Here is a 60,948-nt window from a genome sequence, read left to right on the forward strand (position 1 = left end):
CGGACACTCCCTCACCTCAGACTCTCTCCCTCCCCGAGACCCTCACTAAACACCAGACACTCCCTCACCTCAGACTCTCTCCCTCCCCCGAGACCCTCACTAAATACCGGACACTCCCTCCCCTCAGACGCTCTCCCTCCCCCGAGACCCTCACTACACACCGGACACTCCCTCACCTCAGACTCTCTCCCTCCCCCGAGACCCTCACTGCACACCGGACACTCCCTCACCTCAGAGTCTCTCCCTCCCCCGAGACCGTCACTAAACACCGGACACTCCCTCCCCTCAGACGCTCTCCCTCCCCCGAGACCCTCACTAAACACCGGACACTCCCTCCCCTCAGACTCTCTCCCTCCCCCGGGACCCTCACTAAACACCGGACACACCCTCACCTCAGACTCTCTCCCTCCCCCCGAGACCCTCACTAAACACCGGACACTCCCTCACCTCAGACTCTCTCCCTCCCCGAGACCCTCACTAAACACCAGACTCTCCCTCACCTCAGACTCTCTCCCTCCCCCGAGACCCTCACTAAATACCGGACACTCCCTCCCCTCAGACGCTCTCCCTCCCCTGAGACCCTCACTACACACCGGACACTCCCTCACAGACTCTCTCCCTCCCCCGAGACCCTCACTACACACCGGACACTCCCTCACCTCAGACTCTCTCCCTCCCCCGAGACCCTCACTAAACACCGGACACTCCCTCCCCTCAGACACTCTCCCTCCCCCGAGAGCCTCACTAAACACCGGACACTCCCTGCCCTCAGACTCTCTCCCTCCCCCGGGCCCCTCACTAAACACCGGACACTCCCTCACCTCAGACTCTCTCCCTCCCCCGAGACCCTCACTAAACACCGGACACCCCCTCACCTCAGAATCTCTCCCTCCCCAGAGACCCTCACTACACACCAGACACTCCCTCACCTCAGTCTCTGTCCCTCCCCTGAGACCCTCACTAAACACCAGACACTCCCTCACCTCAGACTCTCTCCCTCCCCCGAGACCCTCACTACACACCGGAGAACGCCCTCACCTCAGACTCTCTCCCTCCCCCGAGACCCTCACTAAACACCAGACACTCCCTCACCTCAGACTCTCTCCCTCCCCCGAGACCCTCACTACACACCAGACACTCCCTCACATCAGACTCTCTCCCTCCCCCGACACCCTCACTAAACACTGGACACTCCATCACCTCAGACTCTCTCCATCCCCCGAGACCCTCACTAAACACCGGACACTCCCTCCCCTCAGACTCTCTCCCTCCCCCCAGACTCTCTCCCTCCCCCGGGACCCTCACTAAACACCGGACACTCCCGCACCTCAGACTCTCTCCCTCCCCCGAGACCCTCAATAAACACCGGACACTCTCTCACCCCGAGACCCTCACAACACACCGGACACTCCCTCACCTCAGAATCTCTCCCTCCCCCGAGACCCTCACTAAACACTGGACACTCCCTCACCTCAGACTCTCTCCCTCCCCCCGAGACCCTCACAACACACCGGACACTCCCTCCCCTCAGACTCTCTCCCTCCCCCGGGACCCTCACTAAACACCGGACACCCCCTCCCCTCAGACTCTCTCCCTCCCCCGAGACCTTCACTAAACACCGGACACTCTCTCCCCTCCGACTCTCTCCCTCACCAGAGACCCTCACTAAACACCGGACACTCCCTCACCTCAGACTCTCTCCCTCCCCCGGGACCCTCACTAAACACCGGACACCCCCTCACCTCAGATTCTCTACATCCCCAGAGACCCTCACTACACACCGGACACCCCCTCACCTCAGACTCTCTCCCTCCCCCGGGCCCCTCACTAAACACCGGACACTCCTCACCTCAGACTCTCTCCCTCCCCCGAGACCCTCACTAAACACCGGACACTCCCTCACTTCAGACTCTCTCCCTCCCCCGAGACCCTCACTAAACACCGGACACTCCCTCACCTCAGACTCTCTCCCTCCCCCGAGACCCTCACGAAACACCGGACACTCCCTCACCTCAGACTCTCTCCCTCCCCCAAGACCCTCACTAAATACCGGACACTCCCTCCCCTCAGACGCTCTCCCTCCCCCGAGACCCTCACTACACACCGGACACTCCCTCACCTCAGACTCTCTCCCTCCCCCGAGACCCTCACTACACACCGGACACTCCCTCCCCTCAGACGCTCTCCCTCCCCCGAGACCCTCACTAAACACCGGACACTCCCTCCCCTCAGACTCTCTCCCTCCCCCGGGACCCTCACTAAACACCGGACAGTCCCTCACCTCAGACTCTCTCCCTCCCCCCGAGACCCTCACTAAACACCGGACACTCCCTCACCTCAGACTCTCTCCCTCCCCGAGACCCTCACTAAACACCAGACTCTCCCTCACCTCAGACTCTCTCCCTCCCCCGAGACCCTCACTAAATACCGGACACTCCCTCCCCTCAGACGCTCTCCCTCCCCTGAGACCCTCACTACACACCGGACACTCCCTCACAGACTCTCTCCCTCCCCCGAGACCCTCACTACACACCGGACACTCCCTCACCTCAGACTCTCTCCCTCCCCCGAGACCCTCACTAAACACCGGACACTCCCTCCCCTCAGACGCTCTCCCTCCCCCGAGACCCTCACTAAACACCGGACACTCCCTCCCCTCAGACTCTCTCCCTCCCCCGGGACCCTCACTAAACACCGGACACTCCCTCACCTCAGACTCTCTCCCTCCCCCGAGACCCTCACTAAACACCGGACACTCCCTCACCACAGACTCTCTCCCTCCCCAGGGACCCTCACTAAACACCGGACACCCCCTCCCCTCAGACTCTCTCCCTCCCCCGAGACCCTCACTAAACACCGGACACTCCCTCACCTCAGACTCTCTCCCTCCCCCGGGCCCCTCACTAAACACCGGACACTCCTTCACCTCAGACTCTCTCCCTCCCCCGAGACCCTCACTACACACCGGACACTCCGTCTCCTCAGACTCTCTCCCTCCCCCGAGACCCTCACTAAACACCAGACACTCCCTCACCTCAGACTCTCTCCCTCCCCCGGGCCCCTCACTAAACACCGGACACTCCCTCACCTCAGACTCTCTCCCTCCCCCGAGACCCTCACTAAACACCGGACACTCCGTCACCTCAAACTCTCTCCCTCCCCCGAGACCCTCACTACACACCTGACACTCCCTCACATCAGACTCTCTCCCTCCCCCCAGACCCTCACTAAATACCGGACACTCCCTCACCTCAGACTCTCTCCCCTCCCCCGAGGACCCTCACTAAACACCGGACACTCCCTCACCTCAGACTCTCTCCCTCCCCAGAGACCCTCACTACACACCGGACACTCCCTCACCTCAGACTCTCTCCCTCCCCCGAGACCCTCACTAAACACCTGACACTCCCTCACCTCAGACTCTCTCCCTCCCCCGGGCCCCTCACTAAACACCGGACACTCCCTCACCTCAGACTCTCTCCCTCCCCCGAGACCCTCACTACACACCGGACACTCAGTCTCCTCAGACTCTCTCCCTCCCCCGAGACCCTCACTAAACACCGGACACTCCCTCACCTCAGACTCTCTCCCTCCCCCGGGCCCCTCACTAAACACCGGACACTCCCTCACCTCAGACTCTCTCCCTCCCCCGAGACCCTCACTAAACACCGGACACTCCCTCACTTCAGACTCTCTCCCTCCCCCGAGACCCTCACTAAACACCGGACACTCCCTCACCTCAGACTCTCTCCCTCCCCCGAGACCCTCACGAAACACTCGGACACTCCCTCACCTCAGACTCTCTCCCTCCCCGAGACCCTCACTAAACACCAGACACTCCCTCACCTCAGACTCTCTCCCTCCCCCGAGACCCCTCACTAAATACCGGACACTCCCTCCCCTCAGACGCTCTCCCTCCCCCGAGACCCTCACTACACACCGGACACTCCCTCACCTCAGACTCTCTCCCTCCCCCGAGACCCTCACTGCACACCGGACACTCCCTCACCTCAGAGTCTCTCCCTCCCCCGAGACCGTCACTAAACACCGGACACTCCCTCCCCTCAGACGCTCTCCCCTCCCCCGAGACCCCTCACTAAACACCGGACACTCCCTCCCCTCAGACTCTCTCCCTCCCCCGGGACCCTCACTAAACACCGGACACACCCTCACCTCAGACTCTCTCCCTCCCCCCGAGACCCTCACTAAACACCGGACACTCCCTCACCTCAGACTCTCTCCTCCCCGAGACCCTCACTAAACACCAGACTCTCCCTCACCTCAGACTCTCTCCCTCCCCCGAGACCCTCACTAAATACCGGACACTCCCTCCCCTCAGACGCTCTCCCTCCCCTGAGACCCTCACTACACACCGGACACTCCCTCACAGACTCTCTCCCTCCCCCGAGACCCTCACTACACACCGGACACTCCCTCACCTCAGACTCTCTCCCTCCCCCGAGACCCTCACTAAACACCGGACACTCCCTCCCCTCAGACACTCTCCCTCCCCCGAGAGCCTCACTAAACACCGGACACTCCCTGCCCTCAGACTCTCTCCCTCCCCCGGGCCCCTCACTAAACACCGGACACTCCCTCACCTCAGACTCTCTCCCTCCCCCGAGACCCTCACTAAACACCGGACACCCCCTCACCTCAGAATCTCTCCCTCCCCAGAGACCCTCACTACACACCAGACACTCCCTCACCTCAGAATCTCTCCCTCCCCCGAGACCCTCACTAAACACCGGACACTCCCTCACCTCAGACTCTCTCCCTCCCCCGAGACCCTCACTACACACCGGACACTCCGTCTCCTCAGACTCTCTCCCTCCCCCCGAGACCCTCACTAAACACCGGACACTCCCTCACCTCAGACTCTCTCCCTCCCCGAGACCCTCACTAAACACCAGACTCTCCCTCACCTCAGACTCTCTCCCTCCCCCGAGACCCTCACTAAATACCGGACACTCCCTCCCCTCAGACGCTCTCCCTCCCCTGAGACCCTCACTACACACCGGACACTCCCTCACAGACTCTCTCCCTCCCCCGAGACCCTCACTACACACCGGACACTCCCTCACCTCAGACTCTCTCCCTCCCCCGAGACCCTCACTAAACACCGGACACTCCCTCCCCTCAGACGCTCTCCCCGCCCCGAGACCCTCACTAAACACCGGACACTCCCTCCCCTCAGACTCTCTCCCTCCCCCGGGACCCTCACTAAACACCGGACACTCCCTCACCTCAGACTCTCTCCCTCCCCCGAGACCCTCACTAAACACCGGACACTCCCTCACCACAGACTCTCTCCCTCCCCAGGGACCCTCACTAAACACCGGACACCCCCTCCCCTCAGACTCTCTCCCTCCCCCGAGACCCTCAGTACACACCGGACATGCCCTCACCTCAGACTCTCTCCCTCCCCCGAGACCCTCACTAAACACCGGACACCCCCTCACCTCAGAATCTCTCCCTCCCCAGAGACCCTCACTACACACCGGACACTCCCTCACCTCAGACTCTCTCCCTCCCCCGAGACCCTCACTAAACACCGGACACTCCCTCACCTCAGACTCTCTCCCTCCCCCGGGCCCCTCACTAAACACCGGACACTCCCTCACCTCAGACTCTCTCCCTCCCCCGAGACCCTCACTACACACCAGACACTCCGTCTCCTCAGACTCTCTCCCTCCCCCGAGACCCTCACTAAACACCGGACACTCCCTCACCTCAGACTCTCTCCCTCCCCCGAGACCCTCACTAAACACCGGACACTCCCTCACTTCAGACTCTCTCCCTCCCCCGAGACCCTCACTAAACACCGGACACTCCCTCACCTCAGACTCTCTCCCTCCCCCGAGACCCTCACGAAACACCGGACACTCCCTCACCTCAGACTCTCTCCCTCCCCGAGACCCTCACTAAACACCAGACACTCCCTCACCTCAGACTCTCTCCCTCCCCCGAGACCCTCACTAAATACCGGACACTCCCTCCCCTCAGACGCTCTCCCTCCCCGAGACCCTCACTACACACCGGACACTCCCTCACCTCAGACTCCCTCCCTCCCCCGAGACCCTCACTGCACACCGGACACTCCCTCACCTCAGAGTCTCTCCCTCCCCCGAGACCGTCACTAAACACCGGACACTCCCTCCCCTCAGACGCTCTCCCTCCCCCGAGACCCTCACTAAACACCGGACACTCCCTCCCCTCAGACTCTCTCCCTCCCCCGGGACCCTCACTAAACACCGGACACACCCTCACCTCAGACTCTCTCCCTCCCCCCGAGACCCTCACTAAACACCGGACACTCCCTCACCTCAGACACTCTCCCTCCCCGAGACCCTCACTAAACACCAGACTCTCCCTCACCTCAGACTCTCTCCCTCCCCCGAGACCCTCACTAAATACCGGACACTCCCTCCCCTCAGACGCTCTCCCTCCCCTGAGACCCTCACTACACACCGGACACTCCCTCACAGACTCTCTCCCTCCCCCGAGACCCTCACTACACACCGGACACTCCCTCACCTCAGACTCTCTCCCTCCCCAGAGACCCTCACTAAACACCGGACACTCCCTCCCCTCAGACGCTCTCCCTCCCCCGAGACCCTCACTAAACACCGGACACTCCCTCCCCTCAGGCTCTCTCCCTCCCCCGGGCCCCTCACTACACACCGGACACTCCCTCACCTCAGACTCTCTCCCTCCCCCGAGACCCTCACTAAACACCGGACACCCCCTCACCTCAGAATCTCTCCCTCCCCAGAGACCCTCACTACACACCGGACACTCCGTCTCCTCAGACTCTCTCCCTCCCCCGAGACCCTCACTAAACACCAGACACTCCCTCACCTCAGGATCTCTCCCTCCCCCGGGCCCCTCACTAAACACCGGACACTCCCTCACCTCAGACTCTCTCCCTCCCCCGAGACCCTCACTACACACCGGACACTCCCTCACCTCAGACTCTCTCCCTCCCCCGAGACCCTCACTAAACACCGGACACTCCGTCACCTCAAACTCTCTCCCTCCCCCGAGACCCTCACTACACACCGGACACTCCCTCACATCAGACTCTCTCCCTCCCCCCAGACCCTCACTAAATACCGGACACTCCCTCACCTCAGACTCTCTCCCCTCCCCCGAGACCCTCACTAAACACCGGACACTCCCTCACCTCAGACTCTCTCCCTCCCCCGAGACGCTCACTACACACCAGACACACCCTCACCTCAGGACTCTCTCCCCTCCCCCGAGACCCTCACTAAACACCGGACACTCCCTCACCTCAGACTCTCTCCCTCCCCCGAGACCCTCACTAAACACCGGACACTCCCTCACCTCAGACTCTCTCCCTCCCCCGAGACCCTCACTAAACACCGGACACTCCCTCACCTCAGACTCTCTCCCCTCCCCCGAGACCCTCACTAAACACCAGACACTCCCTCACCTCAGACTCTCTCCCTCCCCCGAGACCCTCACTACACACCAGACACTCCCTCACCTCAGACTCTCTCCCTCCCCCGAGACCCTCACTACACACCGGACACTCCCTCACATCAGACTCTCTCCCTCCCCCCAGACCCTCACTAAATACCGGACACTCCCTCACCTCAGACTCTCTCCCCTCCCCCGAGACCACCGGACACTCCCTCACCTCAGACTCTCTCCCTCCCCCGAGACGCTCACTACACACCAGACACTCCCTCACCTCAGACTCTCTCCCTCCCCCGAGACCCTCACTAAACACCGGACACTCCCTCACCTCAGACTCTTTCCCTCCCCCGAGACCCTCACTAAACACCGGACACTCCCTCCCCTCAGACTCTCTCCATCCTCCGAGACCCTCACTACACACCGGACACTCCCTCACCTCAGACTCACTGCCCCCCCCCCGAGACCCTCACTAAACACCGGACACTCACTCACCTCAGACTCTCTCCCTCCCCCGAGACCCTCACTAAACACCGGACACTCCCTCACCTCAGACTCTCCCCCTCCCCCGAGACCCTCACTAAACACCGGACACTCCCTCACCTCAGACTCTCTCCCCTCCCCCGAGACCCTCACTAAACACCGGACACTCCCTCACCTCAGACTCTCTCCCTCCCCCGAGACCCTCACTACACACCAGACACTCCCTCACCTCAGACTCTCTCCCTCCCCCGAGACCCTCACTAAACACCGGACACTCCCTCACCTCAGACTCTCTCCCTCCCCCGAGACCCTCACTAAACACTGGACACTCCCTCCCCTCAGACTCTCTCCATCCTCCGAGACCCTCACTACACACCAGACACTCCCTCACCTCAGACTTACTGCGCCCCCCCGAGACCCTCACTAAACACCGGACACTCCCTCACCTCAGACTCTCTCCCTCCCCCGAGACCCTGACTAAACACCGGACACTCCCTCACCTCAGACTCTCTCCCTCCCCCGAGACCCTCACTAAACACCTGACACTCCCTCACCTCAGACTCTCTCCCTCCCCCGAGACCCTCACTAAACACCGGACACTCCCTCACCTCAGACTCTCTCCCTCCCCCCGAGACCCTCACTAAACAGCAGACACTCCCTCACCTCAGTCTCTGTCCCTCCCCTGAGACCCTCACTAAACACCAGACACTCCCTCACCTCAGACTCTCTCCCTCCCCCGAGACCCTCACTACACACCGCAGAACGCCCTCACCTCAGACTCTCTCCCTCCCCCGAGACCCTCACTAAACACCAGACACTCCCTCACCTCAGACTCTCTCCCTCCCCCGAGACCCTCAATAAACACCGGACACTCTCTCACCCCGAGACCCTCACTACACACCGGACACTCCCTCACCTCAGAATCTCTCCCTCCCCCGAGACCCTCACTAAACACCGGACACTCCCTCACCTCAGACTCTCTCCCTCCCCCCGAGACCCTCACTACTCACCAGACACTCCCTCACCTCAGACTCTCTCCATCCCCCGCGACCCTCACTAAACACCGGACACTCCCTCCCCTCAGACTCTCTCCCTCCCCCCAGACTCTCTCCCTCCCCCGGGACCCTCACTAAACACCGGACACTCCCTCACCTCAGACTCTCTCCCTCCCCCGAGACCCTCAATAAACACCGGACACTCTCTCACCCCGAGACCCTCACTACACACCGGACACTCCCTCACCTCAGAATCTCTCCCTCCCCCGAGACCCTCACTAAACACCGGACACTCCCTCACCTCAGACTCTCTCCCTCCCCCCGAGACCCTCACTAAACACCGGACACTCCCTCACCTCAGACTCTCTCCCTCCCCCCGAGACCCTCACAACACACCGGACACTCCCTCCCCTCAGACTCTCTCCCTCCCCCGGGACCCTCACTAAACACCGGACACCCCCTCCCCTCAGACTCTCTCCCTCCCCCGAGACCTTCACTAAACACCGGACACTCCCTCACCTCAGACTCTCTCCCTCCCCCGGGACCCTCACTAAACACCGGACACCCCCTCACCTCAGATTCTCTACATCCCCAGAGACCCTCACTACACACCGGACACCCCCTCACCTCAGACTCTCTCCCTCCCCCGGGCCCCTCACTAAACACCGGACACTCCCTCACCTCAGACTCTCTCCCTCCCCCGAGACCCTCACAAAACACCGGACACTCCCTCACTTCAGACTCTCTCCCTCCCCCGAGACCCTCACTAAACACCGGACACTCCCTCACCTCAGACTCTCTCCCTCCCCCGAGACCCTCACGAAACACCGGACACTCCCTCACCTCAGACTCTCTCCCTCCCCGAGACCCTCACTAAACACCAGACACTCCCTCACCTCAGACTCTCTCCCTCCCCCGAGACCCTCACTAAATACCGGACACTCCCTCCCCTCAGACGCTCTCCCTCCCCCGAGACCCTGACTAAACACCAGACACTCCCTCACCTCAGACTCTCTCCCTCCCCCGAGACCCTCACTAAATACCGGACACTCCCTCCCCTCAGACGCTCTCCCTCCCCTGAGACCCTCACTACACACCGGACACTCCCTCACAGACTCTCTCCCTCCCCCGAGACCCTCACTACACACCGGACACTCCCTCACCTCAGACTCTCTCCCTCCCCCGAGACCCTCACTAAACACCGGACACTCCCTCACCTCAGACTCTCTCCCTCCCCGAGACCCTCACTAAACACCGGACACTCCCTCACCTCAGACTCTCTCCCCTCCCCCGAGACCCTCACTAAACACCAGACACTCCCTCACCTCAGACTCTCTCCCTCCCCCGAGACCCTCACTACACACCAGACACTCCCTCACCTCAGACTCTCTCCCTCCCCCGAGACCCTCACTACACACCGGACACTCCCTCACATCAGACTCTCTCCCTCCCCCCAGACCCTCACTAAATACCGGACACTCCCTCACCTCAGACTCTCTCCCCTCCCCCGAGACCCTCACTAAACACCGGACACTCCCTCACCTCAGACTCTCTCCCTCCCCCGAGACGCTCACTACACACCAGACACTCCCTCACCTCAGACTCTCTCCCTCCCCCGAGACCCTCACTAAACACCGGACACTCCCCCACCTCAGACTCTCTCCCTCCCCCGAGACCCTCACTAAACACCGGACACTCCCTCCCCTCAGACTCTCTCCATCCTCCGAGACCCTCACTACACACCGGACACTCCCTCACCTCAGACTCACTGCCCCCCCCCGAGACCCTCACTAAACACCGGACACTCACTCACCTCAGACTCTCTCCCTCCCCCGAGACCCTCACTAAACACCGGACACTCCCTCACCTCAGACTCTCCCCCTCCCCCGAGACCCTCACTAAACACCGGACACTCCCTCACCTCAGACTCTCTCCCCTCCCCCGAGACCCTCACTAAACACCGGACACTCCCTCACCTCAGACTCTCTCCCTCCCCCGAGACCCTCACTACACACCAGACACTCCCTCACCTCAGACTCTCTCCCTCCCCCGAGACCCTCACTAAACACCGGACACTCCCTCACCTCAGACTCTCTCCCTCCCCCGAGACCCTCACTAAACACTGGACACTCCCTCCCCTCAGACTCTCTCCATCCTCCGAGACCCTCACTACACACCAGACACTCCCTCACCTCAGACTTACTGCCCCCCCCCGAGACCCTCACTAAACACCGGACACTCCCTCACCTCAGACTCTCTCCCTCCCCCGAGACCCTGACTAAACACCGGACACTCCCTCACCTCAGACTCTCTCCCTCCCCCGAGACCCTCATTAAACACCAGACACTCCCTCACCTCAGGCTCTCTCCCTCCCCCCGAGACCCTCACTAAAAACCTGACACTCCCTCACCTCAGACTCTCTCCCTCCCCCGAGACCCTCACTAAACACCGGACACTCCCTCTCCTCAGACTCTCTCCCTCCCCCCGAGACCCTCACTAAACAGCAGACACTCCCTCACCTCAGTCTCTGTCCCTCGCCTGAGACCCTCACTAAACACCAGACACTCCCTCACCTCAGACTCTCTCCCTCCCCCGAGACCCTCACTACACACCGCAGAACGCCCTCACCTCAGACTCTCTCCCTCCCCCGAGACCCTCACTAAACACCAGACACTCCCTCACCTCAGACTCTCTCCCTCCCCCGAGACCCTCAATAAACACCGGACACTCTCTCACCCCGAGACCCTCACTACACACCGGACACTCCCTCACCTCAGAATCTCTCCCTCCCCCGAGACCCTCACTAAACACCGGACACTCCCTCACCTCAGACTCTCTCCCTCCCCCCGAGACCCTCACTACTCACCAGACACTCCCTCACCTCAGACTCTCTCCATCCCCCGCGACCCTCACTAAACACCGGACACTCCCTCCCCTCAGACTCTCTCCCTCCCCCCAGACTCTCTCCCTCCCCCGGGACCCTCACTAAACACCGGACACTCCCTCACCTCAGACTCTCTCCCTCCCCCGAGACCCTCAATAAACACCGGACACTCTCTCACCCCGAGACCCTCACTACACACCGGACACTCCCTCACCTCAGAATCTCTCCCTCCCCCGAGACCCTCACTAAACACCGGACACTCCCTCACCTCAGACTCTCTCCCTCCCCCCGAGACCCTCACTAAACACCGGACACTCCCTCACCTCAGACTCTCTCCCTCCCCCCGAGACCCTCACAACACACCGGACACTCCCTCCCCTCAGACTCTCTCCCTCCCCCGGGACCCTCACTAAACACCGGACACCCCCTCCCCTCAGACTCTCTCCCTCCCCCGAGACCTTCACTAAACACCGGACACTCTCTCCCCTCAGACTCTCTCCCTCCCCAGAGACCCTCACTAAACACCGGACACTCCCTCACCTCAGACTCTCTCCCTCCCCCGGGACCCTCACTATACACTGGACACCCCCTCACCTCAGATTCTCTACATCCCCAGAGACCCTCACTACACACCGGACACCCCCTCACCTCAGACTCTCTCCCTCCCCCGGGCCCCTCACTAAACACCGGACACTCCCTCACCTCAGACTCTCTCCCTCCCCCGAGACCCTCACAAAACACCGGACACTCCCTCACTTCAGACTCTCTCCCTCCCCCGAGACCCTCACTAAACACCGGACACTCCCTCACCTCAGACTCTCTCCCTCCCCCGAGACCCTCACGAAACACCGGACACTCCCTCACCTCAGACTCTCTCCCTCCCGAGACCCTCACTAAACACCAGACACTCCCTCACCTCAGACTCTCTCCCTCCCCCGAGACCCTCACTAAATACCGGACACTCCCTCCCCTCAGACGCTCTCCCTCCCCGAGACCCTCACTAAACACCAGACACTCCCTCACCTCAGACTCTCTCACTCCCCCGAGACCCTCACTAAATACCGGACACTCCCTCCCCTCAGACGCTCTCCCTCCCCTGAGACCCTCACTACACACCGGACACTCCCTCACAGACTCTCTCCCTCCCCCGAGACCCTCACTACACACCGGACACTCCCTCACCTCAGACTCTCTCCCTCCCCCGAGACCCTCACTAAACACCGGACACTCCCTCCCCTCAGACGCTCTCCCTCCCCCGAGAGCCTCACTAAACACCGGACACTCCCTCCCCTCAGACTCTCTCCCTCCCCCGAGACCCTCACTAAACACCAGACACCCCCTCACCTCAGAATCTCTCCCTCCCCAGAGACCCTCACTACACACCAGACACTCCCTCACCTCAGACTCTCTCCCTCCCCCGAGACCCTCACTAAACACCGGACACTCCCTCACCTCAGACTCTCTCCCTCCCCCGAGACCCTCACTACACACCGGACACTCCGTCTCCTCAGACTCTCTCCCTCCCCCGAGACCCTCACTAAACACCAGACACTCCCTCACCTCAGACTCTCTCCCTCCCCCGGGCACCTCACTAAACACCGGACACTCCCTCACCTCAGACTCTCTCCCTCCCCCGAGACCCTCACTACACACCGGACACTCCCTCACCTCAGACTCTCTCCCTCCCCCGAGACCCTCACTAAACACCGGACACTCCGTCACCTCAAACTCTCTCCCTCCCCCGAGACCCTCACTACACACCGGACACTCCCTCACATCAGACTCTCTCCCTCCCCCCAGACCCTCACTAAATACCGGACACTCCCTCACCTCAGACTCTCTCCCCTCCCCCGAGACCCTCACTAAACACCAGACACTCCCTCACCTCAGACTCTCTCCCTCCCCCGAGACGCTCACTACACACCAGACACACCCTCACCTCAGACTCTCTCCCTCCCCCGAGACCCTCACTAAACACCGGACACTCCCTCACCTCAGACTCTCTCCCTCCCCCGAGACCCTCACTAAACACCGGACACTCCCTCCCCTCAGACTCTCTCCATCCTCCAAGACCCTCACTACACACCGGAGACTCCCTCACCTCAGACTCACTGCCCCCCCCCCGAGACCCTCACTAAACACCGGACACTCCCTCCCCTCAGACTCTCTCCCCTCCCCCGAGACACTCACTAAACACCGGACACTCCCTCACCTCAGACTCTCTCCCTCCCCCGAGACCCTCACTACACACCAGACACTCCCTCACCTCAGACTCTCTCCCTCCCCCGAGACCTTCACTAAACACCGGACACTCCCTCACCTCAGACTCTCTCCCTCCCCCGAGACCCTCACTAAACACTGGACACTCCCTCCCCTCAGACTCTCTCCATCCTCCGAGACCCTCACTACACACCAGACACTCCCTCACCTCAGACTTACTGCCCCACCCCCTAGACCCTCACTAAACATCGGACACTCCCTCACCTCAGACTCTCTCCCTCCCCCGAGACCCTGACTAAACACCGGACACTCCCTCACCTCAGACTCTCTCCCTCCCCCGAGACCCTCATTAAACACCAGACACTCCCTCACCTCAGGCTCTCTCCCTCCCCCCGAGACCCTCACTAAACACCTGACACTCCCTCACCTCAGACTCTCTCCCTCCCCCGAGACCCTCACTAAACACCGGACACTGCCTCACCTCAGACTCTCTCCCTCCCCCCGAGACCCTCACTAAACTGCAGACACTCCCTCACCTCAGTCTCTGTCCCTCCCCTGAGACCCTCACTAAACACCAGACACTCCCTCACCTCAGACTCTCTCCCTCCCCCGAGACCCTCACTACACACCGCAGAACGCCCTCACCTCAGACTCTCTCCCTCCCCCGAGACCCTCACTAAACACCAGACACTCCCTCACCTCAGAATCTCTCCCTCCCCCGAGACCCTCACTAAACACCGGACACTCCCTCACCTCAGACTCTCTCCCTCCCCCCGAGACCCTCACTACTCACCAGACACTCCCTCACCTCAGACTCTCTCCATCCCCCGCGACCCTCACTAAACACCGGACACTCCCTCCCCTCAGACTCTCTCCCTCCCCCCAGACTCTCTCCCTCCCCCGGGACCCTCACTAAACACCGGACACTCCCTCACCTCAGACTCTCTCCCTCCCCCGAGACCCTCAATAAACACCGGACACTCTCTCACCCCGAGACCCTCACTACACACCGGACACTCCCTCACCTCAGAATCTCTCCCTCCCCCGAGACCCTCACTATACACCGGACACTCCCTCACCTCAGACTCTCTCCCTCCCCCCGAGACCCTCACTAAACACCGGACACTCCCTCACCTCAGACTCTCTCCCTCCCCCCGAGACCCTCACAACACACCGGACACTCCCTCCCCTCAGACTCTCTCCCTCCCCCGGGACCCTCACTAAACACCGTACACCCCCTCCCCTCAGACTCTCTCCCTCCCCCGAGACCTTCACTAAACACCGGACACTCTCTCCCCTCAGACTCTCTCCCTCCCCAGAGACCCTCACTAAACACCGGACACTCCCTCACCTCAGACCCTCTCCCTCCCCCGGGACCCTCACTAAACACCGGACACCCCCTCACCTCAGATTCTCTACATCCCCAGAGACCCTCACTACACACCGGACACCCCCTCACCTCAGACTCTCTCCCTCCCCCGGGCCCCTCACTAAACACCGGACACTCCCTCACCTCAGACTCTCTCCCTCCCCCGAGACCCTCACAAAACACCGGACACTCCCTCACTTCAGACTCTCTCCCTCCCCCGAGACCCTCACTAAACACCGGACACTCCCTCACCTCAGACTCTCTCCCTCCCCCGAGACCCTCACGAAACACCGGACACTCCCTCACCTCAGACTCTCTCCCTCCCCGAGACCCTCACTAAACACCAGACACTCCCTCACCTCAGACTCTCTCCCTCCCCCGAGACCCTCACTAAATACCGGACACTCCCTCCCCTCAGACGCTCTCCCTCCCCCGAGACCCTCACTAAACACCAGACACTCCCTCACCTCAGACTCTCTCCCTCCCCCGAGACCCTCACTAAATACCGGACACTCCCTCCCCTCAGACGCTCTCCCTCCCCTGAGACCCTCACTATACACCGGACACTCCCTCACAGACTCTCTCCCTCCCCCGAGACCCTCACTACACACCGGACACTCCATCACCTCAGACTCTCTCCCTCCCCCGAGACCCTCACTAAACACCGGACACTCCCTCCCCTCAGACGCTCTCCCTCCCCCGAGAGCCTCACTAAACACCGGACACTCCCTCCCCTCAGACTCTCTCCCTCCCCCGGGCCCCTCACTAAACACCGGACACTCCCTCACCTCAGACTCTCTCCCTCCCCCGAGACCCTCACTAAACACCAGACACCCCCTCACCTCAGAATCTCTCCCTCCCCAGAGACCCTCACTACACACCAGACACTCCCTCACCTCAGACTCTCTCCCTCCCCCGAGACCCTCACTAAACACCGGACACTCCCTCACCTCAGACTCTCTCCCTCCCCCGAGACCCTCACTACACACCGGACACTCCGTCTCCTCAAACTCTCTCCCTCCCCCGAGACCCTCACTAAACACCAGACACTCCCTCACCTCAGACTCTCTCCCTCCCCCGGGCACCTCACTAAACACCGGACACTCCCTCACCTCAGACTCTCTCCCTCCCCCGAGACCCTCACTACACACCGGACACTCCCTCACCTCAGACTCTCTCCCTCCCCCGAGACCCTCACTAAACACCGGACACTCCATCACCTCAAACTCTCTCCCTCCCCCGAGACCCTCACTACACACCGGACACTCCCTCACATCAGACTCTCTCCCTCCCCCCAGACCCTCACTAAATACCGGACACTCCCTCACCTCAGACTCTCTCCCCTCCCCCGAGACCCTCACTAAACACCAGACACTCCCTCACCTCAGACTCTCTCCCTCCCCCGAGACGCTCACTACACACCAGACACACCCTCACCTCAGACTCTCTCCCTCCCCCGAGACCCTCACTAAACACCGGACACTCCCTCACCTCAGACTCTCTCCCTCCCCCGAGACCCTCACTAAACACCGGACACTCCCTCCCCTCAGACTCTCTCCATCCTCCAAGACCCTGACTACACACCGGAGACTCCCTCACCTCAGACTCACTGCCCCCCCCCCGAGACCCTCACTAAACACCGGACACTCCCTCCCCTCAGACTCTCTCCCCTCCCCCGAGACACTCACTAAACACCGGACACTCCCTCACCTCAGACTCTCTCCCTCCCCCGAGACCCTCACTACACACCAGACACTCCCTCACCTCAGACTCTCTCCCTCCCCCGAGACCTTCACTAAACACCGGACACTCCCTCACCTCAGACTCTCTCCCTCCCCCGAGACCCTCACTAAACACTGGACACTCCCTCCCCTCAGACTCTCTCCATCCTCCGAGACCCTCACTACACACCAGACACTCCCTCACCTCAGACTTACTGCCCCACCCCCTAGACCCTCACTAAACATCGGACACTCCCTCACCTCAGACTCTCTCCCTCCCCCGAGACCCTGACTAAACACCGAACACTCCCTCACCTCAGACTCTCTCCCTCCCCCGAGACCCTCATTAAACACCAGACACTCCCTCACCTCAGGCTCTCTCCCTCCCCCCGAGACCCTCACTAAACACCTGACACTCCCTCACCTCAGACTCTCTCCCTCCCCCGAGACCCTCACTAAACACCGGACACTGCCTCACCTCAGACTCTCTCCCTCCCCCCGAGACCCTCACTAAACTGCAGACACTCCCTCACCTCAGTCTCTGTCCCTCCCCTGAGACCCTCACTAAACACCAGACACTCCCTCACCTCAGACTCTCTCCCTCCCCCGAGACCCTCACTACACACCGCAGAACGCCCTCACCTCAGACTCTCTCCCTCCCCCGAGACCCTCACTAAACACCAGACACTCCCTCACCTCAGACTCTCTCCCTCCCCCGAGACCCTCACTACACACCAGACACTCCCTCACATCAGACTCTCTCCCTCCCCCGACACCCTCACTAAACACTGGACACTCCATCACCTCAGACTCTCTCCATCCCCCGCGACCCTCACTAAACACCGGACACTCCCTCCCCTCAGACTCTCTCCCTCCCCCCAGACTCTCTCCCTCCCCCCAGACTCTCTCCCTCCCCCGGGACCCTCACTAAACACCGGACACTCCCTCACCTCAGACTCTCTCCCTCCCCCGAGACCCTCAATAAACACCGGACACTCTCTCACCCCGAGACCCTCACTACACACCGGACACTCCCTCACCTCAGAATCTCTCCCTCCCCCGAGACCCTCACTAAACACCGGACACTCCCTCACCTCAGACTCTCTCCCTCCCCCCGAGACACGCACTAAACACCGGACACTCCCTCACCTCAGACTCTCTCCCTCCCCCCGAGACCCTCACAACACACCGGACACTCCCTCCCCTCAGACTCTCTCCCTCCCCCGGGACCCTCACTAAACACCGGACACCCCCTCACCTCAGATTCTCTACATCCCCAGAGACCCTCACTACACACCAGACACCCCCTCACCTCAGACTCTCTCCCTCCCCCGGGTCCCTCACTAAACACCGGACACTCCCTCACCTCAGACTCTCTCCCTCCCCCGAGACCCTCACAAAACACCGGACACTCCCTCACTTCAGACTCTCTCCCTCCCCCGAGACCCCCACTAAACACCGGACACTCCCTCACCTCAGACTCTCTCCCTCCCCCGAGACCCTCACGAAACACCGGACACTCCCTCACCTCAGACTCTCTCCCTCCCCGAGACCCTCACTAAACACCAGACACTCCCTCACCTCAGACTCTCTCCCTCCCCCGAGACCCTCACTAAATACCGGACACTCCCTCCCCTCAGACGCTCTCCCTCCCCCGAGACCCTCACTACACACCGGACACTCCCTCACCTCAGACTCTCTCCCTCCCCTGAGACCCTCACTACACACCGGACACTCCCTCACCTCAGACTCTCTCCCTCCCCCGAGACCGTCACTAAACACCGGACACTCCCTCCCCTCAGACGCTCTCCCTCCCCCGAGACACTCACTAAACACCGGACACTCCCTCCCCTCAGACTCTCTCCCTCCCCCGGGACCCTCACTAAACACCGGACACTCCCTCACCTCCGACTCTCTCCCTCCGCCCGAGACCCTCACTAAACACCGGACACTCCCTCACCTCAGACTCTCTCCCTCCCCGAGACCTTCACTGAACACCAGACTCTCCCTCACCTCAGACTCTCTCCCTCCCCCGAGACCCTCACTAAATACCGGACACTCCCTCCCCTCAGACGCTCTCCCTCCCCTGAGACCCTCACTACACACCGGACACTCCCTCACAGACTCTCTCCCTCCCCCGAGACCCTCACTACACACCGGACACTCCCTCACCTCAGACTCTCTCCCTCCCCCGAGACCCTCACTAAACACCGGACACTCCCTCCCCTCAGACGCTCTCCCTCCCCCGAGACCCTCACTAAACACCGGACACTCCCTCCCCTCAGACTCTCTCCCTCCCCCGGGACCCTCACTAAACACCGGACACTCCCTCACCTCAGACTCTCTCCCTCCCCCGAGACCCTCACTAAACACCGGACACTCCCTCACCACAGACTCTCTCCCTCCCCAGGGACCCTCACTAAACACCGGACACCCCCTCCCCTCAGACTCTCTCCCTCCCCCGAGACCCTCAGTACACACCGGACATGCCCTCACCTCAGACTCTCTCCCTCCCCCGAGACCCTCACTAAACACCGGACACCCCCTCACCTCAGAATCTCTCCCTCCCCAGAGACCCTCACTACACACCGGACACTCCCTCACCTCAGACTCTCTCCCTCCCCCGAGACCCTCACTAAACACCGGACACTCCCTCACCTCAGACTCTCTCCCTCCCCCGGGCCCCTCACTAAACACCGGACACTCCCTCACCTCAGACTCTCTTCCTCCCCCGAGACCCTCACTACACACCGGACACTCCGTCTCCTCAGACTCTCTCCCTCCCCCGAGACCCTCACTAAACACCGGACACTCCCTCACCTCAGACTCTCTCCCTCCCCCGGGCCCCTCACTAAACACCGGACACTCCCTCACCTCAGACTCTCTCCCTCCCCCGAGACCCTCACTACACACCGGACACTCCCTCACCTCAGACTCTCTCCCTCCCCCGAGACCCTCACTAAACACCGGACACTCCGTCACCTCAAACTCTCTCCCTCCCCCGAGACCCTCACTACACACCTGACACTCCCTCACATCAGACTCTCTCCCTCCCCCCAGACCCTCACTAAATACCGGACACTCCCTCACCTCAGACTCTCTCCCTCCCCCGAGACCCTCACTAAACACTGGACACTCCCTCACCTGAGACTCTCTCCCTCCCCCGAGACCCTCACTAAACACCGGACACTCCCTCCCCTCAGACTCTCTCCATCCTCCGAGACCCTCACTACACACCGGACACTCCCTCACCTCAGACTCACTGCCCCCCCCGAGACCCTCACTAAACACCGGACACTCACTCACCTCAGACTCTCTCCCTCCCCCGAGACCCTCACTAAACACCGGACACTCCCTCACCTCAGACTCTCTCCCTCCCCCCGAGACCCTCACTAAACACCGGACACTCCCTCACCTCAGACTCTCTCCCTCCCCCCGAGACCCTCACAACACACCGGACACTCCCTCCCCTCAGACTCTCTCCCTCCCCCGGGACCCTCACTAAACACCGGACACCCCCTCACCTCAGACTCTCTCCCTCCCCCGAGACCCTCACTAAACACTGGACACTCCCTCACCTGAGACTCTCTCCCTCCCCCGAGACCCTCACTAAACAGCGGACACTCCCTCCCCTCAGACTCTCTCCATCCTCCGAGACCCTCACTACACACCGGACACTCCCTCACCTCAGACTCACTGCCCCCCCCCGAGACCCTCACTAAACACCGGACACTCACTCACCTCAGACTCTCTCCCTCCCCCGAGACCCTCACTAAACACCGGACACTCCCTCACCTCAGACTCTCTCCCTCCCCCGAGACCCTCACTAAACACCGGACACTCCCTCACCTCAGACTCTCTCCCTCCCCCGAGACCCTCACTACACACCAGACACTCCCTCACCTCAGACTCTCTCCCTCCCCCGAGACCCTCACTAAACACCGGACACTCCCTCACCTCAGACTCTCTCCCTCCCCCGAGACCCTCACTAAACACTGGACACTCCCTCCCCTCAGACTCTCTCCATCCTCCGAGACCCTCACTACACACCGGACACTCCCTCACCTCAGACTCACTGCCCCCCCCGAGACCCTCACTAAACACCGGAGACTCCCTCACCTCAGACTCTCTCCCTCCCCCGAGACCCTGACTAAACACCGGACACTCCCTCACCTCAGACTCTCTCCCTCCCCCGAGACCCTCACTAAACACCGGACACTCCCTCACCTCAGACTCTCTCCCTCCCCCCGAGACCCTCACTAAACAGCAGACACTCCCTCACCTCAGTCTCTGTCCCTCCCCTGAGACCCTCACTAAACACCAGACACTCCCTCACCTCAGACTCTCTCCCTCCCCCGAGACCCTCAGTACACACCGGAGAACGCCCTCACCTCAGACTCTCTCCCTCCCCCGAGACCCTCACTAAACACCAGACACTCCCTCACCTCAGACTCTCTCCCTCCCCCGAGACCCTCACTACACACCAGACACTCCCTCACATCAGACTCTCTCCCTCCCCCGACACCCTCACTAAACACTGGACACTCCATCACCTCAGACTCTCTCCATCCCCCGAGACCCTCACTAAACACCGGACACTCCCTCCCCTCAGACTCTCTCCCTCCCCCCAGACTCTCTCCCTCCCCCGGGACCCTCACTAAACACCGGACACTCCCTCACCTCAGACTCTCTCCCTCCCCCGAGACCCTCAATAAACACCGGACACTCTCTCACCCCGAGACCCTCACTACACACCGGACACTCCCTCACCTCAGACTCTCTCCCTCCCCCGAGACCCTCACTAAACACCGGACACTCCCTCAACTCAGACTCTCTCCCTCCCCCCGGGACCCTCACTAAACACCGGACACTCCCTCACCTCCGACTCTCTCCCTCCCCCGAGACCCTCACTAAACACCGGACACTCCCTCACCTCAGACTCTCTCCCACCCCCCGAGACCCTGACTACACACCGGACACTCCCTCACCTCACCCTCTCTCACCCCGAGACCCTCACTAAACACCGGACACTCCCTCACCTCAGACTCTCTCCCTCCCCCGAGACCCTCACTAAACACCGGACACTTCGTCACCTCAAACTCTCTCCCTCCCCCGAGACCCTCACTACACACCGGACACTCCCTCACATCAGACTCTCTCCCTCCCACCAGACCCTCACTAAACACCGGACACTCCCTCACCTCAGTCTCTCTCCCCTCCCCCGAGACCCTCACTAAACACCGGACACTCCCTCACCTCAGACTCTCTCCCTCCCCCGAGACCGTCACTACACACCAGACACTCCCTCACCTCAGACTCTCTCCATCCCCCGAGACCCTCACTAAACACCGGACACTCCCTCACCTCAGACTCTCTCCCTCCCCCGAGACCCTCACTAAACACCGGACACTCCCTCCCCTCAGACTCTCTCCATCCTCCGAGACCCTCACTACACACCGGACACTCCCTCACCTCAGACTCACTGCCCCCCCCGAGACCCTCACTAAACACCGGACACTCCCTCACCTCAGACTCTCTCCCTCCCCCGAGACCCTCACTAAACACCGGACACTCCCTCCCCTCAGACTCTCCCCCTCCCCCGAGACCTTCACTGAACACCAGACTCTCCCTCACCTCAGACTCTCTCTCCCTCCCCCGAGACCCTCACTACACACCAGACACTCCCTCACCTCAGACTCTCTCCCTCCCCCCGAGACCCTCACTAAACACCGGACACTCCCACACCTCAGACTCTCTCCCTCCCCCGAGACCCTGACTAAATACCGGACACTCCCTCACCTCAGACTCTCTCCCTCCCCCGAGACCCTCATTAAACACCAGACACTCCCTCACCTCAGGCTCTCTCCCTCCCCCCGAGACCCTCACTAAACACCGGACACTCCCTCCCCTCAGACTCTCTCCCTCCCCCCGAGACCCTCACTAAACACCGGACACTCCCTCACCTCAGACTCTCTCCCTCCCCCGAGACCCTCACTAAACACCAGACACTCCCTCACCTCAGACTCTCTCCCTCCCCCGACACCCTCACTAAACACTGGACACTCCCTCACCTCAGACTCTCTCCCTCCCCCGAGACCCTCACTACACACCGGACACTCCCTCACCTCAGACTCTCTCCCTCCCCCGAGACCCTCACTACACACCGGACACTCCCTCACCTCAGACTCTCTCCCTCCCCCCGAGACCCTCACTACACACCGGACACTCCCTCACCTCAGACTCTCTCCCTCCCCCGAGTCCCTCACTAAACACCGGACACTCCCTCACCTCAGACTCTCTCCCTCCCCCCGAGACCCTCACTAAACACCGGACACTCCCTCACCTCAGACTCTCTCCGTCCCCCGAGACCCTCACTACACACCGGACACTCCCTCACCTCAGACTCTCTCCGTCCCCCGAGACCCTCACTACACACCGGACACTCCCTCACCTCAGACTCTCTCCCTCCCCCCAGACTCTCTCCCTCCCCCGGGACCCTCACTAAACACCGGACACTCTCTCACCCCGAGACCCTCACTACACACCGGACACTCCCTCACCTCAGACTCTCTCCCACCCCCCGAGACCCTCACTAAACACCGGACACTCCCTCACCTCAGACTCTCTCCCTCCCCCCGAGACCCTCACAACACACCGGACACTCCGTCTCCTCAGACTCTCTCCCTCCCCCGAGACCCTCACTAAACACTGGACACTCCCTCACCTCAGACTCTCTCCCTCCCCCGAGACCCTCACTACACACCGGACACTCCCTCACCTCAGACTCTCTCCCTCCCCCGAGACCCTCACTAAACACCGGACACTCTCTCACCCCGAGACCCTCACTAAACACCGGACACTCCCTCACCTCAGACTCTCTCCCTCCCCCGAGACCCTCACTAAACACCGGACACTCTCTCACCCCGAGACCCTCACTAAACACCGGACACTCCCTCCCCTCAGAAGCTGCTCGGACTCGGTCAGACTGAGCGGAGTTTTCCAGACGGATGAAAAGCGCCGAGCAGAGCTCACGCAACCGACAAGAATTCCTGACCAATGGTGGATGGAGATTGGAGCTCGCGCTGTGGGCGGGGCGACTGTTCAATGGTGGAGCGTGATTAAATCTCGCGCCTTGGGCGGAGCCATGGGCCAATGGCAGAGAGAGATTGGAGCCCGTGCCGTAGGCGGGGTAATTGACCAATGGTAGAGTGCGATTGGAATTCGCGCCGTAGGCGGTGTTATTGACCAATGGGGGAGGGAGATTGGAGCTCGCGCTGTGGACGGGGCTATTGACCAATGCTGGAGCGAGTTGAAAACTCGCGCCGTGGGCGGAGCCATGGGCCAATGGCAGAGAGCGATTGGAGCTCGCGCGGTCAGGAACTAACGGTGAGGGCGGAGGGCGGAGCGCGATGATCGCGCGGTGGGCGGGGCTCCCCGATCAATGACGGAGAGATCTCGGAGCTCAGCAGAGGGGAGAGGTGACTGGGAGACAGGGCAATTAATGTTGATCCCCTGTCCCCGTCCCTCTGTGGGTGAGTGGGTGTCCAGGTCTTCCCTCTCTCCGCTGGGTTCCACATCAGTGACAGGGGAAGAGGTTACTGGGAGACAGGGCAATTGATGTTGAACCCCTGTCCCCGTCCCTCTGTGGGTGAGTGGGTGTCCGGGTCTTCCCTCCCTCTGCTGGGTTACACATCAGTGACAGTAAAGTCCCCTCTGTTCACACTCCCGCACTCAGACAGTGAAGCTCCCTTTATCAGGCGTCTCGGCCCGAAACGTCGACTCTATCTTTCCTAGAGATGCTGTCTGGCCTGCTGCGTTCACCAGCAACTTTTCTGTGTGTTGCTTGAAATTCCAGCATCTGCAGATTTCCTCGTGTTTGCGTTCCCAGCTTTTCTCTGCCATGGACCTCTCCTACTAACTGAGGGTACCTGGACCCAGTTTGGGAACTCCTACTTCTACACGGTCCCATCACACACGCCCGGAAACAGACACGCAGTGAAGCTCCCTCTGCAATGTCCAATCACACACTCCTAGGGATTAGACAAGGAGAACAGCTCCCTGCACAATATCCCATCACACAATCCTGGGGTCAGACACAGTGAAGCTGTTTCTACAGGCCCCATCACACAATATCGCTGTCAGACACAGTGAAGCTGCCTCTACACAATACCATCGCACACTCCCACAATTAGATATATAGTGAAGCTCCCTCCACACTCTCCCATCTCACATTCCCGTGGCCAGACAGAGTAAAGCACCCTCTACATTGTCCATCATGGTAATTAAAGGAGGTCCTGAGGTAGAGGGAGGGTATTTCATTAGCAAGAGGCCAGACTGAGTGAACTCCCTCAGGGTGAGAGATGGACCTGAGCATCTAAGGTGGGCAGAGTTCCACTGGTCAGATTTTACTAATGACGGATCTATTACAGGAAGGTATCAGACCGAGAGTGATGGACTCTTGTCAGTGACAGAGGCAACATCTGGTGAGGTGCCACAGGGGAACACTGAACAACAGATGGAAACCAGGCTGAGGTGAGAGGTGGAGCTGAAACCTGGAGGGTGAAGACTTCCTCGGGTCTTACTCTCCACTGAGTTATCACTGCTGTCCCATCCCTGTCACTATTATTGTGATTTAAATTCTGCAACACTGTCCATCGTGTTCCTCTGCTCTTGAAGTACATCATGAGACACCAGCACCTCCACACGAGAACACACAACAGATCAGGAGCTTGACTGGGTCACTGGGCTCCTCAACCCTGACCCAGTTCTCAAATCGATCTGGGTGATTTGTCCCTGGCCTCACCTCCTCTCCTGAACCAGCTCCACAAAGCTCTCAAATCTCCATTCCTTCACAGATTGATCCATTTCATTCCATAACCCCAGTGTTTAAGATTCTGGATTTAACACAGTGAGAAGAAATACCAATGTACGTCACTTATAAATGACCACACAACTTGTTACCACATCCACCTTATTTGAGTCATACCCACCCCTGGGAACTTCTCAACATCTACACTATTATCTCCCTCTGGACCTTCCAAATTTCAGTAAGATCACCCCTCATTACTCTAAATTCCAAACTGCACAGGTCTTTTAGCTCCTCAGGGAAGGACAACCTTCTCATCCCAGTAATCAGCTGAGTGAATCTCTTCTCATCAACCTTCAATGCTAGTCTCTACTTTTGTTTAAATAAGGGTACCAAAGCAGGACATAATATTCCAGGTGACGTCACACATCCTCCTTTGTGTAATAGTAGTCCTCTAAACTCTAACCCCTCACAATGATGACAAAATGTCCTTTACCTTCCTGATTGTTTGCTGCAGCTTCATGTTCACTTGATATTATTTTATTCGCAATAACACTTCAATCTCTCTGTAATATGTTCATCTCAAATTTTCTCCGTTTAGATTTTTTTCTAAAACTTGACATGCAAAATTTATTCACAAAAAATATACAGTACATTGTATTCTTCACATTTGTAATGTTGTTCAAACAATATGCTCGTAGTGTCCTGTTTTGTCACATATTCATTTGTCACTTTATTAGGTAGACCTGTACATCTGCTTGTTAATGCAAATATTTAAACAGCAAATTTTGAGTCAGCAACTCAATGCAAAAGTGCCTGCAAACATGGTCAAAAGGTTCAGACCAAACATCAGAATGGGGAAGAAAGTGATCAAAGAGTATGACAGTGAAATAATTGTTGGTGCCACATGGGGCAGTCTGAGCATCTCCAAAACTGCTGACGTGCCGGTATTTTCATGCACAACAATCGCTCTAGTTGAGAGAGGATGGTCCAAAAATAAAGTTGTACAAGGCAGTATGAATGTTCAGGAATGTAAGGAGCTGTGGAGAGTGGATGACTCAGATCAATACATTACAGACACACCCCTCCCCACTGTCACTAGTTTCTACATGAGGAGCTACTCAAGAAGGCAACGTCTATCATCAAACATCAAGACCATGCCATCTTTTCACAGATACTATCAGGCAGAAGGTATGTAACCCTGAAGTCCTCACAAGGGTAGGTTTCACACAGTGAACAATAGAGCACTGGTGATTGTGGTAGAGCAAAATAATCTGGGAATACAACGGCAGATGGGCCTTCATAAATCAAAGTATTGTTATGTTGAAGTTGTGTAAGCCTGGCTTATAGTATTGTGTGCAACTTTGATCACCTGACCTGTAGGAGAGATGTAAGCAAGGTTGAAAGAGTACGGAGACAATCTACAGGGTTGTTGCTGGATCTGGAGGATCTAAATTAGAAAGAAAGATTGACTAGGTTAGGACTTTATTCCTTGGGACGTAGAAGATTGAGAGGAGACCTGATACAGGTATACAGCATTATGAGAGGTATAGATAGCATAAATACCGGCAGGCTTCTTTCACTGAGGCTGGGTGAGATTACAATTGAGGTCTTAGGTTAATGGTGAGTGGTGAAAATGTCCAGGGGAACACGAGGGAAACTTTCTTCACTCAGAGGGTTGCATGCGTGTGGAATAAGCTGCCAGCATAAGTGGTGCATATGAACCCGATTCAACGTTTAAGAGAAGTTCGAATCAGTACACAGATGGTATGTGTATGGATGGCTATGGTCCCAGTACAGGTTGATGGCAGTGGGCACTTTAAGTGGTTCAGCATGGACTCAATGGGGCGAACAGCCTGTTTCTGTGCTATACTTTCCTGTGACTCTATGTCCTATCTATCACCTCCTCAGCCTCCTGGAAGTCCTATTCTCAATTATTGACGAAATGAAATAACATACTAATCTGAATTATACTCCATCTGCCATTCATTTGATCACATCAAGAGATGATCAAGATCTCTCTGCAAGTCCCGATACCATGTTCACTGTTTTCCACATCACCTATTTTAGTGATGCATACATCTCAGCCAGTTCTCTCCCATTTCCCTCCATTCCAACAGTGCTGTTGGCCTGGAGATTTCTCAATACATTTTGAGATATTTAGCACCTCCTCTGCTATGATGTAGACTATCACAAAACCATTTGCATTGACTATTTTAAGTTTTGCATCATTCTCTACAATGAAAAAAAAGCAGGATAAATATTGATTTAAGATCTTGCCCATCTGCTGAGGCTCAATATAAAGAAGTTTACTTCCAGAAGTGATCAATTTTTGATCTCTTTTTGGTACATCACGTGGATGCTCTTCAACACTCGTTGTGCATTAAAGTTTAATTTGTCAGAGCCCACAGTCTTACTAATGTCCGGTGTGTTAGAGGAAGCTGATAGACTGTGATTGATCGACTCCCTGTATCAGAGACAGAGACAACATCAGGTGAGAAGCCACGTGAGAGCTTTGAGTAATAGTGACAAACAAGACTGAGGTGACAGAGGGAGTTGGGACTCGGGCGAGTGTATGCATTTCCTGTGCCCTTAGCCCCCACAGAGATAACAATGACTATAGCAGCCGTATTTGTCACATACGGCAAATTATTTTATTCGCAATAACACTTACGGGAAACACGTTGTTTGCGTTGGAGAGGTGCCGTGGCAGTTCGCAAGTGTTGCCATGCATTCGGTGCCAACACAGCATATCCACAACTCAGTAACCCTACCTGTGCATCTTTGGAATGTGGGAGGAAACCGGGGCAGCCAGAGGAAGCTCCCACAGCGAAAGTGTGCAGGCTCCTTTCGGGCAGTGGCCGGAATTGAAACGCAATCTTAAAGCTTATGCTAACCACTATTCCACCATGTCATTCTGTTATCCTTAACTTAAATACTCCAACACTGGTCACTAATATCTCCCACTCAAGAATGACCTCCAAAGTCCTCTCCACTTATTTACACTCTTACTGCTGTGCTCAGTGATTCTAACCAGACAGAGAGAGTCTCCCTGAGAGTTTGAGGGAACAGGCATGGTGTTTGCCAAGTTACACTGTTTCATTTACTGATTCCCAAAAATGATTCCGGAATGGAAAGGCTTGTCATAGGAGGAGGTTTTGGTGCTTTGGGAAGCTAATCACTGGAATTTAAAAGGATGATTGGGACCTTCAATGAAACCTATCGAATATTGAACGGCTTTGATAGAGTGGATGTAGAGAGGATGTTTCTCATGATATGGAGGTGGATGGAAGAGGTCTGAGACCAGAAAACACAGCCTCCTAATAGAGGGGGCTGAAGGAAGTCAATTTAGAACAATGAGGAGGAATATGTTTACTCAGAACGTGGAGAATATGTGAAATTCTTTGCCACAGATGTCTAAGGAGGACAGGTGATCTGTTATATTTAAGGCAGAGGTTGACAGAATCTTGATTAGTCAGAGCATGAAAGGATATGGTGATAAGACAGGAGATTGTGGTTGAGAGGGAAATCTGTCTTTCCTGATGCAATTTTTGAGGAAATAACAGCAAATACAGACAAAGGAGAGTTAATGGATATTGTTTATTTGGATTTTCAGAAGGCATTTGATAAGGTGCTGCACATAAGGCTGCTGAATAAGATAAATGCTCGTGGTATTACAAGAAAGGTGGAGCGCTTAACAAAGTGTGGTCGCACCCAGAGTAATGCATTTACTCTGGTGGCCCCACTAGAGGAAGGATGTCGAGTCTTTGTAGAGGCTGCTGAAAATATTAACAAGGGTGCTACCTGGATTAGAGAGCATGCGCGACGACGGGAGTTTAGACAAACAGCGACTGTTTTTATTTACTAGAGCGGAGGAGGCTGAGAGTAGATCTGATTGATGTTTCTAAGTTTATGAGCGGCACAGATATACAAGACAGACAGTATCTTTTCTTCAGGGTTGAAATTTCCAGTAGAAGGGGCCATGAATTTAAGATCAGATGGGGATAATTCTAAAGGACATGTGAGGTACAGTTTGTTTTTCAATTTGAGGTTGTGGGTATTTGTCAATTTAACATTATTATTTCGGCCACACTGCGGAATGTACCGTCCTCAGCAAAGTGGGCAAAAGGATTCACTCCCCGGATTACCCCATCCCGGGACTGGTGACCCATGAGCACTGCCTCCGGGCTCTTACTGCCTGTGTAATTACCCAGGGCATCACTTGGGGGCGCTCTCCGGACTGAACATACATCGGAGGCAGTTCCGCTGATCCGGAGGTGGAATTACGTCTCTGGAACTGACTCTGACGTCACAGTGCGCGCTGCTGGAGACGGGGTCCGTCAGAAACTTTGGGAATTAAATCTGTCACGGTCCATTAAAGGCGCGGGGGAGGGGGTGGGCGGAGAGTCTGTCAAACTGTGGGTGGGGATGTGCACACATTCAGATGTTCACAGTATCAGACTCAGTCCGGATCTGAGTTCCTGCAGAGACTTCAGTTCCTCTTCCCCGGTCCAACTGATCCGATTGTCCCACAGCCTGAAACAGATGGAAGAATGAAGAGGAAATAACAAATTACACAACAGTGTCAGCAACAGAGGACTAGGGTTAATGTTTCAACAACATTCACAGACAAACACAAGCGGAAACCCGGCGGATCCGCTGATATTTTATGACATTGAATATGAACACAATCACTCACCAGATCCGCTCCAGATTCGGGAGGGCCAGTATGAGGCGGCGAAGAGTGGGGACAGATTGGTCTGTGAGCGAGTTTGATCCCAGATCCAGCTCTGCCAGTGATTGGGTTGCACTGAGAGCGGAGACGAGATCATCGACACCAGCATCAGTGAGACCGACCTTGTACAACCTGGAGATGAGAGAGAGTGAGGGTGAAGGACATCGAGAGACAGTGGACGCTATGAATCTCGAATGTTTACCAATAAGACAATTACTGATCACATTAATGTTCAGCGTCAGACACCCAGTGACTGTAAAGACAATCTCCCACAGTCTTACACTTACCACAGTTTCTGCATTTTACACTCCGAGTTCGTCAGCGCCTCAGACACCAGTTTCACCCCTGAATCTCCTAGTTCATTTTCATTCAGGTTCAGCTTCGTCAGTGAAGGGTTTGTGCTGAGAACGGAGGCAAGATGCTCGGCACCAGAATCTGTGAGACCGACATTGCTCAGCCTGTGGATGAAAGGGAGAGTGTGGGTAAAGGCCACAGAGAGACAGGAGACGGTAGAAATTCCCAGTGTTTATCAGTAATACATTACTGATCACCTTAATGTTCAGTGTCAGATACCCAGTGACTATAACCGCAATATCCCTTTCTGACACTTACCATAGTGTCTGTATTTTACACTCTCGATTCCTCAGAGCTGCAGACAGCAGTTTCACCCCTGAATCTCCCAGTTTATTCATCCCAAGTCTAAACACAAACAGACAAATTGATGAACAAATTGATTCAGACAGTGGTTCTGAGGGAATTCCTCTCACCCGGTATTTCAGGAAACATTAAACCCTTCAGTAAATCACTGACCAATTCACATGACTGTCAATGTCCCTCACTGGCCAGCTCCGAATGTTAGTAATTTAGCCTGTCGGTGTGACTCTGTAAACTTTCTATATTCTGTCTCAGTCCCCGACGTTTGGAAAAAAAATCCTGACGAGATGGTAGAAAGCTGCAGCGTTGAAGGGCTGGAAAAAGTCCCACAGGGAGGAAGAGTTGTGGATGAGAACGTGTCCATGGGAGATGGTGGAAGAAAAGCCCGCCAGGGCAAAAGGGATAGGCAGAGTAATCCCACAGGAGGAAGGGAGATGGGGAATAGAGATACCACGGGAGGGAAGGGGAATAGAGAAGAAAGATGCCACAGAAGGAAGGGAGATGGGAAAGAGATATCCCCACAGGACGAGGGGGGTGGAGAAGAGGGATTCCATGGGAGGACGGGGAATGGAGAAAAGAAATCCCACAGGAGGAAGGGGGATGTGGAAGACAGTTGCCACAGGAGGAAGGGGGATTGAGTGGATAATTACCACAGGAGGAAGGAGAATGGAGAAGAGAGATCCCACAGGAGGAAAAATGTATGCAGAGGATAGATCCCAAAGGAGGAAGTGGGATAGGGAAGCGAGATCCCACAATGAATTAAGATAGGTAAAGAGCCATCCCACAAGATGAAGCAGATATGGCAAAGACAGATCCCATAGGAGGAAAGGGAATGGGGAAGAGAGATCCCATAGGAGGAAGGCGGATGAAAAAGAGAGATCCCATAGGTGTAAGGCAGATGGGGAAGCAAGATTCCACAAGAGGATGTGATGCAGACGTAGATCGCACGGGGAGGGTTGGTCAGAATTGAACCCCACAATTGGAAGAGGTGATGCCCACATGAGTGTTGGGTATCTGGCAGTGAACAAAGTCACACTGTTGGAGTGATCGTGATAGTCACACGCGGGGAGAGGGGTTGGGAAGGATAATCTCGGGTATTTCTCTCCCTCTCACTGGGACATTCCTCTGATCCTCTCTTGTACTTCATCGGGAAGAGGGTGCGCAGATCCGTCACACCTGCTGCAGTCAGTGTCGGTGTCGATGTCAGTAACAGTGAGAAGGAACATTGTCAATTGACGTGTCACATGCAGCGAGAAACACGGCCATTCATGTGATTTACTACCATTAAACCAACGGCCATTGTTCGCTCATCTGAAGTCTCCAACATCTCTATACACGAAACCATAGGGCACTCCCGTTCTTGATTTACTGACCGATTGTCTATTAATTTGTCACAAAAACTCATAATCTGCTTTACCTTTACATTAAAACAAAATAATGAAATACTTTCACAGATCAGACTGAGAAATAAGTGAAGTTACCCCAACTCCTGGCATTTGTGCAGCCCAGGTACCAGCCGCTGGATTTCTTCACACTGAATGTGGCAGCCAACTAGGTCGATATGTTTTATTGTATCACAGAGTCCGATGACATGAGACAGGACCGCGCAGTCTATCGGGGTCAGTGTCATTCCACTGAATGAAAGTGCTTCCACAGATTCCAGTGCGGCCTGAGCCAGGCCACGATTCTGAGACTCAAACAGGTAGTGCAGTGTGTTCAGGAGGCTCCTTTTACCACCATTATTCCTCGTGTTTCCACTCTGGCGTTTAACCTCCTCCCTCACCCAGTCAATCACCCGGCAGGTTGTTTGACGGGGAAATGGTCCCAGAAACTCCTCCAGGCCCCGAGCCGTCATTGGAGAGGAGAGGCCAGCAACAAAACGGAGAAATACCTCAAATCGCCCATCTGTTGTGTTGTGGGCTTCAGTGAGGAATTTCAGAATATCCCCGGGATGTGGATTCATAAACTGTGCGAGTGCCGCTACAAACTCCTGGATGGTGAGGTGTGGGAATGTGTACACCACACATCGGGGAGAATCCTTTCTCTCCAAAAGCTCCATCAAGAACCCAGACAAGAACTGGGAAGGCTTCAGATTGTAGTTGATTAAATCTCCATTTGTAAATACAATCTTCTTGTCAAACACACCTCTGAAGGCCATCTGACCAACCCTGAATAACATGTCACGGGGGTTCTCAATCTCACGGCCGTAGTTTTTCAGGATGTTGTAAATATAGTAGGAATAGAGTTGGGTTATGGTCTTGGGAACTTGCTGTGGGACCCTGTCTCTTTTTGCGAAGAAGGGTCCCAGTGCCAAAGCGAGGATCCAGCAGTAGGAGGGGTTGTAGCTCATGGTGTACAGGATCTCGTTCTCCTCCACGTGTTTGAAAACAGCTTCTGCTACCGTCTTATCTTCAAAATGCCTGATGAAATATTCCTTCCGTTCTTCATCGACAAATCCCAGGATTTCAGCCCTGACATTGATTTCTGCCTTTTCTAATAAATGTAACACAGTGGGGCGGGTGGTCACCAGCACTGAACACCCTGGCAGCAGCTTGTGCTGGATTAAACTGTACACAATATCCGACACTTCACACCACCACTCGGGATCTGGGCACTTGTGCTGAGGTTCTGTATCTCTCCGACTGTCAGCAAAATCAATTTTATGTTTGAATTCATCCAAGCCATCGAATATAAACAGCAATCCCTCTGGGTTTTTCCAAACCTCTCTCAGGAAATTCCCAAAGTAAGGATACTGATCCAAAATCAGTTCCCTCAGGTTTACTCTGCAGTTAATGGAGTTTAAATCCCTGAATTTGAAACTGAAGACAAACTGGAATTGTTGGTATATTTTCCCCGTGGCCCAGTCATAAACAATCTTTTGCACCATTGTTGTTTTCCCTATCCCCGAGACTCCAGCCAATGCTGCCGAACTCCCAGATTTGCATTTTCTTTGGGAAAAGCTGCTCTGGAACAACTGATCAGTCCGGAGTTTTTCCAGCTCTCTGCGGAGATGTTGTTTTCTCCACTCCTCGTGGTCTCTGCCTCTCGCCAGCAGCTCGTGTTCCACCAGTCTCCGATCACGAATAGTAGAAATGACCGTGAGCTCAGCGTATCGATCAACCAGCTGGAAAACATTCACCTTTTCCGTCATCAGGATCGTGTTCTCTCTCAGTGTTTCTGTTTGTGCCCGCAGAGTCTCCTTGTGTTTCTGTTGAACATCTTCCATGGGAACAGAGAAAGAGTCAAAATGTTAGACGCCTCAACTCAGAACTTAGTAAACAACAAATAGTGCAGCACAAAGCTCTTGTATCAATTTAATTTATCAGAATATGTTCATACACTAAAGTAAATTTGGTTGCAGTGATTCAGAATTGTGACGAAAAACCAAGTTATCAGAAGATTGATGCTGATGAGAGAGATAAGGGGAACAATGGAGAAACATTTAAAATGCTAATAAGAGAGAAGAGCGAGATTAACGAGAAAGAAAGACATTTCAGATATTGACAGATCGATTGCTTTGAACCTGAACTGTTTGAAGTTTAATGGACAGGCGATACCCCAGCAGGGAGATAAAAAGAACAGGTTCGCTAAGGCATGACACACACCACGAGATCACGAGATAACGAGACCCTGGAAGAGCGTTGTGCCTCCACAAGTTGGTTAAAGTTGGAGGTCTGGTTCGAGGGAACCGACCATAGACTGACAGGGTGAAAAGGAATGATCGGCGGGAACCTGGTGTGTGCGTCCACCCTTGCCTGGGTGCCGGGTTCACCGCGGAAGAACGGTCGTATCCAGAATGGAGGGATCACAGTCGGTGAACCACAGAAGACATAAAAGGGTTCGCCCGAAAGCTAACTGCGAAGAACATCAAAGGTCTGTTTGAATCAAAATTTGCATTCTCTCTCTCTCTCCAATGGCACAACAGCGATTACTGCAAACTGTACTAAGCTGAACTGAACTCTGCGTCACTTGAGACTGATCATTTTACCCCTAGACTGCGATAGAGCTTGGTTGATTCCTGTTACCCTAGTTCTGTGTACACGTGTGTATTATCATTGCTAACCTGTTTCATTTACATCCTTACGATTAGAGTACTGTGTTACTTATTTCTTTAATAAAGCTTTATTAATTTCTGTTAAACCAGACTCCAACTAAGTGGTCCATTTCTGCTGGTTTGGCAACCCAGTTACGGGGTACGTAACAGAATAAAACAAAAGAAACCTACTGCATGTCGATCAGCAACGTTGTAGGGGTGGTGGGGGTCAGCTGTCAAGGTCTCGCAAAGCTGACTCAGACAATCAGCGTTTCTAATCAAACATAAATAATTTATTCACCCTACTATACCACGGATGCTGGACAACTCACCGAGATCATCCAGAAGAATGTCCGGGCCTGCAGATCTGCAGTCTCATGTCCACTAAACAGTATACACGGGAAATACTCAGCAGGACAGGGAGAATAAAAACATAGAAACATAGAAAACCTAGAGAACAATACAGACTCTTCAGCCAACAAAGCTGTGCCGAACATGTCACTACCTTAGAATTACCTAGGCTTTATCCATAGCCCTCTACTTTTCTCAGCTCCATGTCGCCATCCAGGAGTTTCTCAGAAGACCCTACCGTTTCCGCTTCCACTAACATCGCCGGCAGCCCATTCCACGCACTCACCACTCTCTGCGAAAGAAAACTTACCCCTGACATCTCCTCTGTACCTACTTCCAAGCACCTTAAAACTATGCGCTCTCGTGCTCGCGATTTCAGCCCAGGGGAAAAGCCTTTGACTATCCACTCGATCAATGCCTCTCATTATCTTGTACACCTCTATCAGGTCACTTCTCATCCTCCGTCGCTCCAAGGAAACAAGTCCGAGCACACTCATACTGTAAGGCATTCTACCCAATCTAGGAAACATCTTTGTAAATCTCCTCTGCACCTTTTCTATGGTTTCCACGTCCTTCCTGTACTGAGGCGACCAGAATTGAGTACAGTACTCCAAGTGGGCTCTTTCCACTGTCCTGTATAGCTGTAATATTACATCTTGGTTCTTAAACTCAATCCCACGACTGATGAAGGCCAATGCACCATATGCCTTCTTAACCACAGAGTCAACTTACATTGCAGCTTTGAGTGTCCTATGAACTCGGACCCCAAGATCCCTCTGATCCTCCACACTTCCAAGAATCTTACCATTAATTCTATATTCTGCCATCATATTTGCCCTAACAAAATAAACCATCTCACACTTATCTGGGTTAAACTCCATTTGCCACTTCTCAGCCCAGATTTGCATCCCATCAGTGTCTCGTTGTAATCTCTGACAGCCCTTCACACTATTCACTACACCCTCAAGCTTCGTGTCATCAGCAGATTTACTAAACCATCCCTCCACTTCCTCATCCAGATCATTTATAAAAATCACGAACAGTAGGGATCCCAAAACCGATCCCCAAGGCACACCACTGCTCTGGAGAAAGGGAGAGAGTGGATGCTACAGATCTATTATTCAAATTGAACTAAAATTTTGAAAAGCAGGATCATTTCCAATCCCGGTAGCATCTGGTAAAACTCTCTTCTCCAAGTTCTCCAGATCCTTCCTGTAATGGACCGACAGAATTGAACCAATTCTCCAAGTGCAGCCAAACCAAAGTTTTATACATCTGTAACCTAAAGCTTCGATAGACTTAGTGCTCCGTACAATGAAGTGAACTATGTGATCATATCTTCTTCATTTACCTGTGTTGTCACACCTAGCGAGCTACGGACATTGACAACAAACTCCCTCTGCACCTCAATGATGTTAGCGTCTGCCAGCTACTTTAAACATCCCCCATACCTTCACACTTTTCTGGATTAAACTCCATCTGCTATTTGCCCACCCTCCTCTGCAACTGATCTATACCCCACTCAACGGCTGTGAAGGCGGATGAAGGCTGCAACAAATCCGCCAGCTCCAATCGTCGTGGTTTCCATGCCATTGGAATCAGTTGGTTGATTTGTGAAGTATTGTGTGCTTCTTGGAGTGCAACATCAAGTATTCGTTAAACAAATTCACGCACAGGCGTCTTCGCTCTGGGGGCCACTTCTTCAGAATGAAGACCATCATCCTCGACCTCGAGGGATAGCCACGACGATACCCCACTGGACTCTTTGAGACATTTCTTCCCTCTCCATTACTCATTGTCTCACCTCAGCTTCAGAAAGCATATATTTCATTTGCAGACTAAATTCACAACATTTCCCGCCACGGTCACGGGACGGTGACAAACTATGCTCTAATCCTCTTTGGAACATGCCGGTTCGAAATTCTGATCAGCTGATATATATCGACTCTCACCAGACGGAGATTTGCCCTGTAACAGTTGCTCCTCACCTGACTTCTACCATTTAATCTGCCTTCCCCAATTTAACATCCCCACCCTGTGTATCACCTAAGCTGCAGACCTCTCTTTATTCATAACCATCTCAGAACTTGAGTTGTGTTCATTGTTCCCGAAACCTCTCCCACTGAAACCCGAGCCCGTCCTGAAATAAGGGATAGCCGATGTCAATGTAGGACCTGGTCTGGATGAGGTGTGGGAAAGTTACTTGCAGTGAAAGTACACCTGAAGAATGTGAAACCTCACGGTATGTCAGGATCCTGACAGGAGTGTGCGGGACCTCAGAGTGTTCCAGAGCCTTGTAAAGTAGTTAAAGGGTTTCACATTGTGTGACGGCTCTTGCAGGAGTGTATGGCATCTCGCAGCGTGTAGGTAGACGGCAAGAGGCTTGTGGAGTCTCGCAGCGTGTCAGCCCCTGCCAGGGATGTGTGGTGTCTAGCGGTGTGTCAGTACCCTGCCAGAGATGTGCAGGGTTTCACAGCGCATTAGGATCCTGCCAGGGGTGTGTGGTGTCTAGCGGTGTGTCAGTACCCTGCCAGAGATGTGCAGGGTTTCACAGCGCATTAGGATCCTGCCAGGGGTGTGTGGGGTTTCCAAATAACAGGTATACTCTACATAAGGGTTTATTGTGTAACGGATCTTGAAAATGACATTTTAGTCTTCACCATGTATCCGGGGCCAGCAAATACCGTTTATATCATCTTCTTAGAGAGTTGAGAGTTCTGAGGAAAACAGTGGTGATCTGGCGCTAAACGATGCAGGCATGTTTTCTCAGTAGTCATTCATTCAACGTATTCGAGTGAGACAGGGAACGTAGGAAAGCATGGATTGCATAAACAGTTACATTAGAGAATGGCAAACTAGTAGAGAAGTTGTTCTTCAAAGATCCAGGGGAGTATCTATTGCATGTTCAGAAGTGGTTACCTAGAGTGCCAGGATTTAGGTGTTTCAGAAAGAACAGGGAGGAATACAAAAGGGGTGGGCGTGGCACTGCTGATCAGAGATAATGTCACGGTTGCAGGAAAGGAGGAAGTTATGGAGGGATTGCCTACTGAGTCTCTGTGGGTGGAAGTTATAAACAGGAAGAGGTCAATAACTCTACTGGACGTTTTTTTATCGACCACCCAATTGTAACATGGACATCGAGCAGCAGATGGGGAGACAGATTCTGGAAAGATGCAAGAATAACCGGGTTGGCGTGGCGGGAGGTTTTAATTTCCAAAATATTGATTGCAATCACCCTAGAGCAAGGGCTTCAGATGAGGTGGAGTTTGCTAGGTGTATTCAGGAAGGTTTCCTGATATAATATGTAGATAAGCCTACAAGAGGAGAAGCTGTACTTGATCTGGTATTGGGAAATGAACCTGGTCAAGTGTCAGATCTCTCAGTGGAATAGCATTTTGGAGATAGTTATCACAATTCTGTCTCCTTTACCATAGCATTAGAGCGGGGTAGGAACAGACAAGTTAGGAGTGAGGAGAAATATGAAGTAATTGGGCAGGAACTTGGAATCATAAATTGGGAACAGATGTTCTCAGGGAAATGTATGGCAGAAATGTGGCAAACGTTCAGGGGATATTTGCGTGGCATTCTGCATAGGTGCGTAGAGTACAGGAACCGTGGTGTACAAAAGCTGTTGAAAATCTCGTCAAGAAGAAAAGAAAAGCTTACGAAAGGTTCAAAAATCTAGGCAATGCTAGAGACCTAGAAGATTATAAGGCTAGCAGGAAGGCGCTTAAGGATGAAATTAGGAGAGCCAGAAGGGGCCATGAGAAGGCCTTGGCGGGAAAGATTAAGGAAACCACCCAAGGCATTCTACAAGTATGTGAACAGCAAGATGATAAGAGAGAATAGGACCAATCAAGTGTGACAGTGGAAAACTGAGTATGGAACCGGAAGAGATAGCAGAGGTTCCTAGTAAGCACTTTGCTTCAGTATTCACTACGGAAAAGGATCTTGGCGAGCATACAGACATGAAGAAAGAGGACGTGCTGGAGCTTTTGGATAAGTCTCCGGGACCAGACGAGATGCACCTCAGGTTACTACGGGAGGCGACGGAGCAGATTGATGAGTCTCTGGCAACTATCAACGCATCATCAATCGAGACAGGAGAGGTTCCAGTGGGTTGTAGGTTTGTAGATGTTGTTCCCTTATTCAAGAAAGGGAGTAGAGATTGCACCGGAAATTATAGACCAGTGAATCTTACTTCAGGAATTGGTAGACCGATGGAAAAGACACTGAGAGGCAGGATTTATGAACATTCGGAGAGGCATAATATGATTAGGAATAGTGAGCATTGTTTTATCAAAGGCATGTCGTGCCTTACGAGCCTGATTGATTTTTTTTGAGGATGTGACTAAACACATTGATGAGGTAGAGCAGTAGATATACAGTATAATGGATTTTAGCAAGGCATTTGACATGGTACCCGATGCAAGGCTTATTGAGAAAGTACGAAGTCATACGATCCAAGGGGGCATTGCTTTGTGGATGTAGAACTGGCTTGCCCACAGAAGGCAAAGTGTGGTTGTAGGTGGTTCATATTCTGCATGGAGGTCGATGACTCAGGGATCTGTTCGGGGTCCCTTTCACTTCGTGATTTTTATCATTGACCTGGATGAGGAAGTGGAGTAATGGATTAATACATTTGCTGATGACACAAAGCTTGAGAGAGTTGTGGATAGTGTGGAGGGCTGTCAGAGGTTACAGCGGGACATCGATAGGATGCAAAATTGGGCAGAGAGGTGGCAGATGGAGTTTAACCCAGATAAGCGTGAGGTGGATTATATTGGTAGGTCAAATATGATGGCAAAATATAATATCAATGGTAAGCCTTTTGGCAGTGTGGAGGATCGGAGGGATCATGGGGTCCGAGTCCACAGTACACTCAAAGCTGCTGCGCAGGTTGACCCTGTAATTAAGAAGGTATACGGTGCATTGGCCTTCATCAACCGTGGGACTGAGTTTAAGAATCGAGATGTAATGTTACGGCTACATAGGACTCTGGTCAGACCCCACCTGGAATACTGTGCTCAGTTCTGGTCATCTCAGTACAGGAAGAATATGGAAAATATAGAAAGGGTGCAGAGGGGATTTACAAGGATGTTGCCTGGATTAGGGAGCATGCATTTTGAGAAGAGGTTGAGTGAACTCGGCTTTTTCTCTCTGGAGGATGAGAAGTGACCTGACAGAGCTGTACAAAATAATGAGAGGCACTGATCGTGTGGATAGTCAGAGGCTTTTTCCCAGGGCTGAAATGGCTAGCATGAGAGAACATAGTTTTAAGGTGCTTGGAAGTAGGTAAAAAGGAGATGTCAGGGGTAAGTTTTTTACGCAGAGAGTGGTAAGTGTTTGGGATGGTCTGCCGGTGGTGGGAACGGGTACGATAGCGTCTTTTAAGAGACTCCTGGATAGGTACATAGAGCTTCGAAAAATAGAGGGCTATGCGTAAACATAGGTAATTTCTGAAGTAACTGACATTACTCAATGTTAGGCGCAGCATTGAGGGCCGATGGGCCTGCATTGTGTTGTAGGTTTTCTATGTATCTATGTTTCTAAGTCGGTGTGAGAATTCTACAGCTGTATCTGTTCCCTTGGGAAGCAGCATGAAGAACATTGAAGAATAATTTTGCAGGCAATTTGTAGAGATATACTAAGTCAGTGGTGCAAGGAAACTGAGGGGTTTTGGTGGCAGAATATGGACCGAAACAATAATTACGGAAGTGACAGAGACTGAGAGGTCTTTCTAAAGTTCCTAATTAGCCTATCTCAGGTCCTATAAGAACAATAACAGATTTGGAATTTGTTCTTGGAAATGAGAGACGCTGAACCAGGACACTGGAAGGGATCCCTCATGTCTCTGATGAAGACTTTCGAATACTGAGATACAACATGGGCTACTGTAAGATTAATAACTGTTGCAATATCTGTCTTTCCTTCGCCCTCTCCTCTGTTAGATGTGCAGTTGGATGATACAACACTGTCTGTGAATATGAAGCTTTTCGGACTCTGAGCACTTGCAATGCCCAAGGCTTCATTTTCACAGATGCAATGTGCTTATGGATGAAGTGAGCTTCTCATTAGTCTGGCGCAATTTAATTTATCTCAACATTTTTTTATAGAAAACATACATAGAAAACATACATAGAAAATAGGTGCAGGAGTAGGCCATTCGGCCCTTCGAGCCTGCACCGCCATTTATTATGATCATGGCTGATCATCCAACTCAGAACCCCACCCCAGCCTTCGCTCCATACCCCCTGACCCCCGTAGCCACAAGGGCCATATCTAACTCCCTCTTAAATATAGCCAATGAACTGGCCTCAACTGTTTCCTGTGGCAGAGAATTCCACAGATTCACCACTCTCTGTGTGAAGAAGTTTTTCCTAATCTCGGTCCTAAAAGGCTTCCCCTCTATCCTCAAACTGTGACCCCTCGTTCTGGACTTCCCCAACATCGGGAACAATCTTCCTGCATCTAGCCTGTCCAATCCCTTTAGGATCTTATACGTTTCAATCAGATCCCCCCTCAATCTTCTAAATTCCAACGAGTACAAGCCCAGTTCACCCAGTCTTTCTTCATATGAAAGTCCTGCCATCCCAGGAATCAATCTGGTGAACCTTCTTTGTACTCCCTCTATGGCAAGGATGTCTTTCCTCAGATTAGGGGACCAAAACTGCACACAATACTCCAGGTGTGGTCTCACCAAGGCCTTGTACAACTGCAGTAGTACCTCCCTGCTCCTGTACTCAAATCCTCTCGCTATAAATGGCAGCATACCATTCGCCTTCTTCACCGTCTGCTGTACCTGCATGCCCACTTTCAATGACTGGTGTATAATGACACCCAGGTTTCGTTGTACCTCCCCTTTTCCTAATCAGCCACCATTCAGATAATAATCTGTTTTCCTATTTTTGCCACCAAAGTGGATAACTTCACATTTATCCACATTAAATTGCATCTGCCATGAATTTGCCCACTCACCCAACCCATCCAAGTCACCCTGCATCCTCTTAGCATCCTCCTCACAGCTAACACTGCCACCCAGCTTCGTGTCATCCGCAAACTTGGAGATGCTGCATTTAATTCCCTCATCCAAGTCATTAATATATATTGTAAACGACTGAGGTCCCAGCACTGAGCCTTGCGGTACCCCACTAGTCACCGCCTGCCATTCTGAAAAGGTCCCGTTTATTCCCACTCTTTGCTTCCTGTCTGCTAACCAACTCTCCACCCACACCAATACCTTACCCGCAATACCGTGTGCTTTAAGTTTGCACACTAATCTCCTGTGTGGGACCTTGTCAAAAGCCTTCTGAAAACCCAAATATACCACATCCACTGGTTCTCCCCTATCCACTCTACCAGTTACATCCTCAAAAAATTCTATGAGATTCGTCAGACATGATTTTCCTTTCACAAATCCATGCTGACTTTGTCCGATCATTTCACCGCTTTACAAATGTGCTGTTATCACATCCTTGATAACTGACTCCAGCAGTTTCCCCACTTCCGATGTTAGGCTAACCGGTCTATAATTCCCCGGTTTCTCTCTCCCTCCTTTTTTAAAAAGTGGAGTTTCATTAGCCACCCTCCAATCCTCAGGAACTAGTCCAGAATCTAACGAGTTTTGAAAAATTATCACTAATGCATCCACTATTTCTTGGGCTACTTCCTTAAGCACCCTGGGATGCAGACCATCTGGCCCTGGGGATTTATCTGCCTTCAATCCCTTCAATTTACCTAACACCACTTCCCTACTAACATGTATTTCGCTCAGTTCCTCCATCTCACTGGACCCTCTGTCCCCTACTATTTCTGGAAGATTATTTATGTCCTCCTTAGTGAAGACAGAACCAAAGTAATTATTCAATTGGTCTGCCATGTCCTTGCTCCCCATAATCAATTCACCTGTTTCTGTCTGCAGGGGACCTACATTTGTCTTTACCAGTCTTTTCCTTTTCACATATCTATAAAAGCTTTTACAGTCCGTTTTTATGTTTCCTGCCAGTTTTCTCTCATAATCTTTTTTCCCCTTCCTAATTAAGCCCTTTGTCCTCCTCTGCTGAACTCTGAATTTCTCCCAGTCCTCAGGTGATCCACTTTCTCTGGCTAATTTGTATGCTTCTTCTTTGGAATTGATACTATCCCTAATTTCTCTTGTCAGCCACGGGTGCACTACCTTCCTTGATTTATTCTTTTGCCAAACTGGGATGAACAATTGTTGTAGTTCATCCATGCAACCTTTAAATGCTTGCCATTGCATATCCACCGTCAATCCTTTAAGTGTCATTTGCCAGTCTATCTTAGCTAATTCACGTCTCATACCTTCAAAGTTACCCCTCTTTAAGTTCAGAACCTTTGTTTCTGAATTAACTATGTCACTCTCCAACTTAATGAAGAATTCCACCATATTATGGTCACTCTTACCCAAGGGGCCTCTCACGACAAGATTGCTAATTAACCCTTCCTCATTGCTCAAAACCCAGTCCAGAATAGCCTGCTGTCTAGTTGGTTCCTCGACATGTTGGTTCAAAAAACCATCCCGCATACATTTCAAGAAATCCTCTTCCTCAGCACCTTTACCAATTTGGTTCACCCAATCTACATGTAGATTGAAGTCACCCATATAACTGCTGTTCCTTTATTGCACACATTTCTAATTTCCTGTTTAATACCATCTCCGACCTCACTACTACTGTTAGGTGGCCTGTACACAACTCCCACCAGCGTCTTCTGCCCCTTAGTGTTATGCAGCTCTACCCATATCGATTCCACATCTTCCCGGCTTATGTCCTTCCTTTCTATTGCGTTAATCTCTTCTTTAACCAGCAACACCACCCCACCTCCCCTTCCTTCATGTCTATCCCTCCTGAATATTGAATATCCCTGAACGTTGAGCTCCCATCCCTGGTCACCCTGGAGCCATGTCTCTGTGATCCCAACTATATCATAATCATTAATAACAATCTGCATTTTTAATTCATCCACCTTATTACGAATGCTCCTTGCATTGACACACAAAGCCTTCAGGCGCTCTTTTACAACTCTCTTAGTCCTTTTACAATCATGCTGAAAAGTGGCCCTCTTTAATGCTTGCCCTGGATTTGTCGGCCTGCCACTTTTACTTTTCTCCATAGTACTTTTTGTTTCTACCCTCACTTTACACCCCTCTGTCTCTCTGCACTGGTTCCCAGCCCGCTGTTGTGAACTAACCTCCTCACGCCTAGCCTCTTTAATTTGATTCCCACCCCCAAACCATTCTAGTTTAAAGTCACCTCAGTAGCCCCCGCTAATCTCCCTGCCAGGATATTGGTCCCCCTAGGATTCAGGTGCAACCCGATTTTTTCATTTCTTCTCAGCTTCCTCGTCGCATTAACACAACACTGGGTTTCTCTGACCTAATTGACAGCTCTTACCCGTCCACAGTTTCCATCACACACCACAGGCAGACATGAATTTCAGTTCTGTAGATTTTTCAACCCTCACTGTCCCCCCACCCTACCCTCACCTCCACTGTCTCCTGATGGACTTCCCACTGTTTGCATTAAGAGAGTACAGATATAAACAGACTGGGTTGCAGTTGCTTTTTTGGGATTGGACAGGTTAGTTGGAATATGACCTGGTTTTCTGTTTAAAGGGAAGCTGTTGCTGGTATTCTGTGACTAGAACTTCAATCGATGTCCAACTCGAAGAACAGATTATCTGTGGGGACTGACGGAGTTTAGAGAAATGAATTAGGATGAGGGATGTTCGGCAGTGGGGAAGGGGGAGAGAGGCATGTAGGGTGAGGTTTTGACCTTTTGGGGTGCAGAGGTTTCCCAGATTTCCCCTCCACCGGATTGCTCCTTTGTCTGCTCTGACCCCGGTGGAGGCAGCTGTAGTTCCACACACCAGAGAGGAGTCACCCCTTTCCTCAAGTCCCAACTCTCAGCCTCGTTCCTCATTATGTCCTCTGAAAACTCTTCCTCCAGGAGACGATGTTTCTATGTGCCTTAGTATGTACTGTGTCACAGTGACAACATTTACCTGGTCAAACCCCCTTGACTCATCAACATGACCGTTCTGCGCAAGTGTCAGCGGTTGGTGGAAACAGCATTTTCTTCACCTACCTTTCAGCTCACTGGGGATCTCCCGTAAACCTTGAGCGGGGTCTGATCGCTCGTACGGTGCACAACCTGTTTAATTTTAAACAGTTTGGTGAAATCAGAATTATAGAGTGTGCATTGTTTGAATCCGAATTGACATTAATCTCTACTATTATCTCACCATATTCCTGTATTTCTTTAAGTATTTTGTCCAACTTTGGGACGCCATTCCGCATTTTCACAAACGATTCCCACATCACCCTCTGGGCGCGGGAGCCTCTCTCAATCACCAGGCTCAAGAGGAGTTTAGAACCATCCGCCAACTCTCCCTTATCAGCGAGATCAGAGACTTTCTGTGGGGTGCAGAAATGAACATATTGGGGACTGCCAGATTCACAGAGAATGCGAAGTAAGCGATGTTCCCTTTATCGGGATCACACGGCCAGATGCCGATCCTCTCTGGAGATGGGCTGTACATTCAGAGCAGAGCACAGAGAGGGGCATTCACCGTGAACCTGGCCCACCAGTCAATGAGATCCTGGCTGGTCTGTGACCACTTTGTTACAATGATTCCAACCCATAAATAATTCCTCATCAGATTTGACAGTGTCAGTAACAAATCATAAAATATGATTTATCATAAAGCAGATGAACAAAGAAGTCAAGAAGCTTTTTTTATAGCACGTGTTCAGTCTCAGAGAAGTTACAGAAAAGATGATCCGATTAATCTTCTCAGTCTGCCAGTATCCAACATGACGGCGACTGGCACCCACTGTATTTCCATTTTCTTTTCTGGTGGCGTTTCTTCAGTGATTACATCACAACATCACAACATGGTAGTGTACCACGAAAGACACAGTTTGCAGTTACAAATTATAACACAAGCACCTCCACCCAAAAGAGAACACTGTCGAGCTCCTGTGACACCCACAGGTGATGCCCAGGTTTTCACTGAAATCCTACGGTCACGCTCTGCGATCGTCCTAAACCGAAATACCGTATCATATTTCTATTTAATGTCCATTATGTTAAGCCTATACAACAGTTACCCGCTTCCCTCGCTGTGAAAATGAGCAATCACCCACCAGTCCGGGGGATATTTTCACCCCTTTTCTGTCATTGGTGCAGATTCATAATTTTGTGATTGTACAGGGCATGCAAAATTTGGGCACCCCTGGTCAAAATTTCTGTTACTGTGAATCGTTAAGTGAGTAGAAAATGAACTGATCTCCAAAAGACATGACGTTAAAGATAAAACATTCTTTGCAACATTTTAAACAAGATTAGTGTATTATTTTTGTTTTGTACAATTTTAGGGTGAAAAAAAGGAAAGGAGCACCATGTGAAAGTTTGGGCACCCCAAGAGATTTGAGCTCTCAGATAACTTTTACCAACGTCTCATACCTTAATTAGCTTGTTAGGGCTATGGTTTGTTCACAATCATCGTTAGGAAAGGCCAGGTGATGCAAATTTCAGAGCTTTATAAATACCAGGAACCTTCAAACCTTCTCCCAACAATCAGCAGCCATGGGTTCCTCAAAGCAGCTGCCCAGCACTCTGAATATTAAAACAAATAATGCCCACAAAGCAGGAGAAGGCTATAAGAAGATAGCAAAGCGTTTTCAGGTAGCCATTTCCTCAGTTCATAATGAAATTAAGAAATGGCAGTTAACAGGAACGGTGGAGGTCAAGTTGAGGTCTGGAAGAAGACGAAGAAAGCTTTCGAGAGAACTGATCGTAGGATTGCTAGAAAGACAAATCAAAACCCCGTTTGACTGGAAAAGACCTTCAGGAAAATATTTCAGACTCTGGAGTGGTGGTGCACTGTTCTACTGTGCAGCGACACCTGCACAAATAATGACCTTCATGGAGGAGTCATCAGAAGAAAACCTTTTCTGCGTCATCACCACAAAATTCAGCGTCAGAAGTTTACAAAGGAACATCTAAGCAAGTCCTGATGAAGGGTCTCGGCCTGAAACGTCGACTGCACCTCTTCCTAGAGATGCTGCCTGGCCTGCTGCGTTCACCAGCAACTTTGATGTGTGTTGCTTAAATTTGCAGCATCTGCAGAATTCCTGTTGTTTATACCTAAACAAGCCTGGTGCATTTTGGAAACATGAAGTTAAAATAGAACTTTTTGGCCGCGATGAGCAAAGGTTATGTTTGGAGAAAAAAGGGTGCAGAATTTCATGAAAAGAACACCTCTCCAACTGTTAAGCACGGGGGTGGATCGATCATGCTTTGGGCTTGTGTTGCAGCCAATGGCACGGGGAACGTATCACTGGTAGAGGGAAGAATGAGTTCAATTAAATACCAGCAAAATTCTGGAAGCAAACATCACACCGTCTGTCTTCTACAACAGGATAATGATCCGAAACACACCTCAAAAATACAAAATGGACTACCTCAAGAGGCGCAACCTAAAGGTTTTGTCATGGCCCTCTCAGTCCCCCGACCTAAACGTCATTGAAAATCTGTCGATAGACCTCAGAAGAGCAGTGCACGCAAGACAGACCAAGAATCTCAGAAAACTAGAAGTCTTTTGCAAGGACGAATGGGCGAAAGTCCCCCAAACAGAAAGCGTTTACATTATGTGATATTTGCCAAAAGGGGTGTTACTGAGTACTGACCATGCAGGGTGCCCAAACTTTTGCTTGGGGCCCTTTTACTTTTTTGTCATTTTAAAACTGTAAAAGATAGAAATTTAAAAAAAAAAACACTTGCTTAAAATATTAAAGAAATGTGTCATCTTTAACTTTATGCCTTTTGGAAATCAGGTCATCTTTTACTCGCTTAACTATTCACGGTAACAGAAATTTTGACCAAGGGTGCCCAAACTTTTGCATGCAAACTTTTTGTATATTCAGTATTTATTTCCCAGTTGTTCATTTATCTGCTTTAATATCCGATGAGTCAGATTTTGGACACCTATGATGTGTGAACATTCAAACCCATTCTCTCGCTCACTTACCCGATGTTCCTCTTCACTGAACTGATTCTCGAACGTTAACGCCAGGCTCATTCCGTGCACCACTCCTTCCATCGCCTGCTCCAGCCTGTCCCGGTAGAAGTCAATCAACTGCAGAAGCGTGAAATCGTTCCAGTTTGCCAGGAGCTCGGTGATTACTGAGCTCGGACCTGTGGAGCGAAGCGAAGGAAACTAAAGACATTATCCAACCTTTATTGCTCAACACCTTTCCATCCAGAACCTAAGGTCGGTGCACCATGTTACCAAACACAATCAGAAATAGACACACACAGGTGTTACCATTTTGAAGCACAAATCAAGGAAGGACTTACACAGCGAAAGACATGGCACTGAGAAATATAGATCCAACTCCAAGGAATTTAATTAATTGATAGTGGCGTCACGTGGAGACAGGGTATTAAAGAGAGTCCCGGAACATTTAATTTTGTTAACCTAGCTACTGAGTAGAGAAATTGGAGCTGTATGAGTCGTTCGTGAGGTCTTGTTTGGAGTATTGCGTGCAGTTGCACCTTAGATCGACTTCAGTATATTTCAATTCTCATTAATCCCACCTGCATTTACCTACTTCTTGAGCTGAATGGTTTGAGGTGGTTAACATTACACAGGTCTGTGAAAGTGGAAGTTAAAACGAAGATTAGGAACAATATTCTGCTTAGCCTGACATCAGTGATGTGAACAATTCTCGGCCATTGTAGAAGCTGTATCAGGAGAAAATTCAAAAGGCCTAACGAATTCAACAACACTTTGTGAAACAGAAATCACACTGGCTGAACCCCTTGCAATACTTTTGAGGATGCAACTAGCAGAATATATAAGGAGAGACCAGCGAATGTAGAATATTAGGATTTTCAGTAAAATCACGCATTACAGATTATCAGGCAAGCGTAAACCACGAGGGGTTGCGGATAAAGTAATGATACAGACACGAATTTGTTGGTCGAATTACATAGATTAGGCATAAATTGATTGTTTTCCGAATGGCAAGGAGTGAGGAGTGGTACCACCGGAATCAATGCCAGGACCCGAGATATTCAGAAAGGCTATTTCCACGAGGGAAATAAATGAAACATCTCCATGTTTCTGAATGACCTAAATCTGGATGGAAGGCGAGAATCGAAGAGACAGGCTGCGACAGATTTAAATTTGTCCAGGAAGTTGAGAAATACCTGGCAGATACAGTACGAATAACAAATATACGACTGGCCACTTTGGTGGAAATGACAGGATGGCTGCGTACCCGGGTGTTTTTCTGATGTTGACGCCTCTGAGTCTCGACCCTCGCTGGCTCCATCAGCCATTGTGAAGACAGGTGTTAACAGATTCTAGTTCTCTGCAAGAAACAAAATCAAGAGTAGGGTCCGGTATTAATTTAGGTATAAAGGAGAAAGCTGATATCTGTACAGAACAACATACTGCCAAAAACATAGTCCTTTCCAATGAAATCATGATATGGCTTGATCCTTCTGCACACACCCAGACAACTTCTGGAAGATACTTTATGGCCGGATTACTGGATGAGATGCCCGTGCTTTTCCAGGCAATCCCGTGACATGAGCAAGAGTGAGGTGTCACACTGGCTTGTCAAGTCAACAGAACGGCAATACAGGTTGGAGGTCCTGAGCAGGAAACACATACAGCTTGTGCCCTCCGACCACTAGTGGCGCTATGGTGATCAATGGACATCTGGTACAGCAGCGAGTGCTCAAACACTTCTGCTGACCTTGGCACATCTATTCCTCACTTCGCCAAATTGTACACATTTCTCCATCACACCTGATTCTCAGAGTCTCCTTCCATTTTTTTTTAAATTACGAAGTATTGACGTCACTGGCAAGACTACATATCTTGTTTCAGGCAATGTGGAAAGCCAGTCCCGCGTACAGCATCACGACGTCTTGCCTTAAACCACTATATTTTCACCGGCAGGTCTTCAGCGCCTAAGTTGCTGTCAAGATTTATTGGAGCATATCATCTGGTTACCATTGGATCGTTACATCCAATACAGCAAGTTTTACAAAAAATCTTCAAAATAATTTTAAATGCTGGAATTATTCAACAAGACAGACGGTGTAATACTTTTTTTCAGGTCGAGGGACCATAATCAGAATTGAGCCTGTCCACAGCTGTTCCCCAATCTGCTGAAAACTTCCAGTATACTCTGTTTACGTTTCACATTTCCCTCACCGAAGATTTATTTTAATTATTTAATGGATAAGAATTTCCTCAATTGACTGTAAAAAAAAATCCTGCAAAATTAAGCAAGACTATTGGAATACCATTCGATTTCCCTAATGCGACAATCTTCAATGTTTTATTAGATAGAGTATGAAACTGACAGCATGGAGCATAACTTCGATACGTCCCTTATCTCGCTTCATTGCGTCTGCACCCGAGATGACACTCTGACTGCCGAATGGCAGTCACCAGACCTTGATAAAATCACTGACCTGGGGATCGGGACGACACGCGGTCTAGGGATAGGGGGACCGTGCGGACTTGTTATGGTTGTGGTGGTGTTGCGTAGTGTGAATAACTCTCCTTGCAGCTCGCAGACAATGAAGGGAGACTCTCATCATAGACAACCGAACAGAGAAATAATACATCTAAGGCCACGTGATTTCTTAGTTATCCGGACAACAATACGGCAATATCTGAAGTTTATTGAACAGTTGCGTGCAACTGTGAGATGACTGTATTTCATAGGAATACCTTCACCGAAAGTTAGAGAGCAGCACACACAAACTTCTGGAAGATTTGAGCGGATAAGGCAGCTTCTATGGAGAGGAATATTACGGTCGACGTTTCAGATCCGAGACGTTTCATGTGGACGTCGATTTCCTATTCATCTCCCGAGATGCTGCTTGACCTGCTCAGTTTTGTGTGTGTTGCTCTTGATTTCCAATATTCTCAAATTTCTGGTTTTGTGACTGAAATATATATTTCTCAGTAACCTACCTTGTACTGGGTCTCCCGATTCGGATCTCTTTGAGTCCGTAATTGTTTTTGTGGGTAAATGTACACTCCGGAGTAAATATTACTTCCACTTGATAATCATAAACAAAAAGATGGGTTTGTCAGTCGACACGCTTCTCCACAACTCCCCCCACCCCGCCCCCGCTCTCCCAGCATTTACTGTATTCGGTTTTGACCGGATTAATGAGCTCAGATTAATTCACCGGGACGTCAGCAACACACCGGACATTCAAAAGTGTCAGGGAAGTGAGGTTCGTGCAGCGAAATTTACGACTGAGACAGTACTCAGGAGGCTTAATGGTCTGCGAGTGGATAAATCTCCTGGACCTGATGGAATGCACCCACGGGTTCTGAAGAAAGTAGCTCCAGCGATTGCGGTGGCGTTAACGATGATCTGTCAAGAATCGATAGATTCTGGCATTGTACCGGATGACTGGAAAATTGCAAATGCTACTCCGCTACTTAACAAGGGTGGGAGGCAGCAGAAAAGGAAACTGTAGACCTGTTAGCCTGATATCAGTGGTTGGGAAGTTGTTAGAATCGATTGTTAGGGATGAGATTACGGCGTACTGGAGGCACATGACAAGACAGGCATGGTTTCCAGCATGGTTACCTGAAAGGAAGATCCTGCCTGACAAGCCCACTGCAATTCTTTGAAGAAATTACAAGCAGGATATAGAAAGGAGAGGCAGTAGAAATGGTGTACTTGGATTTTCAGAAGGCCTATGACAAGGTGCCGCACATGAGGCTGCTTAGCAAGGTAAGAGCCCATGGAATTACAGGGAAGTTACTAGTATGGATGGAGCATTGGCTGGTCGGCAGAAAACAAAGAGTGGGAATAAAGGTATCCATTTCTGGCTGGCTGCCGGTTACCAGTGGAGTTCACAGGGTCGGTGCTGGGACCGTTACTTTTTACGATGTATGTCAATGATTTCGACTATGGTATTAAGGGATTTAGATTAGATTAGATTATGAGGACACGCAGTCCTCTTTTATTGTCATTTGTGGCTAAATTTGCCGATGGTACAAAGATAGATGGAGGAATGGGCAGTGTTGAGGAAACAGAGAGCATGCAGAGAGACTTAGATAGTTTAGGGGAATAGGCAAAGAATTGGCAAATGAAATACAATGTTGGAAGGTGTATGATCATGTACTTTGGTGGAAGAAATAAACGGGCAGACTGTTATTTAGATGGGGAAAGCATTAAAATGCAGAGATGCCAAGAACTTGGGAGTCCTTGTGCAAGATACCCGAAAGGTTAACCTGCAGGTTGAGTCGGTTGTGAAGAAGGCGAATGCAATGTTGGCATTCATTTCTAGAGGTGTAGAATATAGGCAGAAAATGACTAGGCACAGCCAAGAAGGGCCAAAAGGCCTGTTTCTATGCTGCAGTTTCTATGGTTTCTATAAGAGCAGGGATGTGATGTTGAGGCTCTATAAGGCAATCGTAAGACCACTCTTGGCATATTGTGCAATTTTGGGCTTCTTATTATGGAGAGGATATACTGACATTGAACAGGGTTCAGAAAAGATTCAGTAGAATGATTCGAGGAATGAGAGGGTTACTGTAGGAGGAACGTCTGGCAGCTCTTGGGCTGTATTCCCTGGGGTTCAGGAGAATGAGGGGGGATCTCATAGAAACATTCCAAATGTTAAAAGGACTGAAAAGTTTAGAGATGACAAAGTTATTTCCCAATTGTTGGGGATGCTAGGACAAGAGGGCATGACTTCAGGATTAAAGGACGTCCTTTTAGAACTGAGATGCAGAGAAATTACTTTAATCGGAGGGTGGTAAATCTGTGGAAATCCACAAGCGGCTGTGGAGGCCAAGTCACTGGGTGTATTTAAGACAGAGATAGACAGGTTCCTGATTAGCCAGGGCATTAAAGGTTTTGGGGTGAAAGCGAGGGAGTGGGCGTGAGTGGATGAAGTGGAGAAGCGCACGATTGAATGGCGGAGCAGAATCGAGGGGCCGAATGACCTACTTCTGGTCCTATATTTTATGGTTTTATGCCGCGACGCCTCGCACAGAATTGGACCGTTAATTGGCTATGTTTTTGAAAAGAGGGGCATCGGGAATAATTAGGTCCAGATCTCATAAATGCTCATATTAGAGATAGGGGAGGGCCGTCTGAATAGGAAATACAACCATTAGCCACTCTATTCGGTGGATATGTATACCAGCTCGTCAATGCGATCCAGTGAATCATGTAGCAGCAGCTCAAAACGTAAAAACATTCAGGCATGGTCAATACGTATGAAGGGTGTTCAGGGGAAACTTCAAGATGGGGAACAAAAGTGATCGAAGTGTCTTTGACCGTGGGAGGATTGTTGGTGCCAATATCTCAGAAACTATTCAGCTCCTGGGACATTCACGCACAAATTGTTCCGTTTACAGAGAATCGTGCAAAAAACAAAAGCCAAAAAAAAAACAACAAATCAAGTGTGCGAGAACATCGCCCTAATGAGAGAGATCAGGGAGACCGGCCAGGCGGAAACAGGCAGTTATCTGGGCGAGAACCCGCTCTAATGAGAGAGATCAAGGGGATTAGCCAGACTGATTCAGTCTGATAGGAAACCGGCAGCAAATCAAATATGCACACGTTATAAAAGTAGTGTGCAGTGCAGCATCACTGAACGGGTAACATACCGAGCATTGAACTGGACGAGCAACAGTAGCAGAAGGTCCGGAACATACACTCAGTTTCCACTTCATTAGGTACAGAACGAACATAATAAAGCGCCCACTGTGTCTGCACTTTGGTATGTTTTTGTCAACAGCCAGTGAATTTACTTGGAGAAAGTTTGTATTAAATACCGTTGCCTGCTGTACCCCGTTATTGCTAAAAAAAAAAATACGCATACAGAAAAAAACAGATCCAACACCCCGTGCGATTTTAGAGACCGTATTGATCTGGTAGTAACACTAGACGCATTGCCGCGACGAATGGGCGCATTGAAACACCGTGACTTTTCCCCGTATAGTCTCTGTTCTTACCTCGTGCTCAACTCCTGAGTCTGGTCCCATCCTATCGAAGCAGCTGAATTTTATTTTGGATCTTTTTGGATCTCCCCCTCCCCCTCCCACTTTTAAATCTCTTACTAGCTCCTTCTTCAGTTAGTCCTGACGAAGGGTCCCGGCCTGAAACGTCGACTGTACCTCTTCCGAGAGATGCTGCCTGGCCTGCTGCGTTCAGCAGAAACTTCGATGTGTGTTGCTTGAATTTCCAGCATCTGCAGAATTCCTCGTGTTTGAGCTGAATTTTATGTGCCCTAACTGTGAGGGAACACACCCTGAGCAAGGGTCAGTTGATAACACTCTCATAAACCTAAACAGCACACTTTTCAGCACGTAACGCCACATCCTGTTCCACAACGCTCATGTTAAAGCATTTGTATCGCTTGAATGCGCATTTCTAACATACGGTTCCAACCCGAGCTACTACGACAGTGCACAATTGCAATGAGTAACTTCCACTGGAAAATTTGATCTGCTCCAGAGAGCGATCACAACCCACATCCTGGTTCCATTCGGTTGGTGTCGGCGCTTTGATTTATTATTCACCCTGGGCCCAGTTTATTGCCAGACTATAAACTCCAGTGACAGCTCAGGGCAAAGACCGCTGCGTGTTTACTGCACAGGCACCGCAGACGGAAGAACTCTGTTAGGTGTGATCATATATTTTGCCTTTGGAATATATATATTTTTATGAACACTGGATCCTTCCTTTCTCCAGACTTAACTGCTTTCCCATCGCGTAGACTTGCGCTGATCTTAAAGTTAGCCCGTTTATACAGCCAGCTTTAGCAGTTGTCTGATGGTGGTCTGTTGGAATAATGGGCCAGTTGGGGAGAAACATGCCGAAATTACCATCTCTCCCAGATAGCTACGGGTCAAAGTCGACAGCAGATTAAGAACCCCCTTCTCCTTCACTTTACTACTCACACACTGGAAACACGTTACCATATCCCAGCAGCAATCATATCAAATTACGACCATTCTCGCTTGTGAATTTCCCTGATGTCTAATTTATTTTATACATACGCTTACCGTTCTGCGTCAGAGGTCGATAGAAAACTCCTGAACATAAAATTAGCTGGATCTTTCATTTGTCAATGTGTTCTGTGGTATCAGCGGCCTTAGACCTGCTTCAGCGAATAAACTCGTTAAAATTTTATGAACCGTAACAGTAGGTAAACACACCTTGAACACACCTTCAGATGATAACACACTCATAACCTGAACTTCACCCTTTATGCTACACCCTGTTTCATCACGCTTTTCTTCAAACACGCAAATACTCATTTTACATCAATGAGTCTTTGTAACATGTGTTCCGAGTCAAAAATTATTAATTCAGAGCACCATAGCAGTGGCCACGTTTTCTCTAGAAAAATTGGTCTACTGCAGAGAGGAATCGCAACCTGCAGTTGGTTCGATTCGGTTGGTGTCGGCGCTTCGATTTATTCTTCAGCTTGGGACCAGTTTGTTGTCACACTATAAACTCCAGTCACAGCTCAGGACGAAGACCGCTGTGGAGGTATTACTCAGAGGCAGCAGAAGGAAGGACGCTGTGAAATATCATGAACTATTACACATTTTTCATTTTTTTTTCCTTTTGAATCCGAGACATTTTCCCTCTCCTGGTTTTAACTTTGGCCCAGCTGCCTGGAGCCGCACTGGTCTCAGAGTCAGCCCGATAATAAAACTGTCTTCAACAGTTGCACTCAGTTGCACCATTACAGCAATCGGCAAAGTAGCAGCTGTGCCGAGATTACACTTCCCAGAGATAACTACCGGTCAAATGCGACAGCAACATAGACGCGCCCTTCCCCTTCAGATGACCGTTCTTACTGGAAACAGTAAGTAACCAAATCACAGCACCAATCATATGACATCACGGCCATTTCCCGCGGATGAATTTGCATCCATCATATTTAACTGATAGATACATCTCTTCAGTAAGTGATGGAAAGACTAGGGACATTAAATTCACTGGGTCACTTAATTCTCAGGTCTGGCTGCTGGTTTATTGAATTCAGAGTAGGGCGTTTGACCTCTCAGGCATTTTCCGCAGCTGAACTCTGACCTCAGCGCGCCCTCTCTTGTGCCTGCCTGCAGCAGTTCCCTCCCTTGTCCATCGAGGGTCTGTGGAGCGCGGAACGAAACATACTGAGAGATAAATTGGAGCAGAATAAACAAAGGAGAGTCACTGAATGTTGTTTACTTGGATTTTCAGAAGGTCGTTGACAAAGTGAAGCACAGGAGTCTGCTAAAAAAGATAAACGTTCCTCATAATACAGTAAAGATACCGCCATAGATAGATGAATGGCTGACTGGGTGGAGGCAGACAGTGAGAATAAAGGGGACTAGTCAGAATTAGGGCATCATATGTCAATGAATCCGGTTGATGAAACTGGTGCTTTTGCGGCCAAATTTGCGGACAATCCAAACGTAGATTTTAAAAACGCAAACAACAGGAATTCTGCAGATGCTGGAAATTCAAGCAACACACATAAAAGTTGCTGGTGAATGCAGCAGGCCAGGCAGCATCTCTAGGAAGAGGTGCAGTCGATGTTTCAGGCCGAGACCCTTCGTCAGGACTAACTGAAGGAAGACTGATTAAGGGATTTGAAGTTGGAGGGGGAGGGGGAGATCCAAAATGATAGGAGAAGACAGGAGGGGGAGGAATGGAGCCAAGAGCTGGATAGGTGATAGGCAAAAGGGATCCCCCCCCCCCCCTTGTCTTTCTTCCCGGACCTCCTGTCCCATGATCCTCTCGTATCCCTTTTGCCTATCACCTGTCCAGCTCTTGGTTCCATCCCTCCCCCTCCTGTCTTCTCCTATCATTTTGGATCTCCCCCTCCCCCTCCAACTTTCAAATCCCTTACTCGCTCTTCCTTCAGTTAGTCCTGACGAAGGGTCTCGGCCTGAAACGTTGACTGCACCTCTTCCTAGAGATGCTGCCTGGCCTGCTGCGTTCACCAGCAACTTTTATGTGTGTTGCCCAAACATAGATTGTAGGGTACATGGTCTTGAGGAAGCAGAAAGTTTGCAGAAGACCTTGGACAGGTGAAGAGAGTAGGCAATGAAGTGGCAGATGGGCTGTACTGCAGGGAATTGTATGGAAATACGCTCTGTTAGGAGCAATAAAGGTAAAGACTATTTTCTGATCGGGACAAATCAGAAAAGAAGAGGTGTAACAGGAGTTCAGAGGCCTAGTGCGGGATTCTCTAGAGGTTAATTGCCAGTTTGAGACAGATATAAGAAAGGTAAATGCAGTGTCAGCATTTATTTTGAGAGAACTAGAAAATAAAAACGGATATGTAATGCTGAGCCTTTATAAGGTTTCGGTGGGGCCGCAGTTGGAATAGGTGAACGGTTTGGATCCCTTATCTAAAACGGATGTGCCGGCATTGGACAGAGTCCAGAGGGCTGTCACGAGAATGATGCCCGGAATAAAAGAGTTATGTACGAGGAATATTTTAGTACCGTGGGCTTTGGTCGCTGGAATTTGGAAGAATGAGTCGGGGATCTCATTGAAATCTATCGAATATTGACAGGTCGAGTTAGAATGGACCTGGAGAGGATTTTGATGTAGTGCTAGAGTCGAGGGCCAGAAGGCACAACCTCAGATAAGGACGTCCCTTTAGAGAAGCAGATTCTGTAGCTTGAAGTTATGGGTTTGTGGAATTTATTGCCACGAGTAGCCATGAATGACAAGTAATTGGGCATACTTAAAGTGGCAGTTGAGGAGGTGGACAGGTAATAAGGTTGTCAAATGTGACGAGGAGAAGGCAAGGGAAACGGGTTGAGACTGATAATATGTATGACCACAGGACTATAAGACATAGGAGCAGAATTAGGCGATCTGGCCTATCGACTCTGCTCCACCATTCAATCATGGCTGATACTTTTTCTTCTCTCCTCATGAACTCCAGTCCCCATCCTTCTCCCCGTATCCTTTGATGCCATGTCCAATCAGAAACCTACCAATCTCTGCCTTAAGTACACCCATCGACCTGGCCTCCACAGTTGGATGTGGCAATATATACCACAAATTCACCACCCTTTGGGTGAAGAAATCTCTATGCATCTCTGTTTTGAAAGGGAGCCCCTTTATCTTTACGCTGTGCACTCTTGTCCTAGATTCTCCCATCATGGAAATCACCCTTTCCACATCTACTCTGTCTAGTCCTTTCAACATTCAAATAGTTTCAATGAGATCCTCCTCTCATCCTTCTGAATTCCAGCGAGTACAAACCCAGAGCCATCAAATGTTTCTCGTATGATAACCCTTCCATTCCTGGAATTATTCTTGTGAACTTCCTCTAGACTCTCTCCAAAGTTTTCTGAGATGGGGGACCCAAAACTGTTGACAATACTCAAGGTAAGTCCTCAGCCGTGATGGAATAGCGGAGAAACACCGATGAGACGAATAGCCTAATCCTGCTCCTACAGTATATCTTGTGGCATTGAGGACAAATTTGGCGATAAACTAATGATGAATGTTGTTTTTCATGACTTATATGACAAACCGTCTGGCGTCCCTGTGACAGAAGTTGGAGCTTGGATGTTTTAAAGTGACAGATTCAACAAAGAGTCTCCCAGATAAACATGTCGCGACGAGGATGGGATTCGAACCCAGCCGTGCAGAGCACAATGGATTAGCAGTCCATCGCCTTAACCTCTCGGCCACCTCGTCTACTCTGCTCTCTTGTTTCTAAGTTCTGAATTTCTTCAGAGCACTTACAGACTCTGCTTATCGTCAAAACATTTGTGTTCAGATTCTATGTCAATTAACTTTGCTCGCCGTGCTTACCAGAATTCATGGACGTGGATAAGGACAGTTTAAAGAGATTTGTACGAACCACAGGAAACATGGAAATAACTAATTCAGGCACTTTAAACGCTATGGACGTGCTGCGGCATAAGTATCGATTCCGTGCTCTGTAACTCGGAGAAACTCTGAATGTTTTGAGTTGTAAAATGAAATAAACTAATGTTGTATTAAATAAAATTTCAATAGCTTTGTTATCATGTTGCTTGATTTCAAGTAAACAGATATTATAGGAATTTGCCATCTGGTTCAGAATGACGATTTTTCCTGTTTTGGGCAAATGCAATAACGCGATAACTACCACTTTATGACGCGCTGACGGCACGCCCGGCTGTGCGCAGCCGCAGACCCGAACATCCTAACGCTTACCCGAAACATACACATGGCTGCTCGGTTCGGGAATACCAAACCAACGGCTGAAATACCTAAAAACAATTCGAGTTCACTCTATCAATAACGTATTTAATGTGGTGGACCATTTTCACTTATTCCAATCCCATAATATAACGCAGCCGCAAAGGATAGTGGTGTGTGCCTTTTAGATTTCCTTTCTGAGTGACAGAAAGAGAATATTGAATTTAAAAGAACATCCCAAAGCAGGAATGAATAGAGGGATATTAACAACAATGGTCGAATGTTCACCTGGGATGAAATCACTGCATAAGAGTAGTTTTATCTCTGGCAGGAAAAAATTCTATACGTAGTGCAGTGGATGTGATCTATATGGATTTTAGTAAGGCATTTGACAAGGTTCCACACGGTGGGCTTATTCGGAAAGTCAGAAGGCATGGGATCTAGAGAAGTTTGGCCAGGTGGATTCAGAATTGGCTTGCCTGCAGAAGGCAGAGGGTGGTGGTGGAGGGAGTACATTCAGATTGGAGGATTGTGACTAGTGGTGTCCCACAAGGATCTGTTCTGGGACCTCTACTTTTCGTGATTTTTATTAACGACCTGGATGTGGGGGTAGACGGGGGGGGGTGGTTTGGCAAGTTTGCAGATGACACAAAGGTTGGTTGTGTTGTAGATAGTGTAGAGGATTGTCAAAGATTGCAGAGAGACATTGATAGGATGCAGGAGTGGGCTGAGAAGTGGCAGATGGAGTTCAACACGAAGAAGTGTGAGGTGGTACACTTTGGAAGGACAAACTCCAAGGCAGAGTACAAAGGAAGTGGCAGGATACTTGGTAGTGCGTAGGAGCAGAGGGATCTCGGGGTACATGTCCACAGATCGCTAAAAGTTGTTTTACAGTTGGGTAGGCTAGTTAAGAAAGCTTATGGGGTGTTAACTTTCATAAGTCGAGGGACAGAGTTTAAGGGTGTCGATGTAATGATGCAGCTCTATAAAACTCTGGTTAGGCCACACTTGGAGTA

The 60,948-nt window shown here is 51.5% G+C and overlaps 1 protein-coding gene across 1 annotated transcript; it reads right to left on the reverse strand.

Moving 5' to 3' along the window:
* Positions 1-30,209: 30,209 nt before the first annotated feature.
* LOC140207983 (NACHT, LRR and PYD domains-containing protein 3-like) lies at positions 30,210-50,063 on the reverse strand. Its single transcript, XM_072276515.1, has 9 exons — positions 50,003-50,063; positions 48,748-48,914; positions 45,958-46,129; positions 45,801-45,866; positions 32,792-34,529; positions 31,269-31,355; positions 30,944-31,114; positions 30,621-30,788; positions 30,210-30,457 (listed from the first exon to the last, which is right to left on the reverse strand). Exons 1-9 carry the CDS (start codon positions 50,061-50,063, stop codon positions 30,370-30,372), a joined length of 2,718 nt encoding a protein of 905 aa, XP_072132616.1. The 3' UTR covers positions 30,210-30,369.
* Positions 50,064-60,948: the final 10,885 nt, after the last annotated feature.

Source organism: Mobula birostris, chromosome 13 (assembly GCF_030028105.1).
Source record: "Mobula birostris isolate sMobBir1 chromosome 13, sMobBir1.hap1, whole genome shotgun sequence".
Classification (NCBI taxonomy): Eukaryota; Metazoa; Chordata; class Chondrichthyes; order Myliobatiformes; family Myliobatidae; genus Mobula; species Mobula birostris.

Bases quoted from the DNA above. Each gene is read 5' to 3' on its own strand.
- LOC140207983 (XM_072276515.1), bottom strand. From the start codon at position 50,063: ATGGCTGATGGAGCCAGCGAGGGTCGAGACTCAGAGGCGTCAACATCA. The intron at 31,115-31,268 runs GTAAGTGTCAGA...TTTCATCCACAG, and splicing joins TGTAAAATACAGACACTATG to GCTGAGCAATGTCGGTCTCA. The intron at 30,458-30,620 runs GTGAGTGATTGT...CATCTGTTTCAG, and splicing joins CCGAATCTGGAGCGGATCTG to GCTGTGGGACAATCGGATCA.